The following is a 72,089-nucleotide window of genomic DNA, read 5'->3' as shown; positions in this document are numbered from 1 at the left end:
TCCTGCACAACACAGCCCCTTAGCCGGATCTCTGCCTCTGCTCAGCATAAAGAGGTTACGTCTGAATACAGATAAGTGGCTGCTGAAGGCCAGTTAGAAGATTTTTGGAGAAGCTTTGGTCACAGGCAGGCGAGGTCTCTAACCCACATTCTACCCCAGCAGTAACACGAGAAAACTCTGTAACTTATATCATTCTGAGTAATGTTCTCCATCACACGCAATTCACCTTCCTTTCTTTTTTTTTTTTTCCCTTTTCAGCTGGCTTTGTTGTTTGCGTGGTGTCAGTAGGAATGTGCTTGGAGCAGAGTTATATGGCATCATTTGGAGAAACATTGCGTTAATAACCAGAGTTCAAGGGCAAAGGATATAAACGGAGCAAATTACAAGTCTGAGCAGATATATGGCTTTTGCTAAAAGGGACACAGGCTGCTACTTTTATTTACTGGGTGCTGGAGCGCTTGCAAAAAGGTGCAAGAAAACATGAATACATTTTTAAATGATACTTGGTAGTTTAGAAAAGCAATGCAAATTTTTAATCTAGAGAGAAAGGCTGTTTGAGGGTAAAAATAAATCACAAATTTCCTACCCTTGTAGTGACTTTGTATTTTTTAACCCTACAACCCTCAAGTGCTAGCATCATTCAGATGTTAGTGACCCAACTTTGCCCTGACTGAAATTTGGAGGTATTAAAGCAGACATTAACAATAAAACAATGGCAGGTTCAGAGCAACCATTCATCTAACCTCTGCTGTAATTAAGTTTTGGCTTTGAATGTCTCAGTCCACTCCCTTGATCCTCTGGGTTCAGGCACCACCTCTCCGTTATCTCTGGATTAGGTGTTGAATCTCCTGCCTCCGTGACTCAGCACAAACCCCAAACCCCAGTCCCTGGAGGGATCAAAGTCTGCTAAAAGGCTGAGGAGTTTCAGGCAAATTCTGTCAAGCTTGTCACAGGGTGGGATTATTTCATTTCACAGCCTGTAATACAATTTCATGTACTGCTATTGACTGTGGCAATAACTAACTGGAACATTTTGTTTATCTGATTTTCTGAGGCTGCAGATTCATCACTAGTTTTATTTCATTTTTTCTTAAGTGTTTCATAATTTATTTTTTCTAAACTACAAGATACTACTGAAATTCATTTTTCTACTATTGCTAGACATACATTACTGCTGATTACCAAGCAAGATATATAATGTAGCCTATAAATAATAATCTCCTCTGGTGAAAGGATATCCAAAATAAAATCTTTCCTATTTCAAATTCTTTGACTCTCTCTTTTTTTTTAATCATCTCATTCTTCAAGTATTGTTTTTACAGATTGTTCTACAAGTGTGCAAAGAGAAAAGAAAAAAAAAAAAAACAAAACCACAAAAACGCACACCAAAACCCAAAGAGTTTAAAAAATTAATTTTCCGAAAACATCTGGTCTCCCTCTTTTGTCACAGTGCCACAGAAAATATTTCATCTAGCAAATTGCAGGTGATTTTTAAACACACAGAAGTTAGGAAAATATTATGGAAGATTTACTCCCATCTAAGAAATGTTTTATGGTGCAAAAATGAGTACAAAAATTAGTATGTAGAAAAAAGATAGTAAAAATCGCAATCTTTGTGGGGAAGAATGCTAGGGGAGTGTTTAATTTCATATTATTCAGCAACCCTCCCGAACTTTTCTTATTTTTGCTGTTCGGGGTTTAAAGGACACTTCCTTGCTCGGTAGGTTCTGAGCTGACATTTTTACACAAAATAAAAAGCTTGCTATGATTTTAATGCCATACAATATAACAACAGCTGTGCACATCGGACCGAGATATAAGTAAGAAAACCAGAAACTGACTATTTAAGTAGGCGATTGAATTCTGAAGGGTTTATTTTAATTTTTTTTATATATATATACGCTGTGTGCCGCTCACAGCAGCAATCACAGTTTAACTCGAAGATCGGCAGAGTTATATTTTATATCCCGTGGAAGCACCTGGGCTTTTTTGGGGGTCTGTGAGCCGACTGCAGTGGCAGCACAAGCCCCGCCACGCTCGGGAAGCAGGTTCCCTCCCTGCCCTGCAACGTGAAGCCTATCCAGTTTCCCATATGACATATTCTTTTCTCCCACTGGGACATAATAGAAACTAATCTTCGACATCTAAACACTCGGAGTCGAGTCCTTTTGTTAAGTCCCTTTATTCATTTCAGCCGGAGCCGGTGCAGCGCCGAGCCCACGTGTATTTACATACACGAAGAACCCCGCTGCTCCTAACTCTCCGCTCAGAAGACAGGGCAATTAATCATCCCCAAATCCTCCCGCCGTGCGCTCGGCGGCTCCGACAGCCAGCGTTACCAATCAGCCAGGGCAGGTGGGACTCGGGCCGGCAGGACAGCCTTGCACCCTGACCTGGCACCGGTGGGCTCTCCCTTCCTCTCCCCCTTCTCGTTGCTGAGTAAGAGTAACACCATTAGCGGTGTCCTTGTAATCAGCTGAACGCGTTAAAAGTCAGGAGCTGGACAGGTATTGCTTTTGTGGTTTTTGGGAGGTCGAGGTTTCTCTCTCTCTCTCTCTCTCTGTCATTGTTTCTGAGGTTGGGAGTGTGGAAATCCAGAGGTGAAATCCAGCCCCTGCTGTAGGAAAAACACTAGGTGGTTTTGTGGTAGTTTTCCGTTTGAGGACTGAATTTGCCTTGGTCGGCATGTGTTGCCTTTTGTAAACCAAAACCATCTGAGAGCCAGCAAGATGTTTTTGTGACAAAATAATTACCAAGGACTGACCTGGTTAATTGTATCTAACAGCTAAAATTGTGTGACTGGCAGCTATGTGAGAGCCTTTATCCAAGGACCTGCCACAGACACATGGCCATTGAAACTCTCACTGTCCCCCTGCTTTTCTTGCTCTGCCTAATACCTGCCTTCTTCCCTGTCATCCCTGCTGCACTTTCATATTCGTATCGTCCATTTTTCTCAATCTCTGGACTTAAATTCCTGTCTCACAAAAATGCTGCCATTTGCTTCTCCATTTAGCCCACGTGTGGCAGGACACCATCCCTGACAAGGTGTTTTTCCCTGTAACAGCCACGCCTGTGGTCAGGGAGACAGGGGTGTCAGTGGAAAGACACCCATCAACACACTGAACTCAGAGTTAAGCCCATAAATTTGCTACCAAAGGTGTCTTGTTCCTCTTTGTAAATTTTAGGGACCATTGAAAATAGCTCAATAAAAGCAGCTAAAGGCAATTGTTAATGATATCTGGAATATTACTTTTCCAGAAATGTATCTTCTTGGTCAGGCTTACATGAAGAGTCTTTTTTTTTTTTCCCCTTCTAAACATGACAGGTTTTCTTTCTTTCTTTCTTTCTTTTTTTTTTTTTTTTTGTTTTTGTTTTTTTTTTTTTTTTTTTAACATGTTGCTATTTCCAGCTCCTGGTGAGGCTTGCCCTTCAGCTGCATTGTACTAAGAACATCTGTGATTTTGTCATTAAATGTTATGCAGATTAGGATATGCCAGGACAGGACGTAGTTGTGTTTGGAGCTGAATTAAAGTTTTGAACAATCTTGGCTGCTTTTAATTAATACAGTGGCAAAATACGCCATTTTGTTCATATGCACATTGCAAATGACTTCTTTTTAAGAAAAAATTAATTATTATACTAGAGATGTATTTGTTACGAGGTATATTGCAATTGTTCATGGCATTTTGAAGCAAAAAAAGTCAGTGACTGTAATATATGCTGTCAGTTGACTAATAATTAGTTTCCAACGAAACTTGAAATATACGTATCTTTAATATTCATATACTGAATAATTTAATAGTTTAAAAACCTGTCCAAGTCTTTTGGAGAAAGACTGTAGAAGATCTTGAAGTGCAACAAAGATTTATGCCTCCACTGCTGTTGTATGTTTTGGGACAAAAATAGTCCAAAACTGAGAAAACATCTTGGAGATAGGAGAAAAGTATGTCTTAAGTACAGATAAACCACATTGTTCTGCACCTTCCTTTCCAGGAAAGACAGCTGACTGTATTCCTTATCTCTAATCATACCCAAGAAATGGCTGTTCTCTTAGGCAGAAATTGGGCAGTGTACAGAAAACTTGACAAAAACATGTTTTTGAGGAGGGGAAAATGGGGAAAAGCTGGAATGGTTCCTTGTCTGCATGAAATGGTAACATTTTTTGTCTCTGCAGAGGACCTGCTCCTTTTGGTGAGCACCAGCTTACCTAAGTTAGCCTATTGATTTTAAATCAATAGTAGTTTCAAGGTCAAAGGAGGTCTAGGCACTGCTCTCCAGGACTGGGATGTACATCCACTCTGGCCCAAAATCATTACTGATGTAAATCCAGGGAGTTGGGACCATCAACCTTCTGTCACCTGCTCCCTGGCAAATGCAAAAGGGAAACAGCCCCAACAAGCAACAGAGGTCTTGCTAATGATTTTCTTCCCCCTGCCCCATAGCACTGACAGTCCTGATTCTAAAGAAAAAAAAAAAAAAAAAAGGAAAAAAAAAAAAGGCGCCCTTTTTTTGGCATGGAAATTGCTTATCTCTAGAGTGCAAATCATAAATCATTCACAAAGATAGTAGTGACTCCAGCCTTTGAGTGTTACTTTCTTAACAGCAAAAACTGGTTCAAACCAAAAGGAAGAGAAATTAACATTTGAACCATATTGTTTCTGAAGGGCTGGGAGAGCCCTGGCGAGCCTTGTCTCTGCCTTTGTGATGTCACTCTTGGCTCAGGATGAGGCTCTGGTGAACTCTGGTCCTCAGTTCAGCCTCAGAGCCTTGCCTGGAGGATGATGCTATGCAATCTGTCTGCTTTTCAAACAAAATTCGGAATGAGGAACATTCCTCTGACTCTCTCAGCACTTCTTTCAATTAGCATTTTTTTTCTTCTTTAGTATGGATCCCTTGAGTTTAGCATCCCTGCATTCCATGTTTTTGATTGCACAGGCAGTTCTTTATTAAAAAAGGGGAATGGGCTCTCGATGCTAGCCTTTTACTAATTATCAGTTGTTTTCCAGATAAATAAATATTTGATCAATTGCTTTAGTGGTCTGATTATAAATTGTCTTTCAGGCTTTACCTCAGAATACTAGAATAATATTTAATAGTAATTTCTGAGGGACATTGCCAACTTGAAACCGGGTGATTTTTAATGCATTAAAAGCACTGTACATAAAAAACCAAATCATAAAGCCCCATTCAAAAATTTGCATTTTAATTACCCTATTAAGAAAAAAAAAAGATTCTGTGATGGGTTTTTAGGTTTTTTTCTTTAATTTCCCTATGCTGAGGAATGAGTCCCAGAGAAGTAGGGGAAAGTGGAACTAAGTTGCTGTAACAGAAAGAGTAGATCAAGCGATACAAAACTCAAGGGAACAAAACTTAAAAAAAAACAGAGCAAAATACACTTTTCCTCCTAATTCCCTTGAGTTACAATAACTTTACTTACATTTTAATAAGATTTATATAAAATCAATCTAATTTTTTAGGTTGACATGCCTTAAAATCTATGCATATGGCGAAAGAGAGAGAGAAAATCTAAAGTTTTCATCATGGCATGTAGACAGCATTTAGGTTTTGATCCTTCTGCCAATGAAATCAGTTGCATGACTGCTGCCAGATTCCCACGAGGGAATCAATTCCTTTAGAAGCAACAGCAGCAACAAGGCTCGTCACAATCTGCACCCACCACAACACCCCTCCCTGCCAGACCACCAACCTTCCCCAAAGGTGCGGCTCCTGGGGTGGGGTTTGGGGGCAGGGGTGGTGAATTTCTGGCTCTTGGTGCTCTTTTCTCTTCACAGAACTCTGTTCCTGACTGAGACAGCCTGGCCTTTTACAGGCATTGATCCCCCATCTCGAGGCCAGCCAAGGTGGACACCTTTGCTTCTGAAATGATGCCCCGCCGCAGGCACCAGAGGAGAATTCAATTTCCAGCTCCAAGCATATACAACGGCAGAACTCCTCCACAATTAGGATGATGGTTGTTATTATTCTACTTTTATTAAGCAAGCTCCAGCCTCTGCTTTCCAGTCTTGGCTTTTACTTACAGTAATCAATTTTTCAGTATAACTGGCTGTAATTGTTAGCCAGATATTGAGCCTTCATGGTGCTTAGACAGAGCATGTTACTGCGAAGCATCTTCCCCATACTTCTCAGACAGATGGGTAATAATACTATACATTAATACCTCCACACTGGTTTATGTGTGTTTGACCACAGCGCTGGCATAATTATTTTTCCTCAGTAAAAGCTATTAGAGATCTATTTGGTAGGTTTTACGATCAATAGCTCCTGTGATATTTGTGTAGCAGGCCCAGAATAATCAATTGAAGGTCATATAAAGTAAATTACCATCCTCCTATAATGATTCTTTTTTCTAGATGAGAATGGGTTTTATTATTTCATCAGGAGAGCCCTCTCAATGTGTGCTTCTCTTTTTTTTTTTTTTTTTTCTTTCTTGAGGGAGAGAAATAAATGTTGTGGGTGTATTTTGAAATGTGGTATTAATGTCTATTATCTAAATTTATATTACTAGATTATTGAATTAGTGGATGCCAACATGTGGAATAATTTTATGTGCTTGGTGACACGATAAATAGCCAGTTGTGAGAGTATCCTGGCCAGTGTGTTGTTGCAGGTGACTTAGCTAAAGCCATTTCTCAGTAGATTTAACACTGATCAGGCACTGCTCTGGATACAGGGGGTCACTGGTTGGTCACAGAGCCACAGCCCTGAGTCCTGGAGGGGAAATTTCCCCCCCATGCTGCTCTGCCAAGGCGTTTTCTCTGTTTCTCCTCAGCATAGTCTCCAATGCCCATAAAAACACAGCCCAGCTCCAGCTCTTCTCTCACCCTGTGCGTCCTTATTTCAGTTACAAAGTGCTGGATGTGGGGAGGGAAGTTTAGCAATGTGGGCGATCCCTGAGAGCCACCATCTCCTTCCCCACTGACCAGGAGATGCCTGTGGATACTCTTGACCTTGGCCTCCCAACAAGGCTAGGGCTGTTTTGGAGATGGAAACACAATTGCACAAACATACTTTTCCTTTCCAATGGACTATGTGTGTGGTCAGAGTCAGTTGGATGAATTTTAATTTCCAACTGACTCCCATCACACATGAGATAAGCTGGAGCTCATAAATGTAGCATTCGTACAGTTTATCTTCTTATTTAGTACTAAAAGGTGGCTATGGGACTCTGTTTTTCCTCTTGTCTGAAAATCTTTGCAGTCCTAAATTTAGGCCCTGGAAGGCTGCTGCCTTCCCCACTAACAAAATGAGTTCTAATATTTTTAGGAAGGCACCAACTTCATTGAAATAGAGCTACCTACTCTAATGTGACTCCCGTCAACACCATATTTGAGTAACTCATTGAGATCAATTAAATCACTTCTCCTAAAAAAACCCATGAAGCATAGCAGCACCGCATGACTGCTCCAAAGAGGTGAAAGAAGGATGTTTAAATGAACAATTTCCAGCAAGGAATGTTGTTTCATCAAAACTATTTATTAAAAAAGGCAATCATGAACAATTAGGGCTGGGGAAACTGAGGCACAAGGGAATTAAAATAAATTTCTTGATTTTATATGGAATGGTTTGTGGTTGAAACAGTCACTGAACAAAAACTTTTACAGCCTCCAGCTGGGTATTTCATTCACTGGACCAGCCCTCCTTTCCAGGAAAAGGAAGTCACATTTCAAAGTAATTATAGTGAAAAGACCCCGAGTCCCTCACTGTTGCAAAAGGCTGCCCAGAAGCTATTTAACATGAATCATTTTAATCTCTTTTTTTCCTTAGCTAGAAATTATTAGTAAATGTTAACACGGGAACAACCACAGATGGACATTTAGAGACAATAAAGTGAAACAGTTGGAAAAAGGACAGAGTTCAAGGAATAGATACTAGGCTGAGCAGGTTTGAATATCCACTCATCTGCTCTACCTGCCACCATCCTCTTGCATGATGAAGCAGTCCCTGCAATCTGGGTTCTTTCCCCTCACACATCAGCAAGAGATCCCACAATCTCTGTCCTTCTGAACACTGAATTCTCCTACCCAGGGTGACTGTTTCAGCAGGCCTTTGCAAGGTTATGATGATGGGAAAAAAGGGACATTTATTCCCAATGACACAAATTAATAGTTATCCTTTTTGGCTGAAGCATAAAGACCTCTTGAGACTGCTTTTCCTACAGGCTGAGGGTGGGTGCTGCTGTGTGTGGCACCTGGGCAGCGAGGTGCTTTGCTTTGCAGTAGGAGGGTCTTTGTGCTGAGCCACAGCTGCGGACAAAATGGCTGAGGGAACTTTGCAGAGCGGAGCATTGCTCAGCTGGATGCCACTGTAGGAAAGTAACAAGGCAAAAGGGTGGAAATACAGCGTCTGTTCCTCAGCCAGGAAGAAACAAGTGCGGCAGTCTCACACCTACCTGTAAGACTTAATGGAACAGAGGTTAAGACAAGGGATGAGAAGCTTGTAGCTCCTTGTACCGCTGCAGATGTTCTCACTGACCAGGACACCACTCAGTGCCTCAGTTTCCCCAGATGTACAAGGAGTATAAAAACACCCTGGAGAAAGAAAAAAGCCTTAATGCCTTCAAGGACTGCAGTGTCAGCATCCGTGTGTCTCCATTTGGAAACACGGCTTCTCAGAAAGAACAATGGAAATCCCGAGCAGCTGAGCTCCGGGGTCCTCCAGTTGCACAACAAAACTCATTACAATATCCCTGTATTTATTTCCAGCTGCATGGCCAAGTGGACCCAAGGGCAACCTAACAGAGAGGAAAAAGGCCTAACATAACATCAAAGCGGCTCAAAACCCGAGTGGATTGCCATTTCATCAGTGCTGTGTGACATCACTTTCCACATGACATCAGTCAATGACCCTCTTCCCCTCCACCTCCACCCCCGCCTCCAATTTCTTTTTAAAAGATGATGAAGCTGCTTGAAGTTCAGCAGAAGTTTGGGAGTGGGGGGGAAAAAAAACAGACTGTATCCCTTCAGCTGAATATAACCCAATGTGCTACACAAACAATATTAACCAAAACAAAGCTAGCAGGAAACGTTTGCACACAGCATCTGTTATGATCACATAACCACCAGACAGATGTTTAATCCCAACTGCTAACATAAGATCATTTGTATGTTTGAAGAGGGAGAGATCCCATTTGGGTTCTTTCCCTTTTATTTATTTCTTTCCTAAAGGGGAAAAAAAATAATAAAGGGAGGGTGATTTTCTCAGCTGTGGGAAGCAATTTTGTTTTGTTATTGTTCTCCTTCTCCCCACTTTCACCATCAGCTGCAGAAAGGGAAGGAGCTGTTGCAGCCTCTCGCAAAGAAGGGAGCCTTAAAATTGTGTGGCCTGGTAGCGGAGCTCCACACGATCCTTTTCCATCTTAAGGGACCAGAGCTGGGTTTCTCAGAGGGCTCATTAAATAATTCTGGTCCAATGAGGCAAAAAAGAGAGGCCACACATGAAACAAGTATGGTGGTCTCAGCCAAGTTCCCGGGGAGCCGCGCTGCGGTTTCCCAGCACCACCCCGGATTCCCTCCGCCCCTGGAAATTTCATCTACAAAAGTGAAAACAAACTCATTAGCTCTACGTAGCTCTGCAAGGGTCACAAAAAGATGTCAGCTTTTTGTGTGGCCTTTTTTTTTTCCATTTAGCAAACAGCCAGACACCTACAAAGGGAAAAGAAGGTTTGAGCTCTTCAGCTGTGCTGAGGGATTATTTTACTTTTAATGATACCGGGAGGATTCAATGGAGATTTATGCAGATAGAAGAGATTATTAATAACACATTGCACTTCTATAGCACCTTCCATTCAGGATTTCTCAAAGAACTTTCCAATCTGGAATGAATTGGTCTTTACACGCCCCTGGTGAGTGGAGTAACTGTCATTAGATTAGGAGGTAACTACTGCCCTAATGAAAAATCAACCAGGGTATAAAATGTAAGTGGGATACCAGGCAGTGCTGGTCTCAGGACCTTGCTCTTCCACAGGTCACATATGACCGCAGGAAAATCACTGAATTTCTCATTGTTTTAGTCCCCAGAGAGCAAAACTGTTTTTATTCACAAACAAGGATCGGAGTTTTGTTTCGGTTTTTTTTTTCTCTTGGGTGTTTGGATGATACAACATGGCCATTTTAACTAGATAGAACTTATAGGGGTGATATAAGGAAATTGAGGCACAAATGTGAGCGATGAACTCTCTCTATTTCCAGTCACTATTGAATCAGGAAAGAAAAACTTCAATTCTGACTCCTGGTCCGTTGTTAGGCACAAAACTCACTTTCTCCCACCTTGCAAATGTAGAAGACCTGTGAATGTTAAAAAGGAAAGTGAATCTCTTCCAGCACCTATATATTCTCCTGCTGTCACTGGTTTTTAGCTATAGGATTATAAGAGAAAATAAAAGCCAAAGTTTCCCAAGGCTGGAAAATAATAGTTTCACTGTGCATTAAGGTAAATAGTAGTAGAACAGAGAAGTAGTAGATTCTTGCATGCTGAATAAAAAAAAAAAAAAGGGGGGGGGGAAGAAATGAAAAGAGCATATCCAGCTAAAATAAGAAGGGGTTAACGATTTTCAAGCCTTTCTGCTGTGTGTGTGTTTGCACTGTGCACAGCAGAAATGCATTCACCTATGACATCCTTTGGCAAAAAAAAAAAAAAAAGGAAAAAAAGAGAGAGAGAAAAAAAAAAAGGCTACATCCCACAGTGAGGACAGTTGTCCCTACAGATTAGGAATATCCATCTTAATGTGCAACTTCCCCTGCACGGGTCAAAATTGCCAAAAGCTTTAATGGGAGAAAATGCTCTGTTGACTGATTCATTTCCACGTTTTGTTCCTGCTGCTAGACGGGATATCCTGTAAGGTGGCGAAAAGGGAGGGAAAGCCGGCACTATATCAGTTTATGATTGACCATTATTATTATTATTGTTGTCGAGAATTTTTTTTTTTTTACTCTGTTTTAAAGTTTGGTGTTCCATTTGTCTACTGCAATTCTCGTAATTTTTTTTTTTTTATTATTTTTTTTCTTTCCTCGAGAGGTAACAAATCATATCTCCAGGCTTGAACAGAGACGCCCCAGCTTTGGCAGACAATAATAGTGATATATTAAGAAACTCTGCCTTGGATCTCTGTGCAATCTTCTTCCTGCTTTTCCCATAGATATTTTACAGTCTCAACAGTGCCTTCAGATATTCAGGTAGCTGCATGCTCTATGGTAGGGTAGCTGCTGTCCAAGTGCTTTATACACTCTTCCTGTGCTGGGTCACAGGGACAGAAGGGATACATCCAGGAATCACAATAATGAGGAGAAAAGTCCAAGCAGGCCACAGAGTAGCACAGCTGTGCTAGCTCAGTACCCACCTGGGAGATCACAGTCCTTCCAGCACCTGCTGGGGCATGGCTAGGGCAGCTCAGGGAGGGGCACTGCTCCTTTACTTCACGTTTGCAGCTCTTCCTGCAGGATCACAGGTCACAGCCCAGCGAGGGTCAGACAAAGCTGTCATAGTACATGTCATTTTGCACAGTGGAGAGGCTGCTGTTCCATGGAGGCTGTTTCTTGAACACCCTTCCTCTACTTCTCCTGGTCACTAGGTTGTCCCTGTCCTGTGGATGACTCTGTTGTGCTAAAATACACATAAACTCCAGTTTATGATCTTGCCAGTTGCATACATAGAGCTCAAAGGGACACTGTGGGTCACACGTCCAGAGTGTCCCAATGTGTGATTTACACTTCTGAGCATGTTCTGCTCCTACTGAGGCCTGAGTAGGATCCTGCTGTTACCAGTCAGATAGGACTAATCAACACTGAATGCTGTCAACTAGTGGAAGGTCTGGAGGAGACTAATAGCTCATTTAATGCAGTAATCTGATTCTGAAAGCAAATTGTTCTACATACTCTGACCCAAGGATAGAAAAAAAAAAATTACTTTAGTAAATAGGTATGACTGTGCCATGAGGAGACATAAATAATGTTGGGTGAAAAGCAACAAAAGCTTATGAGAAAGCACTGGAAGAAGCCCTTTTTCTAGAGAAAGTGTCTTCAAACACATACAAGACAGCTCTAAAGAGGAAAAAACATGGGGGGATGATACCATGGTGTATTGTTGTAGATTGACACCAGAAAAGAATTCTTACAGTAAGAACAGTAAAGAAACAGAATAAATGTCCTGGAGAGATAGTGGAGTCTCCATTGATGGAGGTCTTTAAGAATGGATCGGACAAAAATGTGTAAGGAATTATATAAATGCACTTGATTGTTCTTTAGGCAGAAGGATGTACTAGATGACCTCTGGAGGTCCTTCCCTACCTTATTTTCCATGATTTCTCTGGGCAATCAGACAAATGATTGCTTGTTGAGCTCAATAATCATGTAGGAAGCATAAGGTAATTGAAATATAATTGTACAGAGAAGACAACCGAAATGCATCTACTGCAGGCTCATTCCCTCTCACCCACTGCCCTCAAAAAAAGTCCCCAAAAGATAGGCCAGCCTAGTAGCTAAGCAATCCTGGCAGCAGAGAGCTGATTACAGAGTACATATGACCATTTGTTTGAAAAATGCAATCTCAATTCCATGGGAAGTCAGGATGTTTGTTTTTATTCTAAAATGGGATGAAAAGTTGAAATATGAAGGAAAAAAAAGTCTTTTGAGGAAGAAAATGTAGCCAGGATACGAATGTTTTTGACATTTTCAATCAAAACTAAACTCTTTGCCTGGAAATGTCAAATAAGAAAACATAATGCTTCTTTTCAAAATGTCGACATTTCGGACATTTCAAAATGTCGACATTTTAGAGATTTTTCAACACTTCCAAAAGTAGAAATGTCAAAATGTCAGTTGAAAATAAAACATTTCCTTTTGAATTTTCCCATCAGAAAATTAGAAATTTTCATCCAGTTTTGACATTTTCCCATAAAAAGATGTAAGAAGGTTGATTTTTCTCTTTCCTGGAAAACCTACATTTTGCTGAGAAAATATTTCTGTTGAGGAATTTCAGCCAGCTTTGAAAAATAGTGGAGCTGACTTCTCTTCAGCTGACTACAGACATTGCAGCTTACTACCAATAGGATCGTGAAATGTTTATTCCTGTGACTGGGGACATTTCCATGTGAGCCATTGCTTTGAAAAGGAAAAAATAAAAACCCTCAGTTATTCCTTTTCTCCCCCTGTGACCTGATCCCATCAGCGATGCAATGCTGGAAATCCGCCATAAATACTCAGAGCTGGTTTGCAGGCCTGGATTAAAAGGCCTTTCCAGGAAGTTATTATCAATGACTCTAAGGAAAGGGGTCAGATCCTCGCTTCCTCACCGGCTCTGGAAGCCTTGCCAGGCAACAGCAGGCAGGTGAGGGATGTCTCTTCCTGTCCTCTGGATTTTCCATCCCATGGTCACTGCTGAGCTTCGAGGAGCTCAGTCTGGTGAAGCAGAGATGTACCTGCAGGACTCGGAGGGCAGAGCACGGAACAAAGCACCGGCTAAAGCACAGACACAGGAGCCTGCAGTGTCCTTCAAGCACTAATTAAAAAACCTTCAAAAATATCTTGCTCTCACCCCCTTGCTCACACCCTTCCCCTCCCCCACCAACGCCAAAGCGTCTCATTGTGTAAACTTGCTTGCTGAAGAGAAGTTAACTTGGCACTCGTCTTAAGTATTGACTATCTGTCTTCAGGGTGAGGGCTGTAAATTCTCTCTCCTAAGATCCAAGTCGATTTGTTATCAAATCAGGCATTGAGAAGCTGATTCATTGCTATTCAGCGCTATGCTGATTTATATGCAGAATGTAAAACAGATGCCTTATGTGATACATATTTATGGTGAGTGCTGTTCTAGGAAGATTTATTACGGATTCCTTTGTCGGGGTGTGCATGAGCAGAGCCATGATGACTTGTATTTCCTCTCAGCTGCCAATGCCAAACTCATTAAAAAGAGGTGTGACTATTAATATACATTGTAATACTGACAGGCTCTAATTTATAACACCCTGGCTGGCTGGAGTATTCTCCTGACTTGAGAGGTGTTTTCTGCATTTCTTCCTCTGCAGTTAAACGGTACAAATAGAGGGGTGAGTGCCTGTGTGCATGGGTGTGTGCTCCTCTTCCCTGCCTCACTCCCCCGTTTCTCCCATCCCCTCTTTGTTTTCTTGGTCATTGAGATAAAGCTTCATTCAGCTGGAAACAGCTAAATGCATGGCAGTCACTTTTTCCAGGTCAAATACACTGGGGGTTTATAACAGTGTGGAATGGCTCTTTAATGGCCCTGTAAACACATGTTAACAGTCTTATATCCAGCTCTGGCACAGTATCTCTGTAGGCTGAATAAGCAATGAAGAAGTTGGAGAAGGGCACATCAGGCATTCTTGGCAGTGACCATGGCTGACAAGAGGTAGCAAAGCTAAGGAACATATGTTGTCCTATACATGGAAATCGGAAATCGTCTGCCCAAAGGGTGAAAAAAAAGAACGGAAAGACACATGGCTAATAACAGGGATCTGCAGCAGATGGAGGTAGTTAATCAGGTGAAGGATGTAGGCAAAGGGAATGCTGTCTACCTAGAGAACAATGCATAGAGGGGAAAAAAAAAAACTGGGAATATGGCTGAGAAGCAGGAAGTTATAAGATGGGTGTTTTTAAACCATGAAAACTCTGGCATCAGATTCCAGCCATGAAACAATGGGCAACAGAGTAAATAAAAACGCCTCTCTCCTGATCTAATTGATTAGGTGGACAGGAGGACTGTCCATGGTGTCGTTTTTCACCAAACATATATATCAGAAAGGGGTTTCTGGGAAAGGGTTGCCAAAAAGATTTACAGTGGTTAATCATCTCTTGCAACAGTATTATCTTGATTATCCATGCCATGGGAATATGAGTGGCTATTCTGAGGCATTATTTTCAGGAATTCTTTCATTACACGGTAACACGTAAGCTACACTGAAACCTCATGGCAAGGAGCAAAGACATTTGCCCTTTGCATTTCTGTTTGGTAGAAATGGGCATTTGAAGAATCTTGGTAGTTAGTTTTGGATTTTGTTAGGCTATTTGTGGAACTGGTGGACTGCAGGATGGGTGTATTCATCTAATTTGCTCCTTTCTGTAGCTGATTCCAGGCTGGATTCTCATAAAACCAACCGACTAAACAAACAAACAAAAACCATAAAACCCCTCCCTACTTTCCCATAACTACATTAAATGTCTCTCAGATGACAGAAGAAACCCCCAAATAAACCCAAAGCTTCTGTTTTGAAAAGCTAAACCTGAACAGATCAAATATGACAAAAATGCTGTATATGGGTTTGTTGCCATTTTAAAGGAGGAAAAACTAAAGGAGGGAGGTGAAATGACCTGCCTAAGATCACAGACAATTAGTCTAATGATAGTGCTAAGAAAAGGAGCCAGACTTTTTATTCTTTAATCACCAGATAATCCCTTCTGGTTATATTTAACATGTGAAATGTATTGCTAGAAACACTCTTTTGGATGACTCATGACATACTAAGCAGACTTAAAAGCCTCAAACAAACTATAAAATCATCTGAAAAGACAAAGACCAGAAAAAAGAAAGGAAGAAGATAAGAGATTAACGAGGAGGAAGAAGTGATAACATCTAGGATTAATATGCTGTATATTCAACTGCAGTCCAAGGAGGGTTACTGAAATATTAACCCTACTTTGCACCACCCTGGGGGAGACGTGGAAGAAAATTATTGAGCAGATTCCACAGGTCACCCGTGAGCTCCTCTGAATAACTAACACAGATCTGGGTCTGTGGGAAAGGGAGCAATATGAGCTGCAGGCCACCTAATATTCTAGGCCAGAAGCTGCTTTATCTGCCTCCATCAGCAGGGAGCATGGATCAAGGCTTTGGATGGATCATGGATCCATTGCTCTCCAGGCTGCTGCATGGCAGGCTGTGGCTGAACTTGCTGATGTCATTCATCTCTATCCCCTGTGTCAAGCTTTGTGAGATGGCAAATGTAATGTCACACTGGAGCACCTATGGGAGAAAACACCTCTCAAATGAAATATGGGTGAAAAAATCCACACCTCCCCTTTGGCTTTAATGTCAGCATTATGAGAATCCATCCCAACCTTAAAATTAGTCAGTTTTGTGAGACAGAGCAGTTGAAAGACAGCTGGACAAAGAAGGAAGAACTCTGATTAAGGCTGGGGTATTTCTCTTGTCTTATGGAGAACATAAGTCTTATGCACACTATATGTTTTTTAAAGATGATATTTTAAATTGATTTGATTACCATAGAGCTGACACATACTGCACAAAAAGAACAACAGGCGGGGAAATTCATTTATAATAGCCAGTAAATGAATTTTCCCAGTGCTTGTTTTTTTGCACAGTATGTGTCAGCTCTATTGTAATCAAATCAATTTAATATACCTTCTTTGAAAAATATAGCAGTATTTATTACTAGCTCATACCTTTTTGATCTGAAGTATATATATGTATATGTGTGTATATTTATTTGTACGTACGCATATAAAATAAGTTTTTAAAAAAATATGGTTGTATTTATTGCTGACCTACCTTTGGATCTGGACTGTATGTGTGTGTGTGTATACATATATAGATAATAGGGGGTTTTATGTACATAAAAAGATAAGGAAAGCTGAAAGTTTCATGTACTGTTGATGGCATCCAGTGAGCCTGGAATCCAGGCAGAAATTCCTGAGGAAAAATTACTCCATCAAGTCTTCCATGCCACACCAGCAGGACTTAGACAAATGCATAACAAACACTGGGTACCAAAGCTGAGCAGAAGGAAAACTTCACATTTCTCCTCACATCTTATGGCACTGAGGCAGGTGGATTTTGTAGGGCTCCAACTCAGCTCCAGTTGCCTCCAAATATCAGAAGCACAGTGACAGAGGAAGGAGCTGACACTCCGCATATGGCCTCATGTTTACCACAGCCTTTCCTGCAAGCATGTTTTCAATCTGGACAGCAGAGCAGCACGGTAGCACAGTCCAGTTGGTAGCAGCAGGACTGAACTTCACAAAGGAAAGTTTGGTGCTGCCCTAAGAGCTGGAGGAGGCTCTTTTTCATCTGTTGCATCTCCTGCAGCGTGAAGACAGTCAGGGGCAGCTTTGCCCACTCAGGTTTGGCTCAGCAAGGACTGAAGATGTGATTCTTTTTCTCCCAATGTGAAGGGACAGGGACATTTCACCCAGCAGCTAAAGACCACAGGGTTTGGCACATATATGCGTCCTTCGACCAGCTTTTTCTAGGTGCTGAAAGGCTGGCTGACAGCAACAGAGTTCAAAATTCAGACCACAGCTTCAGATGAAAATCTTTCTTCTGCCTTCCTGAGCCTCACTTCCTAGGAAAGAGCATCTATATGGCCAAAATATTTTTGGTGTTTTCACAGTTGTTCTTCTATTTTAAACCTCTCCAATAATTTCTGAAACCTCTGTCTGCCTTCAGTTATATCTGGCAGAGGGTAGCACTGGCCTCCAAGCTATTCCATAGCCACAACCATTGGCAGGATAAACCACCAGGCAGAGGAAAGGAGTCCTGCTAATGGAGGAGATGGTTGAGAGCACAACCTCTATTAGACATCAGAGAATCAGGGCAGAGGAATGTCCCCGAGGCAAGGCTTCATTAGGTCCTGCTGCTTGAGGAATGACTGGCTTTTCCGTCCTGCCCCCTGGGGTATAGGTTACGCCTCTCACAAAGATAATTGCAAAAGGATGCAGCTAATGATAAATAAAAATGGTGCCACATTTTGGGGAGGGCAAAGCCCTTTACTGCCTGTGGGATTCTTCCTAGTGGCTTCACTGAGCCTTAGTCAGCCCGGCAGAGCAAAGGGCTGCACATCTGGGTGGAGTTCAATGGGAAATGTCTTTCTCAGCCCATGAAAATGTTAGCAATTCCAGCGTTTTCCTGTTCTGGGCTGGGAAGAATCATGAGGCTTTTAGAGGTTTTTAATGAGCAAGCAGGGAAGGAGAGATGAGAGTTGAGGTGAGGGAGTTGCCAGGGGTCAAGACACCCACCCAAAAGCCAGGTGCCTTCGTGGAAGCCCTGACTGATTCTGCCAAAGGTTTGCATCTCAGCTCCTGGGTGGTTTGTGATTTCAGGGTGGTTCTGTCATTTACTGGCTGAAGTGCATCTGATCTTTGTCTCATTCCAGAGGTGATGCAGTCCCAAGGAAACCCACTGCCCATCATCCATTTGCAGCAGAAATATGTATGGACCAGACTGACATGCAGGATGGCTCCTTGCGCCCCTGAGCCCTCTACCATCTGAAAATCCACACGTGAATGGTTACAGTCAGAAACCATTTGCTGTGTGGGGGCTGAGGGTCTCATCACAACCTGGTCTCTGCGTGGAGGCTTGAGTCTTTTTCCCTTTTATTGATATTTTGCTTTCTTTCTTTGGTTATGGGATATTTTATCTCATTTATTCACATAGTGTTTTATTTTTTATTTGGTTCTTTCTTTCTTTCTTTTTCTTTTATTTTCTTTTTTTTTTTTTTTTTTTTAATCTACATCTTCCTGAGAAATTTATTGAAATAACTTATTCACACATTAAAAAAAAAAAGGTACCACAAATCTTCCAACTCTTTGCAATGACCGGGAATGGTTGCAGAAACAGGTACCTCCAGGCACTGCATTTACAGTAAAGCAGCTTTTTAGGGATGGATCAGGCAGCTCCTGCTGGATTTTCCTCGCCACCACTAGGGGGGAGACTGGATTTTCTTCCATAAATTGCCTAGTTGAAGGAAAAGAAAAAAAAAAAAAAGAAAAAAAAAAAAAAAAAAAGGCACAAAAAAACCTATCACATCACTGCAATGTTGAAGGCACTTCAAAACGACTCAGATGTTTAACTATTGTGCTAGTGATCATACATTCACATTGGGCTGCAGGCCAAAAAAAAAGGAGATAGAGAAAAAAAACAACAACAACAACAACAAAAAAAAAGCAGGAGTCTTGCAGCTGAAATGTTATAAAGTGCTGAATTTTCCTGTGGAGCTAAACACTCTTCAGTGACAAATTTCAAAGGCCATATGTATGGTATTTTCATGAAAAGCAGAAGACCCTAAATTTCTTTGTTTAACTGGAAGCAATTTCCCTCCCTGAACAGGAGGCTTCTGTAGTTCACCTCATTTATTGTGAGGATACACATTTTGCTTTCTTTTTTTGTGACACTTTCTTTTTTTGTGAGATCTAGAATATAGAAATAAGGGCAGCAGAAATTGAAGAAAAAGTATATTTGCTGTAAAGCCTACAGGAGGCTTTGCAAAAAAATACCACTTCCATTTTTGATTGTTTCTAAGGATTACTTTGGGCATACTGTGTAATGGTAACAAGAAGAAATAGGAACGGTGAGAAAGGGGGTTTTGTAGGGTTATTTTTTTCTCCAGTACAATCAAAGGTGAGACACACTACAGTGGCCTTTCTGCTGTCAAATTAAAGCCTTAGAATAAATAAGATGGAAAAGTTTCCATATGTTGCATGATGCCACCTTCTGAGCTGTGTTGTAACACTTGAGTAAGTAAAGTTTTGAATATTACATTATTTTTATGAGGCTGGAGGCACTGAATTTCTTTTAATCTACATTTTGCATTTTGAACCCTTGGAAACCATCTTCCCATCTTTTCTGTGGATTTATAAGGTTTAGATATATTTTTGTAATAAATGGAAGCTAATTTCCCACATAATCACATGATTCCAGGAGCTGGGACTCCAGGAACTATTTTAGGAATTGGCAGCACTGGATTATTTAGTTATTAAGTTTACTATGAAGGAAGCTGGAAGAAATCTGTATCTGGGAAGACTCACTGAATATTCATACAAATTACTCCACTGAATCTCATTTTCTACCACTGCCTTCTTTTTCCTGGCTGTTCAGCAAAGTTTTGCTCTCGATGTTTATGTAAAGTTCACTCTTGTCCCAGTATTTGCGTTCCCACTCAGGAACATCTTTTTTGCATACGAGCCTGTTCTCTGGGAAATTGTGTCATATCCTCCTGACAAAGGTCATTCATTTGGGAAATGAAAACGATTCGGTGTGGGCACATCACATGGAGATTGGTTGTCTGTGAGCAAGGGTTGCAGGCTCTTCTCTTGGATTTCCTTATAGTCAGTTTGTAGCAAGAGTGACTGGCTTTTTTTTTTTTTTTTCCCCATACAAATAAGCCTGGTCAACGTTATTTACATACAATTTTCAAACTCCTGATGCATCAGAGCATCTCCAAAACACAACCAAAGCACCGGGATCCTGTTGCCACTGTCTGATTACCTGGCACTTGGGAACACAACAGAACTAGAGAAGCAAAGACACACACACAAAAGCCCCATCTTTCCACCAGCAGAACTGTTGCTGGATAAGCACCGATATTTCCCGTCAGCTCCAACAATGCCGGAGAAAGGCACGCCTGTACCTTTAGCCTGCTAAATATGGTTTGCTTAAGTCAGCTTATTGCAGGTCCTTTTGCTGTGCCTGACAGCTGCCTGGGAGGAGGCCCATGACTTTCCCAAAGCGTGCAGCCATCCATTCGGCCGGCGCGGGGGCTGCCCGGGAGAGCCTCTGGAGATGAATTCCTCCCCGTGCAGGCTGATTAGCCGTGGAGTCCCGCTGCATCTCCTGTCTTAAAAAGCAGGACTTTGCTGATCAGTGACGGGCTGAGGTTGGCCTTAATTAACCAGCGAGGTTTCTGTCCTCTGGGCCTTGTGAAGACGTAACCAAAAAAGGCAACTCCTTCCATTCTCCCCCCTCCCCGCTCCCTGAAGATGACAGGACAGGCTTGACATCCTAATCCTTCAGGCTTGTCTTAGTCACTGAAAGGCTCCAGCAGTGTCAAAGCAACCAGCTGATTGCAATCTTCATGCCAAACCCAACATCTTCATTCCGAGGAGCAGCAGCTCTCACATTAAATTCCTGCATGTGTGTCCCCCTCCCTGCTGCCCTCCATTCCTTCCTTCCCACCTTCCCTTCAATTTGTTTTTTAAAAGAGATTACTTCTCTGGAAAAAAAAAAAAAGAAAAGAAAAAAATACTAATAAGAAAAATAAAAGGCAGCAACACACACACAAAAAAAATATCCCTTCCAACCCCTTCAAGCAGTAAGTGCAGAACAAGGCCAGTTGGGACACAGTCAAATTAGAGAGTTATTATTACCTAGGGGACATTAGAAATCAAGTTTGTTACTGGCAGTTCCTGTTTCTGTAAAGACTTGTTAATAGCTGAAATTTTAAAGGGTGTTGTTCAATTGGCAAAGTGCTATTTTTCTAAGCAGCCACCATGTTCTCACCTGCTGCCGCTGCTCCCGAGAGCTGCAAATGTTTGGAGGAGGTGGAATTTCTGGATATCCTGCCGAGGGGAGCCCTGGGCCCCCAGAGAGAAAGGAGCTGCTGCCCCTCTCTAGGCAGGCAGGATGGGAGCCCTCTCCTGAGGCTGCCAGAGGCTTGTTTGGATGGGCTGTATTTAGTCTGGCACACTCACAAAATTTTAGGGAAGGGAAAAAGGTCTTTGAGACTGTAGTTAATGCAGAGGTGGAAGGAGAAAGGAGGCCTGGGTTCGTCGTCCCTAAAGGGAAACGTTTTTTCAGTTGCTTGCAAGTTCCTCAGTCACAATGACTCAATAAATCAGATTTTTCACTCAGGGCCAAATCCTACCCTTACAAACATCAATGATGCTGGCTTAGGGGAATCTCTGTAAATCTCTGCTAATTTCCATTTCGGAGTGTTGTGGTTTCACACAGTGATGTGACAGAAGCAGACTTCATTTTGGCAGAAAGCTGTCCCCACTGTAATTTCTGTAACCTATGCAGTCTCTGTGCAGTTTAGAGATGCTTTGTGTCAGGGTGACTTTTTCATTGTCTAAAATAATTTAAAAGGAAGAGGGAAAAAAAAAAAAAGGAAAAAATAATTGGACAATACTTTGGTTTTAACTGCATATCTAGAACTTTTATTCTTGATTACCTAATTGGGAGTTTTTGGAGGAATCTCAGTGTGGATGTGGAGGTGAACATATCTTGTATATACCTGTTCAGTGCACAGGAAAATAAATGTCATCTGAAACTTCTTGCACAAGTCACAACAGCCATTGAGCATAAGATGAGAAAAACACGCTTGGTCCATAATTTACCTTTTTATATATATAGGTATGTGCACACATGCATATTTACAAGTGTGCATGTATATATTTATATATACAATTATTGTTTACAGTATGACTGGTTGCACCTGTCCAGCTGCCTATAAATTTATTATAGGCAATTATGTATGCAATTGAATTCTAAAATGCCCTATAAATTGTAACCATCTGATATATTATATAATAAATAAAAAGTGTGTAAGGACTGCATACACTTCAGATTTAAACACAAAATACCCCACTTTCCACCAGGATCAAAGGCAAGTTGTTTAAAGAGGGCACAGAGGAAAGCTGAGCTGCACCCCAGATTTAAAGCTCCTTTGGGGCAAAAGTTGGGGTTTTTTTTTGTTTTTTTGGGGTTTTGTTTGTTTGTTTGTTTGTTTGGGTTTTAGAAGAGATGGACAGCTTGCTGGGAGGAAGCCTTACCTGTCACTTGGAACTTGACTCAGCATCTTTGGGGTGGGACTTTGGCTGAGCTATTCACCCTCACTCAGTCCTCAGTTTCCCCATCCGTCAAATGGACATAGGGACAGAACTGGGCTCCTGAGGTGACAATCTGGGGGTCCTGGAGGTGTGCCATGCCCCACTTTTGTCACCCCTGCAGGGGAGGGGACGGGCTGGTGCAGTGGGGAGGTCGGCTGGACACTCTCCCACACCCCACCACGACCATCTCCGTGAGGAGCATCAGCCACAAGAAACACAAGCAGCTGCAGCGGCTGCGATAGAGGATGTCGCCAAAAACCAGCAAGAATCCAACTTGCTCGGCCAACTCTTGTTTTCTCAGCAGAAAGAGACGGGATGGGGAAAGGCCAGGCTTGAGCCGCACTGCTGCTCTGAGGGCTCAGGGGACGAGAGAGGATGGGAGAGGGGTCCCGGCCACGGAGGCTGGGGCAGCTTTGCATCTCTCTCCAGCCACGGCCTCCGGCTGCCCGTCCCTCCCTCCCTACACCCCCCGGCTCCAGCCCCTCTCCCCTTCGCCACATTTGCTTTTATTTACGAATATGTCGCCGGAATTCAAATGAGTTATCTATTCTGTGGCCGCCTCACTTTCCCACAGGAGGGCCAGTGCCTGCCTGACGCAGGGTCCGGCCGAAACAGCGCGAGAAGAAAAGAAAAGAGCAAAAGAATTCTTTTCAGCTTTTTTTTTTCTTTTTTTTTTTTCTTTTTTTCTTTTTTTTTTTTTTCTTTTTTTTTTATTTTTTTATTCCTCTCCCCCATCCCCAGCCCCGGCCCCCACCTTATTTCGTTTTGTGTGTGTTGCGTGTGTGTCGGGCCGCACTCTTCAGTGGCCGTGCCCCCCTGGCTCCCCTCCTCCCCGCTTTCATCCCCTTGGCCCTGCTTTAGCCCCCTTTATGTTACACGATAGCTCGAATGGAAGCCCAGGAGGGTCCTATAGGGAATGCATAGGATCCCTGGGAGAAAGAAAGCCCCCAACAAGCTATACACCAGATGTATAACGTTATATGGTCAAACTGGCAAACACAAAAGCGGAAAAACAAAAGACGTGAATTAGGGAGAAGCATTCAAAGGCGTGTTTTGAAAACAGCCCAGCCAAGAGGCTGGATTCCCCCTCCTGAGACTAAATGTTTGAAAGAAAAGGTGCTGAAGAAAGAAAGGGAAGAGGGGGAGCAGGACGGGGTGGGGGAAGAAACCCATTTTTTCTAATTAGCTGAAGCCTAACAGGCCCTGAATTTTGCAACTAGTTTTGGTTTTGTTTTGGTTTTTTTCCTCCCTCTTTTTTTTTTTTTTTTTTTCTCTTGAAATCAAACGTGGGGGAGATGAGGTGCTGTAGCTCGTCAAAGTGAGGGGGGCTGGTCAGAGGCGTGTTGTGCCAAAACCTGTGCTGGACCTCTCCCTCAACAAGGCTGCAATTAGTCCTTGGGCCTCCCCTCCCTCAGTGTTTCCAGCAGGCTGTGCCTTCCTTTATATCAGCCGCCCTTTTCTAACTTCTCCCCCACCCACGGATCTTGAAACTGGGAAGATACTGGTCAGGCTTGATGAGAATGGAGGAATCTGCCCTTTTTTTTTTTTTTTTTTTTTTTTTTTTTTTTTTTTTTTTTTTTTTTTTTTGGTATTTTTCCTTTTAATTAGCCTTCAGTAAACACCCAGCAAGCCTGACCGTACTGAACGCCTCTGACCATTTGTCCCAGTCTGAGGCAAAAATTCATCCAAAGAAGAAAAAAAAAAAAAGAGTGGATTGCAGTTGCAGAGATTGCAGGATTCCAGAGGCAGGGTGAATGCTTTCTTTCTTCCACCACTTGATGCCTCAGTGCCAGAGCAGGCTCCGAGTGTCTGTGCTCAGTGGGTCTCTCCTGATCTATTTCTGCAAAGGAATCTCAGGAGAAATAAGGGCTGGGACTGGGCTGTGTCTCTTTTGCTATTGGCTTCAAAATTCAAGCAGCAGCATTTGCACCTTGGCAAAGAGGGCGTGGAGGACACCCCGGAAAATTCCTCCTCTCATGGCAGTGACCGAGCATCACTAAGGGCCAGACTTTTCTGCCTTATCTTCTTCACAGGGTGGGGTGGTAGCAGTTTTGCAATTCTACCAGCGAAGGCTGCAAGACAGTTCTCTCTATTTCTCTGCAAGTGTCAGCCCTCTCCCCTCCTCTTCCAGTGCCAAATGTAGAAGCGCAGTAAACTATTAAGATACCCAATATATAACAAGGGCCTGGCAGAATTACCGTGCTGAAAATGTATGTTCACAGTTGAACAATTCATATTTTAGCTCCTTCACCTGGTGATACATTTTTTTATATACTTGTGGCAATGGATAAAACAGATTCATTAGCTTTGATTAACCTTATTTAACTAGAGTTAAAAACCTGCTGCAGACAGCTCTGCTACCAATGCAGCCTTTAGGATGCTTTATCATGTTTAAGACCCAATTACTGTTGTACCAAATAAGAATAAACCATCACAATAAAATGTGGCACACACAGCCCTGTTAAAGCTCATGGCAAATAATCATTAATTTATAATAGCAACTTCCCCATTTCTATAGTTTTATTGATGGCTACAGTTAATTCAAGTTGAAAACAATGTAACTTGACACTGATCGGACCAACTAGTTTTCTGGTTTTATTGACTTTTGCCTTTTCTTTTTTTTTTTTTTTTTCTTTTTTTGCTTTGTGTTTGGAGTCTCAAATGGCTACTTCTTAATAAACCCTCATAAAAACCAGGCAGAGAACAGCAAGGCATAGATGAAAAGGCTTTGGGGGAGATTTTCAAAGGCACAAAAGGTGCCTAACTCCCATTGACTTTCAATTAGTGATTCATTTTTATTACGAATTTTGAGGAATTAGGAGGGAAAGTTGAGTTTTATGCAGTTATTTGTTTGTGCCAGCCATGAACTAGCAGTTTTAAAGAAAAATGATGCTTTAAATCAGTAATTGCTTAGAAACTTTTTTTGTTCGTTCATCTGCAACCTATTTGCTTTTCTGCTTTTCAGAGAGCTCTTTGATCTTACTAAAAGTCCAGAAGGAATACAGAACATAAATACACTTGTTACTGCAGCTTTTTCATTTTCGCCTCGGACCTGATCCTGCACTCACTTTAAACAGATTATTAACTTCATAAATGTTCGGTTGGGCTTACTCATCAGGGTAAAACTGCCTATCTGCTTAATTTCTTTTGCAGGATCAAATTCTGTGCTAATTGAAAGAGCTTCCATGTGTTTATTTTACATTTCCTTGCATTTTGGCATAACTGGATCTGGAAAGCAGCTGCAGAACGCAACGTGTTAATTTTGGACAGGGTTTGACTGAAGTGGGAATAATAAACAGTGAGATGCTGCAGCTTTCAGGCAAAGCAGAGTAACAACAATTAAAAAAAAAATAAAAAAAGGGGAGAAAAATGCTAAGGAGACAAATCACCAGTCAGTGAACTAACAAGTGTGGTTTAATATTTGACATAACTGAAGCCAGGCCACCAGGATTGAGAGCTGCTGTTCAGGAGCAGAAAATGTTTGTGCGTGCAGGGCAGCCTCTCTGGTCTGTCTTTTCAACTTCATTTTCTCTTTTGAGTTACACAGCCCTCTTTCTATAATAAGCTAAAGATGGAACTCTGGTCAAGCCATAAATTTGTTCAGAAAACGAAGTGCAAATTCTCAGCAATGCAAAACAGCAAGGAAAGAAACTAAATCCCTGTGGTTACTAATTTGGAAAATTTGGGTAAGAGGCATGATCTAAATCCACTCACCCCTTTGCTAGGATGTCATCCCCGATGAAATTTGCTGCTGACACAAGTCATGATTATTCTTTCCTGATCTTCAGACATTATGCTTAGTGGATTTTACTCCAGGTCAGGGTTGATGCCAGGTCTTCAGGGCTGATTCTATGGACTAATTCTTTTTTTTTTTTTTTAGCACTACTTTTTTGTTTGTTTGTTTTGTTTCTTTTCTCATCATTCCCATGGTTCATGGCAGTGGCAGAACTCCTTCCAACTTTATATGCTGGTTCTTTCCATAGGATCGGACTCTCCAATTGTGTGACCGAAAATAAAGCAGTTGAATTAAACAAAACTCTATTAGCTCTGTTCCTGGTGCAAACTGGTGTATCTTCAGGACTAAATGAAAACTTAAATAAAAATCTTTGCATTATACATGCAACCCAGGCATGGAATTCTGATGTTTGCAGTGGAACTATTCCCTCATGGGTTAAATGCCTCTGTGGATTTGTAGAATATAACTCACATCTTTTGAGAAGAACTGAGAAATACAGAAGAAGGTTTATGCTGAATTCATTTTCCTCTAAGGGCCAGGTCCTGCTCTTGTGGAGTAGAAGGAAGCTTCGCTACCTCTTTTCCTGGAGCAACAGCAGAACAGATATTATCTTTATGTTATGCTTAGGGCTGGAAATGCTTGAGAAGAATTCCAGATACTGGGCTGCAGCTAAAATATCTTCAAAAGAACCCAGATTTAATATTTCATCAGAAGAACAGAGAGGAAGATTTGCTAAACATCAAACATATATTAATACAAATGCCTCCTGAAAGGAAGTCAGTTATGAAAATCAGTGAATACAAATGTTCCAATTGACATTACTGGTGCATGTTTGTGGGGTTTTTGTTTACACTACCACATCATGAAAAATAAAATACACCCAAACTGTGCATATTGATAAGGATGCGCTTTCATCTCTGAGTCGGGTGACATGTGAAAACTGCTTCAGCTTCATTCTTGTACCTGATACTTGCACCAAGAAACCCTGAAGAAAAATGCTCCTTCTGTACCAGTTGGGTGCATTTTTCTTTAGTCTGGTACATGCATGGAGAAAACAGCTTTAGGGGAGTGACTGTGTCTGATCCTGCTTTAGACTAGAGCTTGCTTCTACACATTGCAGGGAAAGGGATAAAGAAAAAGGATGGCTCAGAATTAAAATTGTTAACATGAAAGTTAATTCTTTGAGCTGCCATTTGCTTCCTTGTAACCCTGGTAGGGTCATCTGAGCTCAGAGGGATCAGTGGAAGTTGAGATAGCTACAATCAAGTACATGGGCATAAAATCCTTGGCTGCATGAATAGGTATTTTGAGGGTTATTCCCAGACTGCATGGATGATTACATTTCTGTCTCTTTGGACAGTGGATGTTGAAGTTTGTTTCAAGAAGCAGCCCTGCAGGAGCAGTGGGATCCTTTTGTCTCTGATCACGTCCCTCTGAAATGGTGATGGTCATCCACAGGGTCGGGTTTGGCTCAGCTTGACAGAGTTGCAGTATTTGGATGTGAAGCAAACCTGAGTAAGCCACTTACCTGTATTTCTACTTCTGTAGGATTTAATTATGATTTTAGAAGGGAAAGGAGGAACATATCTTTCCTACTGTCCATTTATCTTTCTTATTAATAGTATTTATGTTTTCCCTGCTCCTGTGGAAGTTGTCCCTGCCCATGCTGGGGGTATTGGAGCCAGATGATATTTAAGGTCCCTTCCAACCCAAACCATTCTATGATTCTGTGATTATGTTAAGGAATGGAATCTCACTGTTATGCCATCAGCCAGTGATTTGAGCAATACTATCAGAAGCCAAACTGCTGAGTTTCATGAGATTCTGAAGGAGTCCAAGTGACATTTGAACCTACTAGATGTGGACCCATCTAACTCATTTCACATAAATGTCATTGTGACCATGATGGTCAGACCATAAAGTCTGTAGGTCCAGTATTGGTCCAAATGTGGTACCATTGCAACGAGCCAAATTGTTTATTTTTTGATCAGGAAATAGCTGAGTTTATTTTTTGTGAGTTCAAACTGAAAATTTGGATTTATCCTCTACGGTATCAGTGGGAAACTGTTCTGTGGGATCCATGCTGGAGGGAGTTTGAGCTGTTTCCCTGTTACTTAAGTCAGATTTCAGATGAATTAGAAAGGACAAAATGAAAAAGACAAAAATGTAAGACAACGCTCCCCCTAGAAAAAAAAAAAAAGAAAAAAAAAAGAAAAAAAAAATAAGAAGAAAAAGAAATTGAAGCCTTTGGAGCTGTGTAAAAATAATAGGAAATTTATACTCAATTAAGCCACTCAAGCAGAGCTGTTAATTAACCTTATCAGAAAGGACATTCCATTTTTATAGACCTGAGGCTATCAGCAAATACTGGACTTTTTAAGTGGATGAAAAAAGGTGCAATACATTGATTTTAATGTAAAAAAGCATATATGAAAAACCCCAACCCCAAAAAAACTTAGTACAGATCCAATCCAACTTTTAAGAAATTCCAGTATCAATAGGAAAAAAAAACATAGGAAAAAATGTGATGAGCAGAAACAGTTTTTACAGCTGCTAAAGAATATCATGGATCTGAAAAAAACCCTAAACCATGTTGCCATGACCTGGAAGAAATCTATGACTGCATTTTGAAGGTCAGAATTCTGTTGGAGAGTCAGCTGGACTAAATAATATGTAAATATTATATTATACATGCAGAAAGAAAAAAAAAATTGTGAAGTCTCCTACATCCTGTCCCCTAACATGAGAAATAAAGGTTGAAAATATGATCAAGAAAACAGGAAAATTTATTAGTAATTAATGCAGAAATGTGATCATCCTAAAAGGGCAGCAAAAATGCCACCTACTAAACTAGAAACTATTGAGAAATAAGAAAGAAGAAAAACCTCCGACACCATAAATCACGTGAAACACATCAAAACATTGAAGCATTAGAAGGGGATGATAATGACCTGTTCTAATACGAATTATGAAGGACCAGTGAAAGGAGGACACATAAAATACCGAGAGAATTGGGGGCTCCACTCTGCTGGAAGCCAGCTGAGCTCCCAGGGATGTACACCTGCAGAAATGAGAGCACAGTCTTGGGGTTTTTTAATATACAGGAGAACAGGTTCATTCTATCTTGCAGTTGCTATTTTATCAGCTGCTATTTGTCCTTATACTTCACTATATATATACATATCTATATATCTACATCCCCATTAAAACACACATAGAGACTTAAATGTGTAATGGGAATTAGGAGAATTTATTTTTCTTTTAATGAGAAATTTTTCTTAATGAGATTCCTCTGATGCTCAAGGAACATCTTCATTCTAGGAACATGAAGAATACACTTAAGTTGAAGTGTTTAAATGTTTTGCTTAAATGTCTAGCAACGGTTCTCCTGAAAATTTTATGTCCTTAAATTACACAGTTCAGTCAGGCTTTCTTTCATAGTACTGGACTAACTCATTTTATTCAGGGTAATACTTCCCAAACAGAGCAGTAGTGGAGATAATCTTCCTTTCAAGCAATTACATTTGTGATGAAAAAAGGAACTCCCATTCTATGTCAGAGGGAAATGGAGACTGTTGAAGTCTCTCATGGATGGACTCACCAGGACAGGAGCCCTGGTCAGAGCTGCTGGTCAGACCTGGGGTGTGACAGAGCCTGTTCTTCCCGCCTAACAAACACTGCAGGGAAAGGAGTGGCTGCTGCATCATGTGGGACAAACCCAGTCTGCTTAAGAGCTTCCTCTGACAATGCCATCATGGGAAATTTTTAGGCTAAGTTACACTTTTTTTTTAATATTTCAACTGAAAATTCAATGAAATTTCTCAGCTGAAGTTCATCAACTTAAGTATGATAGAAATAAGAAATAAAAATGTTGGTCTATTCCATATTGACAGGATAGATTGATCCTTGCCCTGTATTCTGCTAATGAGTTGGCCATTTTAGCGTTGAATAAAATTTTAAAATTTTCCAGTGGGGAAATCTATCCTATCAACTTCCATTTCTGGGGAAAAATCTGCCCATTTTTCACTCTCCACTATTTTTTTTGTCAGAAAAAAACATTTTTCTTTGTTCATTTAATATTAAATGATTAGTTTAAATGGACATTTCCTAAAGGTGAGAAAAAAGAAAAGGGCAGAAAACACATTGTTCAAATTCAAATTTTGCAGTGGGGCTGTATTACACTGATAGGTAACATGCGGCATTTGATTCCAGCAGTTTCTAACAATGTCACTAAATCTGTTTTGTCACCTGAACAGATCCGCCAGATATAATGTGCAGATATATGCAGATATATAATATGCAGATATAATAAACAATAGTGCCTGGGGAAAGGTGAATTTCCTTTACATTAAAGTACAGTGGGGACTTTCAGAGTTTTATAGTAGGTGGTTAAGTCACACCTTTACCTCTAGATCTTCTACTTTCTATGAGCCATTAACAGCTGGAAATGAAAAATACAGAACAAACTTGTAGGGAAAAATATTGCAATCCCTATATAAGCTTGTAAATACTGGTATTGCAGACTGCAGGTGGGTATGTGTGTTTTATAATTCCAGAAAGAGACAGGTAGGGGAGCTCTTATAAATATGTTATTAAGCAGTAAAGCACACTAAATGTAAAAAAAATATGTTTCGTTCCATGAAGAGAACAAAAATTAATTTCAGAATCCTTCCTCTTCTGTGGAAGTTTGCTTGGAATTTGCCAGTGTACATCAAGGGGGGCAAGGAGTTTTCAGTGGGTAATAGCTGCATGGTTAATTAAGGTCCAGGGACCCTAATGCTAGAAGCAAGTTCAGGGCATATTTCATAAATTATTTTGACTGAGAAAAAAAAAGGGAAAGAGGGAATTAAAAATGTTAAAGTAGTTCTATATATCTAGAATTGGCATATTTAAATTTCTGTCCATTTTTTGCCATGCTCATGGGAAAAAAAGCCATGCATATAAATGTGTGGGGAGACAGATGGAGAAAAAAGTTGAGAAAGTTAAACTAGGTCCTTTTCCATCTATTCTCCTTTCACCTTTCCCTTCCTAAAATTTGATCAATGATTCAGGTTTATCTGAGTAACATTTTCCTGTTTTTCTGAGCCAGAATGAAATTTGCCTGGAACTTTCGGGTTTTCCACTCAGTGAAAGGATGTGTAATTCACATACATGTTCCTCATGCAAATCTATTTTGCTTCATGTTACTTTGAATACAAAGAAATGACAACTGTGGGCCATGGAGCTCTGGCCATTACCCTGGGTATCTTCAGATTGCCTTGCTGGCTTTGGAGAACCAAGAGAGCTTTCTCCAAGATGGGCTTCATCACTTGCAGGGCATGTGAAGGATTATGATGCCTTGTTTCCCTCTCTCAGAAATTACCACAAAGGTACCACTGTGCACAGAACATTCTCCGCTGATCCAGGCTAATCCAGGGACAGCACCAAAAACCAGCCAGCAGCACAACGTCCATTAACTTGCTGCACCAGCTGTTTCACCCCTCTGTGCCTCAGCCCCTTCTACCTCTGTTGCATATTTATCCCAAAAAAATCTGCGTGAAAGAGAGTATCTTTTTGTGTCTTTGCACAGTGATATGAAGAGAGGGACATCAGTCTAGATTAGAACCGTTTAGTCCTTTTCCATAATGCAAATGAATCCTATTAAAGGATGGAGGCCTTAAATAGCCTGTACTGAACCTTCTGTGAGTAATTCAGATAACTTTTTAAACAAATCCATTCTACATTCTTTTGTGGAAAAAGCAGAACTACTGTGCTAACCTCATCCCATAATTTCTAAGCCCCAGAAGCCCTCCAAAAAATGTATCAGCAATTAGTTTTGAATTAAACAGAAAGTGATGGAACAAATGCACAAGTATTCACCTTTGTAACATGGCCACATTGCAGAGATATAAGAGCCCAGCTGTTCTCGCCTAAAAAGGAGAATTCCAGAAAAAGAGAGGCTGGGAAAGAAGTCAACAATGGGCCCTGGAACTGAACATCAGGCTCAGATTAATTTAGAAACCACTAAACATTTTGCCAAAAAAAAAAAAAAAAAAAAAAAAAAAAAGATAAAAAAAGTAAAAGAAAAAAAAAATATTAGGCAATAATATGTGTGACTTAAATCCAGCATTGGAAACAGAAGTTCAGGCTTCCACTCCTGACACACCTTAGCTCAGGCCAGTTGTGCAAGCAGAAATAAGGCTGGAATATTGTTTAGTGGAAAATGAAACTGATCCAGAAAAATAAATACTCCAGGGGTAGGTTTTGGATTCCAAATTCGACTAATAGCACAATATCTAAAAATAATAGGAATCTAGGAGGGTTGAAGGGAGAGAACAGGGCTTGCTAGAAAGGAAAGAATCCAGAGTGAAAGGAAGGAATATCATCTGCTTCATATTAATTTGTATTAATTTCCATTTGATAGCATAACCACCTGTATTGAAAGAATGAATGTGAAATATTTTCAGCGATCGCCCCGTGTAACTTAATACTGTAGGATATGGAATTGGACATGGTGTAGGGTTTGGAGAGAGCTGGAAGTGGAAGGGTGAAGAGCAAAACCACCCTGGTGAGCTCCACAGACACGGAGAGTCTGCTGTACCCAGGGCATTCCCTCTGCCTTGGCTGTCAGGAGGTAAAGCCCCATTTACATCAGGCTGAGGAGCCAGCCTTGCCTTTGGTATTTAAATTGCAATCCTAGGGTTGGCCAACTGTAAAAACAAACCAAGCAGTGACATTCAATTTGGACTCCAATAATAATTTGGCAATGTCAACCTTTTCAGAGGTCTCCCAACTTGTATTTTTGCTGTTATTGTAAAAGATGCTTGGTTTTACTCACTGAAAAAAAAAACCAAAAACCAACAAGAAAACCACCAGCTCTTTTACCCTTTTAGTGTGCTAAACCATGTCCCAACACCTGTGTGTGTGTGTGAGGTAACAGCTTCAGAAGAGACCCACATGTCTGGTGTGGGGAAACACCAGCTTTGGGAAGCTGCTACGTGTCATGGGGTTTCATTTAATGCATTCCTGGTCTAGGACTATTCATCCAAAAACCATGCTATGAGGTGCTGGGCAGCTCCTGCAAGGAACTGAGCAGTTTTCTGCTTGCCATGAACTTGTTGAATCAAAGTCCTGTGGCAGCTTGGTGTGCCTTGGTGAGCACAGAGTTAGTAAAGTGCTCCGAGTTGCAAGCTCTGGCCGTGGAGCTGCAAGGTCACAGTGCAGTCAAGCCAGGGTTCTCTGAGCCATAAGTGGCCTGGAAACAGGCAGGATCCACAAGGTGCATCCTTGTGATTTTCCATGTCTCCAGTTACCTGGTGCAGTGCATTATTAGCGGGTTCCCAACAGATGGTGCTAATGAGACTACTAAGTAGCCTAACCCAATATGCAAATGAGGCTGTGAAAAGGGCTGCTGGGACCTGTCCTTTCCTTCTTCCTAGACTGTGTGAAAGAGGGACTTTATTAAAAATTATTACCACAAGCAGCTTCCACAGGCTGTGGAATTCATAAGGGTTTTAAACCACAACTAAGGAAAGAAATTCTCGTCCAAAATTGAAGTGGGCTGGCAGTGGAGGGGTCTGGGAGCGGGGAATTAACTGATACAGGTGGACCAATCTGGAATCCTTGCTACTGGTATTTAACAAAGCTGTGTCCAAAAGCCCTTTCAAAGGCTGCAAGAAAGTCATCTTTGTTTGTGCGGCTGATTGAATGTAACTCTGTTACCTCCTTTCACACACAGTGGTTTCATGTAGCGCACCAAATACAATGTTTAAGTAAAGTTCGTGTTATGTTATACAGTCCAACAAATAAAAGGATGTTTAAAGTTAAGGCTGACATTCCATCCTTAACTTTTTATACCTTTGTGTTACATCACACCTCAAACATAACATTGATTTAGGGCCCCAGCCCTGGCTCTATCAAGACATGGGGAGATTAATTACGTTAAATACATTATTCTGACCTTTGCGTTAACTACCCATTCCTTTGTCGGTTTAATAATTTCAACCTTTAGGTAATGTCAGCTGTTAGCACACTCTGTTAGTCTTTTTTTTTTTTTTTTTTTTCTTCCTTTTCTATAAGTAGGAACATCCCCAAACATTAAAAACGTGTGATTTCTGTACACTCAAGGTCATATTTTCCTTTTATTTTTTTCTAAACTAGGCATTACAGATCAGCTTTTCCTGACTAGGCGTGTGCATATAAACATCACACAAATGTGCAGACTTAATTTAGAATATAACTTCTGAATGAGTTTGTTCTTATATTTCTAGGATGACATGTCAGGTACCCAGAGCTGCATGCACACAACCAACCCTTCCTTTGTGCTTAGCCAGGAATGCATGGCCCTATCCTCTCTGAGCTCGATAACATTATTGAATAACACTGCACTTGAGTTATTATTATCATTATTGATGTAAGCACATTATTTCCAAATTCAGAAAGCTCTGATAGAGCACTTCCACCCAATGCATAATATAGAGCTAAAGTATGTGCTACAATTCACTGGAGAGAAAGTGAGAAAAGGCCAGGAAAATAAAAAAAAGGCTTTATTTACTTGGCACCACAAACACCCCAGAATATCTCCCATTGCATTTGTTTTTTTCCTAGATGAATTTTCAAAACTTCTACAACTTTAGACCAGAAATAAGGCCACTTCTTCTCCATGGAATTCTTGATATTCTAAGAAGAGCTCTACAAGTAAGATCCAGTATCGTGTGTGATAGTTGGAGACACTACAAAAATGGGGCAAGTCCACCTGTGAAAATAGGTGATCATGTCACTAGTTGCTTTCAAGCATTTTTGAGGGCTATGCCTTTTCCTGAGATGAATCATCAGCCTCATCTATGCAGCCATTTTAGTATTAGTTACTAATGACTGTAAACTTGGGGTGGGAGCAGGGCACTGATGGAACTTGAAGTAGGTAGAAACTGGAGTGAGAAAAAGCAAAATAAATTCTTTCCTTTCATCCGCATCTCACATGTGTCTGGCCAGATATGTGAAGGTGGCTTCTTCTTGAGGGTAAACTCAGGCTTTTCCCAGATGACCTTCATATTTCTTAAGCGGAAGCCGAGCCAATTTTTTCCTTCTTGTTGGAACAGCTGTTGTGGCTGCTTTTGAAGAGACACAGAATCAGCTTCACCTATGATGAATAGAAGTGCTGGGCCCTTTAATGTAGAAGATTTAATTTGAGAGGTTAGACACTTGATCAAAGAACTATGTCAGGACCTCTACTGAGGCTCTTCTAAGACCTAAAGTACTTAAATACTTTAGGAATGGTCCATATCAGCTCTAGTATTGACCTCCTCTGTGCCTGTGATCCTGTCACAGGTTTGCACTGTCTGTGAAAGGAGCAAACTGCACTAACTGGTCTCCAAGGGCAAGGGATGAGGTCTTGAAGATCCTAGAGTTTGCCCTAAAACTTGTTTTGTTGCTGACAGTGGGGTGTACATCTTCCTGGTGTGGAAAACCGAGCTGTGGTTGTTGCAAATATTTCAGAATTTGACTCCTTATATTTACGGAATGTATTGGTGGTTTTTCGACACTGCATATTTTTTTTAAAATATATTCCACTCAGCTTTTCACTCTTTTCTCCCTAAAATGAGCAGGATGACTTCACTGACATGGGAGCCAAATATAGTTCCCTGTGATGGTATCTTGTAGCAGTCATTGGTGTGAATGATGGTGAATCAGGCAACAAGAGCAGCTTCAACTACAGGCACAGTGTCTTCTTCGTGCCCTTCTTTGGAGGTCTCTGGTTTTGAAAGGGGATTTCTACTCTCAGAATCAATTCCTGGTTGAGCCATTTCATCTCAAGACATGCTGAAGGCCAGACATTTCCAGGACTTACTTTAGGTCCTGATCCTCTGCTGAGGGAACCCAGTTAAGCTTACAGCATAACGTGACTCTATGAATGGTTCTTGATACATAAAGTAAAAAGGACAGTTCATAAATTACTTTGCATGTGACAAATCTCATTGGGACTTGACACTGCACAGTATAAAAGGTGTCAAATGTGTTTGGATTGCATCAGTCTGCTCACCACAGACCAGAATTTGCACTGCAAATGTACTGTGCTGCCATATACTGCAATGCTGAAAGAAGGATAAAAATAAGCGACAGAATAAAGGGACACATGATTTCCACTGCTGGCAAGGTGACATCTGCCATCCTGGCTGACACACCAGTGATTAAACTCCAGACTTCCAGAACTGCTGCTGTTGTAGCTTGAACTGGAGTCAAACCTACATAGCTGGGCTGCAACCGTCATGGTCTTAATGTATTGGACATGCCTTGTGACCCCTAATGCACAGACACGCACACAGGGCTGGGATTGTCCCCAGATGCCTGTTAGGACTTTCCAGCCTGGAATTACAGATGCTGAAAGGTAGCTATTAAGTCCAAAGGATGTAAAATAAATTTCAAATTAGCACGTAGTTTGGCTATTGGTTTAAACATCACAATACTGCTTGCCTGAAAGCAACAGTTTGAGAAAATGTCATGTGCAAATAGGACCAAGAATTTCACATTTCCGGTTTTCCTTGTGAGACAACAGAATTATTCTTCTTTCCAGTAGGAAGCAAATGTTCTAATACACTTTCTTATTTATTTCTACATTTGCATCGACTATAGATTGGGTCAGGTTGAGATTATATGAAAACGTATATCACTTGCAGAGGAACGTTACCTTTTCCAAATCAGCACAGCTTCCAGTCATTTTGGGGAGAAATATTTGATTTGTAGAAGCCTGCACCAAAGCCATCTGTACTGGATATGTCCTCTGCATAAAGTCCCAAGCTCACTGGTCCATTTTTCCCTATAATGAAGCACCACAAATTTGGCCAGTTTTTTTTTGTCTCTGTGTCACTTCAACCCTTTCCTACCTTGGAGGCAAGACAGCACAAAGCCACAGTAGGATCAAGGTAATCATCTCCCTGATGAAACATAAAGCACAGAGGGACAAAAGCAAGCCAGGTTTCTAGAATCCAGCACAGGGCTTAAGCTGTGACTCCCATCAGGCCAGGACGGGGAATGAAACTCTTTAGAAGAATCAAAACTTGGAACTAAATCTTACTGCTTCTGTATTCAGTGCCCTGTTAGTGGGATAGGGGCAATGGGGAAAGAACTGCTCCCCCTTCTCCAGCAGTTTAACATGCATGCTCAAAGTGCAACTGTCTGAAAGGATAGAGCAAAATATCTTTCCTGATGTCAGGACAGAAACAACAGGGAGAACGCTGGAAAAGCCAGCTCTGGCAGGGCTGAGTTGTAAACGGGAGAGGAGCTGCAGTGGCCGCTGGAAGAGGGAAGGGGGGGCATGGGCAGGGGAAGGGATCAGGACTACAACTTCGAGTCCCTCTGGGGATTTCCTCTGTGGATTGCACAGTCGTTTGTTAAAATCAACTGTGACTGTTACACTCTCACTTTCTTCTTGTTGCTTTATTCCACATGCAGCCCAACATGTTTTTCCACCGACATGCAGATTTCGAGCTGTTTTGTTTGGACTTGCCAGTGGAGGGGCTTCAGTTGACACAAAGGGCTTATCAATAACACTGAACCCCTTTTGACAGCTGTTTTTGCTTTCCATGTCTCCTGTTAGGGAGGAAAAGAGGATGCAGGCCTGAATAGCTTGAATAGCAGCCAGTACCTTCCATGGGTAGCACACTTCAGGCAAATCGAGAATTACCTTCTTCCTGGCTTCAATTCCCCAATGGGCTGAGGCCCCCCTCACTCAGCACCAACAGAATAAGCCTTCAGTTGATTGCTTTGGTAAATCCATCATCTTTGCATCCTAATAATTAGCCCAACAGATGTTGCAAAGCTGGAAACATGAATGTTTCCTTTTTAATGAAAGGATCACTTCTCTAAATGAGTGATGTCCATTTTAACTCTCCCCTGATATGCATAAATACACACGCAGCCAGTGTGACTTTAGGCATGAAAAATCAGTAATGGTATATGATTCTCAAATCTAGTAGAACTGATAAAAACCAAGGTTGCCGTCAGCTGAGTAAATTGAGAGCTCCAAGTGATTTTGGTGGTTGGTCTGGGAAAAAGGGGTTTTTGTGCTGGTGAGTTGCTCCCTCTCGTGGAAGACCAGCATCCCAAAGCCATCCGGCACGGCGGAAAGCGGTGCCGTTTCTTGGATGACTCTGCTTGAGGCACAGTGTGAAACCTAGAGACTCACACACACACGCACACTCTCTCACAAGCCTGACCCTGCAAGCACAGAAAACATTCCTGCTCTCTGGGTTTTATCCCAAGAACCTTGGCTTGCTGCGTAGAAATCTTTAGGAGGGAAAAGTGCCTGCCCTCCCAGAGCCTCATCATTTTTGCCTGATATAGCCTCATTAGTTTGGCTGTTTTGAAATCCTTGAACAGCACTGATCTGGGGGTCTCGGAAAGGCAGAGACATCTGAAGCTCAGAAACAGGATTGGCTCCCTTTTTCCCTGCCTACTTTTGCTTTGTTGTGTCCTTTGGCTTTCTCCAGGACAAAATTAAGCCTGCTTTGGGAATGACTGATTATTGAGGAATTATTACTATGCTATTAACAGAATAGCTATTATTACTAAACTATTAACTGAATAGCTTTCCTCTTCCCTCTTTCCATTTCAAGGTTCTCCCTATTTCTGCAGCTCAGATAATCCAAACCCTTATCCATTCTCCCAGCTGCAAGAATAAGCCAACTTCCCTGTCATCCCATGGGTATGATTCCCCTTCAGCCCCCCAGGATAATCACATGTTCTGGACTAGTATTTTTTTATTGCTTTTATCGAGAGATTTTATTACAAAGGAAAATATGTCCTGTATTTCTTAGACTGGAAGGATATAGACTTGGCAGTTAGAAACCACCATAGCAATTTTTAGCACACTGGTGTGGTTTACATGGATTAATCTGCAGTAACTCTTTGGAACGCTCTTCAACTGCTCCAAAGCTGCCTCAGTCCAAACAGTTTATAAGCTAAATAACGAAAGTCTTGTAAATATTTATTTAACGAGACATATTTTGAATAACTGACATGTATAGAGCCTTCCTAGAGAGTGTGTTATCACCATCAATTTTCATGGTCTGATATAATAACAACTACCAGTGTAAACCGTGGCAGGGAAGATATTGACAGTCCGAGGCCGCTGTTAGCAGCAGAGTAATAACGGGGCAAAGAGACTGCACCGAGCTGCAAAAGCAGGATTCAAATTGGGTTTGCTTCCACTTGGCAAATCACTGGGAGGAAAAAAACTATGTGAGTTATCTGTTATTAGAGATTGACTGTAAATATGCTGTAGTTACCATGCTATTGCAGTGCAATTATCCAGAGGTTATTCCTTTTTAATAACTACCTACCAGGCAGAGAAAGAAACACGATTTATAGAGCTTCATTTCCTTCTTTGGCCTCCTAAATTCTGAACAGTGTTTTCATGCCACAGTGATAGGTGCTGTTCTGCCACCTGTATAGACTAAATTAATCTGTGGAAACAGCAGGTTAATTACCTAAACATATTGCTTATATTTAACCCTATTGTTTCATATTAAATATGTGTATTTTTAGAAGCCAGATAAAGTTATTTATGCTGCAAATGGCTCTCAGTTACAAGTTCATGAACCCTCTGATTAATATGAATTAGAAATGATAACATAGTAAATGTGTAAATGGCCTTGAAAGAGAAACCCCGTTTGTTACTCTCATAATTATTATACACAGTTTCAAGCCTTTCATTCAGCTCTTTTATACCAAAAAATGGCATCTCATCCGCTGGTATCAAAACCGGCTCAAATTCTGGGCATATTTCACAATCATTTTTCCCCTCTATGTGTCTATAGTGATGATGGATGGCGTGGACTGACTGTCCTTAGAAGTGAATGTATTTATTTGTCCACAGGATACGGATAGCACATGAAATTGCAGTGGTAGTGTAAACCTCCCCCACACATCACCCTCTGTCAGTGTGGCTCAGCTTTGACAAAAAGGGACACAGCGAGCCATGGGGAAATTGTGTTTAATTCCAAAGTCACACAGAGAGTCAGTGGCAGGCTGACAATGAGGACTTCCAGCCCCTCATCGACATTCCTCTGCCGTAAACACCGGGCACCAGCCCCACTCTAATGACACAGGGGGAGCTGGGCTCAGTGCAGGAGATGCTCTGCGAGAAAGGCCTCCCTTGCATTCAGCTAAAATGCTGCTAGTGGGATGTGATTAATCTAACTTCAGACTCTAGAATAGCTACTATTAAACCCAGGGGATGGCTTTATTGAAAAAATAAATAAATCTGGCTTTAAGGGGTGGGGGTTGAAAACAAGAAACACATGTGGGATTATTTTAGGCCTCATTTCATAAAAAAAGGGACAGTTTTGTGCTGTTGCTGCCATGGCATGAGGAGTCAGGTTTGTAACCAACCCCGAGCATTCCACTTTGCTCTGCCCACTCGGGCCAAATGCCCCTTCAGCACAAGGGTCATCATCATCCCTGACAACTGACTGTGCATTTTGATCGGGGCAGTCTCTGTTCAGTAGCTGGGTAGTTTGAATGCTGCTCCTGGCCCCTCAGATCAAAAAGAGTTTGGCATGGGCACTTCTCCCATGCTAGTGAGTCCCTGGAGTCCTGTGGATATTGCAGGATGGCTCTTGGAGCTCGGTGGAGGTTAGCTGGTTACAGTTCTGCATGTTGCCTAAAATTAGAAACTTATAAGGAAAGTGTTTGCTGGGATTACCCTTCAGGTAACCTCTTGCAGCATAATAGTGACACAGGATACTGTGATTTGCCACTTTCTGGGATCCCAGTCCTGGATCTAAAACAAGTTATTATTTTGAGACTAAAACCCTTGTGTTTTACTGGTGCATGTAAATACTTTATTGATCAAGCTGGCAAAAGGCATGTACACAAAGATTTGATTTATCAGACACAGCTTTTCCCAGCAAGATACAGGTACTAGGTAAGTCAGCCTACTTCTCTTAAAACTGTCATCAATACAACAATACAATTTTTCTGGTTCTGGTGTGATCAATACAATTGTTTCTGATTCCAATGTTGTCATAAATCCCCAATAAACACACTCTGTGCCTTTGAATAAAGTTTGGTAGTTTCATACTTCCAGGACAGCTGAGTTATAATTAGACCCTTTTCTCTTTTTTTTTTTTTTTTTTTTTTTTTCTTATAGACCTTTCATAGAATTTTGCGCTGATTTGGGCTGGAAGGAATCTTAAAGATCATCTAATTTAACCCCCCTGTTTCCACTTCAATTACTTTCATCACCAAAAGCTTATACCTTTATGTATTTCTTGTGGTATCCTTGCTGATTTGAATAGAGAAGCTGCCAATATATATTTTTTTCAAATTCTTCTGCATAGGTGTGATTTCTTCAGTGAGATTCATGCTATACCCTATCCTAAACAAATAAAATAATATCACACATATGGTTACGCTGCAGTGAATGCAGTAGGGAAGTAATGCTTTTTTTTTTTTTTCATACCTTATGTGTGATGAGGATGTTTAGTGCACTGGCTGCAGAGGAGGATTCCTATAATTGCTCCGCAACCGACTGACTCACCAGTCCTGTGACCCTGAGCAAATCCCTCAGTCTCTCAGGCTCTGACCTTCTTCTTGTGTAAGTTTTATCTCCTTCAGAGAAGCTTTGTCAAGATAATTTATGTTTCAAAGCATGTAGAAATCCTTGGCTAGGATATACTGTTGGAGGGCATGCAGACAATAATGGACATGAGTGTCCCAGGCTACGACTCTCTGGGTTGTCGCTTCATGTTTGGTAACTTCCATGTGCTGTCTTGTGAGCCCACACTCTCTGGGTGCATCCCTGCAGAAATATCTCAATTCTGCTTAAGAACATTGCTCAAGGAAGTTGCAACAAACTGTGCTTGTAAGGCTTCTGCAGAACACTGGTATTCGTATAGGGATTGCATCTATGCTGACCTGCCGCAGCATTCAAGGTGAGGCTTTTCAAACTAGATACTTCAGCTGCTCTCTGACTTGATCATGGTCAGACTTGGTGAACTTTCTGGAATTTTCAGGTCTCCCTTGCCTTGGTTTCCCACATCTCCAGCCTAAGCAAGTGCCCCAAAGGCTCAGCAGGTTTGTGCAGGAAATGATGGCCTACAGTGTTTGTGTTTATGAGCTGTGATTTTATTTAAGAAGTTCCATTTATTGCCCAGACTGAGAGCACTGCAGAACAGCTGAGTGATGTGCCCACTCATTTCTGGAAAATGACAAGAAATGAGGTGATTTTGATGGGTACTGGTCAATTTTTAAGCTCCTGAATTCACCTCTCTGCATACACAATCCTCAAAGGCTTCACCATCATGGTCTAAGATGAGTGCCTCAAAGCTTTTGAACTTTGTTGACTCTTGGTCAAATTTTGGGTCTCTTTGAGAAAGACAGAGAGAGAGTCCTAGCTTTAGGAATATTCATAGACATCTTGGTGGAACAGAACTATTCTTGTGTTTAGGTGCAGCAGGGTTTCCTTGCATTTAGGCAAGTGAACCTGTAAAATTTGGTGTTGGCTACTGTGCCTTGTGGGGTTGGAAAATCTGCCAGCTACAGATGAAGGTGACCCAATATCTCTCTTCTCCTTCCCACTAAATCCACACTTTTACTCTGAGACCCTTGTGGAGATCATGAATCATGACATAAAGTGGGGATACACTTTGAAATGCAAGCCACTCCATCCTTTTAGCCTAAGTTGATGTGGTTGAGGTATGGATGAGTATAGTAGAGACCTGTGCATGTTAGAAAGGCTGTGCTGGAAACAATATAAGTGCTTGGGGATTGTGCATCTTTCCCAGAAGTTCTCCATTAGATGAAAGGATTCCTGGAATATCTTGAAATTGATAGAAGAATACTCAGCATGAGCAGAGATGAGCTACTCTACTGGGATTGACATTAAAGCCAACCTCATGGAGAAGGATAGATCTGGTGGAATAAGGCTAACACATCCTCTTCCAAGAATGTGAAGTGGTGGTTGATCTACCCACTCTCAAAGTGGGAAAGAAAAGTGTTCCCTTTGTGCTCAGGGCCTTGCAAGAGGCAGGACTGGCTTCTCAAAACGAACTCTTCTCTTTCACTCCCCATCATGAGCAACCAAGGCAGGTGACACGGGAATTAAGAGCGATCTTCCACCTCACTGGAAAAGCAATTGACAAACCTGCCTGAACAAACAACAAATCATAGATGAAATTATCATTTGAAAAGGAAAGTAAAGGAAGGGAACCTGCAGACTTGAAGCATCTCAGAAATCTAAACAGAGGCTGCCTCACCATCCAGACTCATTCCATTTTAGTGCGCTATTTCCCAAGTTGTTGCGTGAATGATCCCAGTGTCTTTGCCTTTACAACCTTGCCTGATAGGCCATTCCACACATTTATTATCCTCGATGTGAAAAAGTGCTTCCTAACGTCTGTTCTAAATCTGTTTTAATTTCCATTTATGCTCCATTGTCCTATAATCTGTTTGGAGCTGAAAATAGAACCAAGGTATGATCTTCTTACAACCCCTGGCAATAAATTTTATTAGTATTTTTTTCCAAATTTCACAACCTTGCAGTAAATAAGAAAGCTTTATGGGGAAAAATAACCTCTATCCTCCTCCACTCTTCTCTCCATCCACAAACCCCATGACCTTTCTAAACTTTGACCAGTATCATTGTTTTCTTTCACCCCTCCCTTTTGACTTAATATTGCATTGATTACAGGACTAAACCAATTATATGAGTATTAAAAATGGAAGCAGTTTGCTTGCTGGCAATGTATATCTTTTACCAATGGCTGATGGAAAAAAAAAAAAAATTCTCCCAGCTGCTCTGTAAAGCTCTCTCAATGCAACTTGGAACATCTGGTTTGTTTTGTGTGCAGTCTTTTACACGAGGCATTTGCAATTCTTTAGTCAAATTGGATTTTTAGTTCACTTTCCGGTAGAAAGGTTGATATGTTTGTCATTAATAAGCAAGGTAAAAGTAATATGTACATAATTAGAATTCAGTCATCAGAACCAGAGTTGCAGGGTCCCCTAAAAGTCATTTTCATTCACTTCAATCTGCAATCAGAGGATGAAGTTTCCTCAATGAGTTAATGCTGTTCGGTCCTGGTGGACTATAACATTGCTCCAGCAAGGCATATTTATTTGCATGATTGGCAATTAGAATTTATTGATTTCAAAAAAGGAAATCCTTCCCTGGGTACTTGTGTTTCACTCCCTTGGCTGACGTTGGACAGGAAAAGCTGTCAAGATATGGATACCACATCTGGGTTGGAGGAGGAGAACATAATTATTTCTATTTCTCAACAGTAATTTCTCAGGATCAAGGGCACTGATGGACTCTGGAGAGGGTTCACGCCAATATTCCTTGGCAGGAAATGAGATGGTTGATGACTATAATAACGAGACCTTTTTGATAATCTCAGTGGAGGATGCAATGTAGGCTCACACCCAAACTAGTCTCTACTAGATCTGGGCACTAGATCAGGCTGGTCTCCCTCAGGTTTAGGTTTCAGCTGGAATTTTATATGAATTTAGAAATCAGCATGAAAGTGGACTGGATCCTAGAGTGGCCCTTAGCATGCAATTTCGATGCCACAGACAGTTTAGAAGGGGTTTGTCATTGTTGCTTACATCCAAAACCAGAACAAGGAAAATGCCTCCTCTCAAATAATGGCAAGGACCAGATACATTTCTTCCACAGGAATTTCAAAGGTGGGCAGCTTAGAAATTATAGAATTAATAAGAAAAAAATACACAGAAGCTATAAATAAAGGGTGAAAATGAAGAGACCAAAGTAGGGACAACTTTCAGAATATTCATTTCCAGTCCTCCCCTTTTCCATTGAATGCAGTATAGTGCAGATAATAGTCAAGAATTGACACAAGCTCTTGTCTGCTACTTCTAAGGAAAATGACAGCCCACAAAAAGTTGAAATATACTTCATTCTCCACCCTCAACTTGACCAAGAGCCTGAAAGGACTTACAGTTCTGCCCTTTTTACCCATGCCCCCGTTTTCCCTCAATATTGTGGCCAAATATGCAGTCGAAATTAATAGCACTGCTTCACCTGCCACATGTCAAATTTAATTTTACTTTAAATCAGTCCTAATTATTCTAGTGAAGTTTATAGTTTTAATGGAAAGACATTGCTTGCTTAAACTATAACATTTATTACAAAGGGCCAAGAGAGATTTAAAGCCACATTGTCTTTCCAAAGTGGACATTTTTAACTAGATACTATCACATCTCATGCCTTCTAAGAAGGTGAACTTTCTGAACCCCAGCTGCCCAAGACACACCCAATGACCAAAAAAAAAAAACCCAAAAAACCCCAAAAAACCAAACAAACAGACAAAATAAAAAAAACCCAAAAAACTAAACCAAAACACACACAAAAAAACCCACAAAAAAAAAAAACAAAAAAACAAAAAAAAACAAAACCAAAAAACAAAACCACACAAACTAAAGACAAAGCCCAATGCCCAGTGTAGATATTTCCCTTTGCACCAGGGCACTCAAGCACCAGGGTGGTACAGACTAATCCTTGCTGTGAAATATTTTCGGGGAGTGGAGAGAGAAGGGTAATTCCAGGAACGTGGTTCCCGTTTGATAGGCTGACAAATCAGGTCAATGGCTAATACTGATCACTATGAAATGCTTCAGCTCTGAGGAAGATTTAATGATGCTCACAGCACTGTAGCTGCCTCCATCTCCCATTGGTGCCACTCATTTACGTGCAGGTGAAACATAAAACTAAGGGCTATTAAAGAGCCCACACTTTTTCCAGGAAGGAGGGTGTTAGGTCTGCATTAGATCCTGGCACTAATCCAGAGCCTGTAATCACACCTTGCCAACTGTACCGAAAATTTCCCCTATGAGTTCCTTTGGCAACACCCCATTTTACAGAGCTAAGTCTGTGCACAGTGACAGCAGCCTTTCAGTCCAGCTGCATTTCAGTCATAGGAAAATAACCCCCTGGGCACAATTTATTAAGCACTCTGGAACATCTCTGGCAGTTTTGTTTAGTGGTTAGAACGTAAGAAAGAGCATCAGTGTTCAATATCTGGCTGTTTGATGATTACAGTTAAGATATTTAATTTTTTGTGTGCTCTGCTCTACCTGCCTGTGAAATAAGTAAAACAGTATTGCTAAAAATATATACAGTCTGTAGCTATTATTTATGATTTGCATAAATATCCCTAAATTCTCTCCAATACCCTCCAAAGATAAGCATTAGCTGAAGGTTTATACATGCATTGTTTCTTCTTTTTTCCTTTCTTTCTTCCTTCTGTGGGCTTCCACTCAGAAAACAGATGGTCTCTTCTCACTGACATTTTCTTACAGTTTTTAAATGATGCTGCAGTAGGGGAGAGCTGAAATGTTCAATCTAGAGCTGTTCAGTCTCAATCTAGGTTCATAATTAACAGTAGCTAAGTGAAGTTTAATAAGGGCAGCCCACCAACTTCTCTTTTTTTCCTGGTGCTTTCACAGACAGGCCATAATGAATGTGCAGTTCATGGAGTTTCCCCTGACCGTGACTCCCTGGAATATTTAGTGTTTACCTTTTGTGATAATTAAAGGAAGGGAAATGAACCCTAAAGGAAGATGGAGAGACATCTAATATTCCTTAATATTCTCTTGTTTCTTTAAGTGATGGCTTTTGCCAAAGGAGGGCCTCCCTCTCTTATCATCAGCCAGGTCCTGACCCTGGGCCAGGGATCCTGGCTGTAACTTGACCCTGGGACCAGGTGTGTGCCTGCAGGTCACAAGGCTGACAAAAAAATATCAGCTCCTGCTGCAAACAAGCCATTCCTGAGCACATTATTGCCTTTAACTCTTTCAAGCTCTCTTGAGGCACAAGCACTGGAGTGACTGCCCTGGGCTGTGGAATTTGCTGCCAACATATCCCATACCTCTGCAAACATGTGGCATGCCAGGAAAAGTGGGATACCCATAAATGTGTTTAGGTGGGAGCGGGCACAAACTGGACCTTTCATTTGTGAGAGCACCTTTGTTTTATCTGGTTGAAAATGGGGCTGAGAGAGTTTGTGGCCTGCAGAGCCATTTGCTTCCTTTCTCTGCCTTCACAAAAGCTGCTGCTAAATCTCAGGGATTTTACAGGGATCGACTCTGGGATGGGTGCTCCAGGTTTTTGCAGCAGGTCAGGCTCTGGAGACTTTCAAGCACTGTCTCAGATGTGTCTGAGGAGAGAATTCAGCTTTAATGACCTTACTCAATGCAGTGACTGCAGTGCTGAACAATTGGACATGCAGTGGAAGTGGCCCTGAGGAAACTCCCAGATGCCCCTTACAGGATGGCAGGGTTGTTCTAAGCCTGGGCTAAAGTGTCTGTAGTCTAAGCATTTGGCTGCCCTAAACCCTCGATGATTTTGAGTATGGATTACTCACAGGTACTCCTTTCTCCAGCAAAAACCCACAATATATGTAATATATTCTTTTTATTTGCCTGCTGCTTTTCTTTTCTCTTTTTTCCCCAGCCTTCAGCATGTCCCCAGGTCATCCCTGCAAGCCTTTGTCCTCGGCTGAAATGTCTGGAGACTTTTATGGGGGGTTCCTGTCATCACATGCATCCCCGTGCATGGGCTTTTAGGCAGACTTCTCAAACTATGAATTAAAAAGCACAGGAACTGACAGCCCTGTGAACTACCTGTGAAATATCATACCTGGGTTTATGAAGCTATTATGTCTTCAAGGACATTCGGCAGCAATTCTTGAGGAGACAGTGTTACAGGGGAAAAAAAAAGGCTTTTTCAACATCAGTATCTTCTCTAGTCCTGGTACAAAATGAATGCCACTAAGTAATAAGTAGTGTTCATTGTTATGAGCATAGAGAGTCATCCAAAATCTATCAAATAGGAGAATTTCCAGTGATATCAGTTGCCTGTGGTTGGAGTCTTCAGACAGAAAATCTCACTGGTATCCCATTTGCATTGTAACAGTCTCATAACAATTTGTGCAGTAAAATCATTACCAAAAGCCATTAATAATATGAATACATGAGCAGTTCATCTCTTTCCAAAGGGGCTTAGCCCCCCTTAATTTCTAGAGTCATGCACAGTTAAAGAAATCAAAGCTTTCCCTTTTCTTTTACTGAATATAGAAGTAAAAAAAAAAAAAATGTAGCCAGGATTGAATGTTTTCTCCCTTCCTGCTTTTCCCTTTTGCTGGCTGCTGAAAAATAAAAATAAAGAATTGCCAAATCCATTTTAATGACACTTTATATAAACCATTTTTCCAGACTGAGATTGTGGACATCACGATGTTCCACCCCATCACAAACTTTTATGGCTGACTTATAAAGTCCCAGAGAAGGAGATGTATAAAATTCATGCAGACCATGGATACCAGAAAACATATTTGGGAGCTTAGGCAGGCGTTCCTTGGAGACAGCTAATATGTAATTGAGCAGTTACCCTCCAGTGTAGGGATATCAAAAGAAAGCAGATACCTGGTTGCTCAGGTAAAGCCCATTTCAAAAGTTAATTTTAAACAGATGGAATTTGGTGCAGTCGATTTATAGCCACGTTCTCTCACCAGCACAATCAACAAAACATACTTAACCAGAAAGATGCTCGTAAGTCATGGAGATTCAAGACATAAAGCCAGTTTATCTCCCATCTGCCTTGTGACATCTTCCCTCAAATTAAAATGATCATCCATACAACACACATTTGGAGTCTGCAAAGCTAAATGTACCTTCATGACCACATGTACCCTCCTGAAAACTCAGACCAGACCAATCAGTCGCACTTCCCAGCTGTAATTCTTAGCAAATGAACAAAAACCCTACAAAAGTCCATTGAAGTGTTAAAATCAGTACTCTTTGTGCCAGCGCATCCTACTTCGTATGATTTAAATTGGTACAAGACCCTCATGGATTGGAAACACTGTATTATCCTTTTCATCCCATTTATCTCACAAAGTGAATTTATTAATTCTCTCCATACCAGGAAAATTCTCGATTTTTCACTTTTTTTTTCTTTTTCTTTTTTTTCTTTTTTTTTTTTCTTTTTTTTTTAAAACCACTATTGATTTCTTTCAGGAGTGTTAGGGATGATGCATTGGAAACACTGGAAGACCAAAAGCTTTCATCTGCTACTCAGAACATCAGATAAACCAAGTCTCCAAGTTTGGAACGAGGATGATTGACTGGGAAATGATTTAATAATAACTTCTCCGTGTGGAATTCTCTTTTAAAATGTATTGTATTCTGTGCATGCCTACAGGTGTGTGAGTATATAAAAATAATAGATCTGGCTGAAAACTCCTCTGCTTTGGCAGTTTTCAATCCTTCTGGGTTTGTTTCCCAATACAAAAGCATTCTTTTCACTGAAAACACTAACAACAATGAATTTGTTTACATGTCAATGAGGGAAAAATCCTTCATGTGTTTTTTCTTCTCTCCTGCTTTACTCTTGTACTACCATGGTTATTAACTTTGCCGTTTGGCATAGCACGAGACCTTTCGCCCCTCACAGCACACCAAGGCAGGGATTGTCTCTGCCATAAACCTTGTCAGCAGAACTCATCGAGTACTTGCTGCTGGCCCTGTGTGCTCTGATGGCTGTGCTTGGATCAACACGGCAATGCCCCAGTCCTGTTTTGTGAAAGCAAATGAAGGATAATTATCCTCACAGCTCTTGTTAATACTGAGCTTGCAGAGAAGTGGGGGGAACCTCTGTCTTGGGCTGAGGTTCCCTTGCACGTCTTTGGGTTGGGGAGCACAGAACTGCTTGCCTAGAGGGGATCCATTGGTGGGAAAAGGTTCAGTGGCTCCAGTGGTCCTCGGTCTGGCACTGCCTGACCTCCTGCTGAGGCAGATCATGAACACATGTGCATGGATAGACTGGGAAACATCTGCTAATCATGGAGCAGCCTAACGAGAGAGGAGCTCCTGGGCAGGGCGCGTTCCTTGCTCCTCTGGAGGTGCCGAGGTGGGGCTGTGAAATCTGGTGATCTGTAGAGTGTCTTTTTTGTGCACTGTCACGGATGGTGTTCCCAACCAGCCTCCGAGCGCCAGGAACCGCCGAGAGCAGCCAACCTCTCCGCCCTCCTGCATAGCTCAGTAACTGCAGGCTTCCTCTTGGCAGGCATCTTCTGCACCCAAAATAATAAATAAATAAAAATAAAACCGCTCTATAAGTGTCTGCCTGTCTCCCTCCCCTTTTATGAGAAAACAGAGTGGGGGGAAAAATGTTGCAGGTGGAGTAAGGAGAAAAGCAAAGAAAAATCTGCTCAGACAGAGAGACAAAACAAGCAACTGCTTAAGGGATTTGGCAGCAAATGAAACTGCCCCCTTCCCCCTCCCCGTTTGGAGCCTGGTTCAGCATGTACTGGTGGTGGATCACAGTACCAGCCACACTGAGATACAGGCAGACACTTCTGTCTCACCAGCTGCTCTGACAATCCATTTTCATAAAGGAATGGGAGGGGAAGAAAATCTGCAAGATGGAGCTCCCGGTCACCGTGTGAAAGCTTCTCCCCGCACCGCCCCGTGCTTCAGGTGTCGAGGCTGTCAGTGGAGTTTGACAAGAGCAGAGAGTGGCTTTCCCTAAACGCACAGCAACTGCAGCCAGGATGCCTTCAGTGGCTACACACATCCGGGCTCGTGCTTTGCACACGATGCGATTTTGGAGATCCCTAATGAAAACCTGAAGTGCTGCGTTGTGATTGATGGCTGGCATAGGCGTTCTTCCCACTGGGCAGTTAATGAGACAATCACTCCATGTTTGCTTAGGACAACACCACCTTAAGAAAACCAGCTCTGGCTACTTTAGGCATTAATAACATGTTGTATTTTTTTCTTCTCCCCCGCCCCCCCCGCCCCCATGAGGTGTTAACCCTTTAAACCTGCCCCGGCCAAGGAAAAATTGGGTAGTTAAGTTCTGTCAACTTGTCTGCCTACTTATATAATAAACCATTGCGTGACACAATGCATTTTGAAATGATTCATCCAGAGAAGATGCATTTCAATGGAGGGGAATAAAAGTGATTCTTTACATTTTGTTTGTGCAAGTACCAAAGCTTGAGAGGCACTTTGGAGTCCATCTGGCTTAAATGTGCTATATATAAATGTAAGATTGTTATCACCAAAAACACATTCAGTATGGTGTTTCTCTCACATATTTTTTTGTTAATTTCAGTGAACCAGTTCTTTATAATGAATAATTTCCATTGGAAGGCTTTGTTTTCCCTGTAACATAAAGCTTTTTTGGTTTCAATCCCTTGTCTGGTTTTCATTAGCTTTGCAATAAATTAGCCAAGAGGGCTTTTCCTCTCAGTTAGGTTGGGAAAGTACCACTGGCATGTGTCTGATTTTTGTGGGAAAATGTCTTTTCCCCCTTTACTATTTAAATTATTAAATTTGCTTTTTATTCCACTACAGATTCTTGCAATCCCAACAACAAACCACACTCCTGTATTTTCAGATGTGTCCGCCTTTGCTCCTACATATCCCCTACATGCTCATCACCATGGGATTATCTCTCTGAATACAATGCTTTATATTTTGCAACTATATCAATGTGTGTTTGTAGCTCTTAGAAAGCAAAGAGTCATAAAGAGGCTGGTTTTGAGCCATAGGAAATGACCTGATTCCTAAATCCCGAGCAAGATTTTTGGAGGAAAGCCCCAAATATACCAGTCAAGTTTTATAGCCCTGTTCAAGAAGTAACCAAATCCTTTCCCTTGAAATATCAACTTCTTGCAAGGTCAGTTTTACTGAGGTTTCGTCAATGGAGTGCGGCCATGAATTTTTACCCCTTAACAGGCCTGGACTCTCTTTTCACTGACATAGTCCACAGTGTTGGATCAGGCAGAAACATATGGACACTGTGACTCAGAATCCTGTAATAGTCTGTGGCCCTGCAGGTGTATTCAGGAAAAAGGTTTTATGACTCTAACGTGATCTCCACAATGATTGACCAAACCCCGCTGGAAGAAAAACACACCAGAGAGGTTCGGTCTCACTGGGTTTTTCTGCAGAACTGGAACTTGTGTTAAGCATAAAATGCTTGTCCCAACACACACTAGCAAAGCCGGGCAAACACTTGCCTATCATTGTGTTTCCAAAGAAATACATGTTTAAACAGCTCTCATCCTAGAGGAGAATCACTTTAATCAAAAGACCTGGTAAGGAAATTAAAACAAACATATACAAATAAAATTACATAGTGCGTTGTGCCGCATTTTACTTGCGTATGAAATGTTTTTATAAACCCCTTTATGACCTCCCCACTTGTGACTTCTGGGTCTTGTTATTATTAACTGAGTGGAGGATAGATCTTACTCTATCCCAGATGCAGCTGCTTATGAATTCACCCTTTCATAAACTCAATAGTTTATGTACATGTATGTGTGTGCTTTTTCTCCTTGTTTTTGCAGTAGGCAGAAATCACACACAATATGAAGCAGTTACATCACTCCTCCGGGCACCTTGCTCAGAACATCATTAACTTCCAAAGATAGACACAGCCCTCCTAGACAGAAGTGGCAAGTTATCAGACTTAGGAGGAAAAAAAAAAATCTTCTTCTGTATGGAAAACACTGCTGTTATAGGGCTGGAGCTGGACCCTGACTAGAAAACGAGTTGTGTTCCTGCTTCAAACACTCCTATAGCTCTTAAATGGCCAGTGTCATAAAACCCAACATGAATTATTGCCTTCCAGCCAGCTTAGTATTTTCATCTGCAAACTTTTATGACATGGTTCAGCACAGACCATGAAATAGTGGGGAGATTTCAGCTGCACAATGCAGCCTCTTGTCCCCATCTGCACCAAAGTTGCCAGCTGACCATACACTGACAGTGACCCCAAGTGTCCTGCCGCTCCAAAAACAGAGGAATGACACAGGTGGTGCATTGGTGACAATGGACAGGTGCGTCCAGGGGGCTGTCAGAGCAGTGCTTACCTGGACTTAGCTCTACATTTATATTCTCAAGGACCTGGAGGCAAAGTGAGGGCACTGGGAGCACTACCATGGTGTAATTGGTCTCTCAGTGTGGAGTTTGGAGATTTGCACCTGTGTTTAACAGTGGGTAAAGGAAATATTGAGCTCATTTTCTAATTTTCTAGTACTTGCAAGCCTGGTGATGTCTTCATACAAGACCAGATTTCAAGTCAAAAGCATTGCTACAAAGTAAGACATAGAAATTACCTTGAAGACAGTTTTTTGTGGCCTGTGTAGGAAAGCAGCAATGAAGAACTGAACAGAAGGAAAAAAATATGCATAGGAAAAATCACAAAGGAACAATAAAAATAGAAAATTGACCTGTCCTGGTTCAGAAAGATTTAACTTGACTTTTAAGTCTATCTGAGCCCACTGACATGTCTTTTTTCCTCCATCTCAGCCAAGGCCTGATACTGTGCAATTTGCAGCACTCAGCTGAAAACTGAACAGGATCTAGACCTATGAATTGGAGTTAAATTTAGCCAAAGCAAATGTACAGGATCCTCTCCCAGTTCTAGCCTGGAACCATTTTGTTCTAATTTCTGTTCTAATATGAAGCTGCAGCTAGTTATTATATTAAATGAGGTACCTGAATTTCATAAAGTTAAAGACTTGGTTTCTATTTTGATGTCAATGCATTGAAGGTCTAAATACCAGAATCATAGAATGGTTTGGGTTAGAAAGGACTTTAAAGACCATCTTGTTCCAACCCCTGCCATGGGCAGAGACACCTTCCACTACACCAGGTTGTTCCAAGCCCCATCCAACCTGGCCTTGAACATTTCCACGGATAGGGCATTCACAGTTTCTCTGGGCAACCTGTTCCAGGCCCTCTCCACCCTCACAGTAAAGAATTTCCCCTTTATATATAATCTAAATCTACCTTATTTTGGTTTCACATTTTTCAAACCTTCACAATATTTCAAATTTATCTGATGTTCACCCACATTATCTGGCTACTTTCTCAATGTTTTAATAAGAAAAGAATTAATGGTTAAAATCTATTTTGCCAATGTGATAGTCCTTTTGGGCAACCATTTGTACATTTAAATGTTGGTAAATGATGTAAAGTTCAGTATCCATGGGAAGGTCATTTGAAAGTTTCAGAAAACAATTTTATGTGCAAGAAACAAAAACATGATCCATTTCCCATTTCAATGGGTATCTTTTCACTACTACAATGACCCATGAGTTTGGGGTTTGTAAAGCTTATTCTCTGTCATACAAAGGCCATTTTTAGTGCAGTTTGAAGGCTACAGGAAGGGTTAACCTCTCAGCTGCCCTCCCACGCTGTGTTTTGATCGGTGCCCCTAGCTACAGGACAGATATCTCTTTGTTTTTCGTCTTTAATATCCAATTCCCATTTCACTTGTGTAGATGATGGGACTCTACAAAACTCCCTTTGTCTGAAGTAAGAGATGCAGCACTTACTCCGCAACTGACGTTTAATACTTGACTTTTTTCTTTCTACTTCAGAAAGCACCTGCTTGAGTAGCTTGATGGCTAAAGAGCCTTTCAACCTCCCTGCCACCATTTTAAGATCTGATCTACTCCGTAAGAGACTGAACACCATTGTGGCTGCTGTTAGAGTTGCATATGTGAAAAGAAATGGATGGTGTTGATGCAATTGTTAATGGGTAAGTGGATGCCAGGAATTGCTGCAAGAGTTGACACAGCTATTGGGAAGTCGGAAACTTGAGGCTGAGACCACGGAGCATTATCCAAAGTCAGGTGAAGGTGGGATGTTCATTCTTATAACTAATGGGCTCTGTATTTCATCCTGGAAAAACCCAGAGATAGAAGATTATCTTATCCCTATGATCGGTTCATTTTTAAATTTATTTTTTCCCTTCATGCCAGAGATAGTGTGCAGGAGTAAAATGGTGGCACAGAACACTGAACAGGCTGGAGACAAGTTGGTACCAGCTTTACAAAAGCTGATGGTGAAGACACTGATTTAAAGCTATACCAAACATCAGCAAAGAGAAGCATCAAATCAGCCTGAATGCTGGGGCACCCAAAGACACAGAAATTTTCACTTGTCTGAGACTGCATTGAACATTGGACGCACCTGAGGTGTTGCTATTCTGTCTTTTTATGACTCATGTGCAGGAAAGACACAAATGGTGTCAATTTGAGACACTGTGGTTCAGACATTTGATGAAACAGAAACCAAGCGTAGGGAATCAAGCATTAATTTATAAGTTCAGAAGTGAAAATAAGGTCTTTGTTCTTTCTTCTTGTTCACAACATCTAAAGCCTTGAGGAATAAACACTTCCACAGTCAACTTGTTTATAACCTTAGGGTAGATTATGTTTATTCGTTGCATGTGTAAATCTCATGGTTATAGCAAGAAATAAAATGAAAGAAAGAAATCAGAGTTGATTACAGCCAGTAGTGATGTGACTGGGAAACAATAGATGTGTTGTGAGGAAAATCTCACAGCAGCCCAGAAACACACAGGAAAGAAAATAATAATAATAATAATAATAATAATAATAATAATAATAATAATAATAATGGAAAAAAGTAAGAGGAAAAAAAAAGGGAAAAACAGACGAAGAATGAGAGGGAATGAGTGATTTCTTATGCAAAGATATTAGCCACGTTGCCTGAAGTCTGCATTGAGTAACTGAGGAAAGAAATTTTCTCAGTGCAAAATGCTCCGTGGTCATTTGGCTTTTTTTTGTTGGGTGGATGTTCTTTAGCAGGGAAAAAAAATGCATAAAGCAGTTCTTCCAGTAACCTCTGACTCTTTCTCGCCATGTCTCTCTCTTGCTTTCACTCTTGCTCTGTTTTTATTTATTCCCTGCAAATACAATGGAGAATAAAAATGTGGTAGGACCTGCTGGCGGCAACTATGGCCTCCGGATCCAAGCTGACAAAAATGTCAAGAAACTGACAGTAAAATATGCGAATAAAATCCCTGTGAACGAGAACAAAACTCAGGCTCACACCACCACTCTCTACACTGTGGCTTTTGAGAGCATTTCTATCAGTAGCTATGACTTTCTCTTTAAAAAACTACGCACATATATATACATTTATCATATGTATTGTCTTCTAAAGTCTTCCCTCAAAACCTCACAGGAGGAAAACAGCGAACAGGAAGATGGGAAGCAAGAGACATACAGGGCAGGGAGCTCAGGGAAGAGCTGACATTCCATGGAGAGACAGAACTGCATGTTGAGCACCAGACATATGGATCCTGTATGAAGCTGCAAGACAGACAGACTTCTGCTGCTCCCTTCTGTGATCATAAGATGAGGGAAACACAAAAGCAGTGTCTAGGAAAGGCAGCTCCAAGGAGCACACAACCATCCACAAGCCTGTGTTCTTTATCCTACCTGGTGGGGAAGAGCTCTTTTCTTTGAGGAGATGATCACCTTTGAGTGGATCTTGGAGTAAGGACAGATTTAAGGGACTGGGATGGTTCATTCTGGAGAAGAAGTGACCTAAATTTGGCCTGACTGTGGTCTTCCAATACATAAGAACAATTGGAGGGAAACAATAAAAGGCTTATATTGTTTTCACTAGAGGTAGAAAAAGAAATAATAGGCTTGAGTTGTTCTATAGAAGATTTAGGTTGAGAAAAGAAGTTTCTTATCATTAAGATATTTCAAACACTAGAGATAATTGCTGTGCAGATTCTAAGCATTTTAGAAACATCTGCACAAATATTTTTCTGGAGGATACAGGCCTAGTTATTCCTGGCTGACACAGGTTTATACATCCTGGAGTGTCTTTTCAGTTCTCCTTTCTATGCTCCTGGTCTATGCCAATAACTAGGCAGAAGGATTTTATATTTCCGATCATGGATGAAACAAAGCTCCAGCCATGAAGAGCTGGAGAACTGGAAGCCCTGAATTCCCTTCGTGACTCTCACAAATTGTCCCCATGACTTTTGAGGAGCTGGCTCACCTTTTCCACACACACAAATGTGTGGGAATTGGCTCTTCTGCTCAAGAAATGAGGGAGCTCAGGGTGGAAACATTCTCCTGTGCAGAGCACTGACATGAAATGTGTATGACACTCATGTTGTACTTAGAGCTGTTTTGAGACCTAAGGCAAAGTGAAGTGGTGTTAAGTCTTTAGCTGGAAATTTTCTTCAGGAGAAAGTTTCATGCTGCTATCTTGGAGATGTGCAAATATTCACTGAGGGGGTGTCATAGAAAGGTCTATAAATAATCAAATATGAGCCCCCACATGAATTATGCATGGGATACTTAGAGAAAACGTGAATGTCTTGCACTAGAAGAAATCAGATCAGTGCCACTGAAATCACATTGCTATTTCTATGAGGTATTAACTGAAAGCTAGAAGACCTCATTTTTAAAACTGGCTACAACAGGTGCTTGCAGGTCTGTTCAGACAAAAATCATGGCTTTGTGGAGGCAAATATTAAGAAGTCTCTAAAATGTGTTAATTTATTATGAATAGAAAGCAGTTCAATGTTACTTTTTAAGAAAAACAGTCACAATACAACATTCATTAGCCCCTAAGTGAGGCAGGGACTTGTCAGTCAATTAGATTTTTGACCCTAAATCATGTAGACTCTTCTGTAAATTCTGTATCCTGCACCTGGAGGTGAGAGGTACAATATCAGCACACTGTTTTACTGATTATTCATTATATCAAACTGTATTGCTATTAGCAGTAATAGTGCATTTGCTTTCATGAAGAAAGAGCAAAAGGAACAGTTTTATTATAGAGCATTTCACTAATAGACTTATCTGAGCAGAGTTCTATTGGTACTGAAACAAAAATAATTAATTTATGAATGTCCTTAAGTTGTACTTTATTTTCAGTTTGGTTCAAAGATATCTTGTGAAGGCAAGACTTCTCTAAAAGCCTTTCCAAACAGCCATTCCCTTCTCCAGTAATGGTACTTCTACATCTGATCTTAAATATTCCACAGCACAGTTGTGCCTGCAGATTACATTTATTCTCTTCTTTGACTGCAAATTGTCAGAATTATTTTTCCCGCTGACCAGCAGGTAAATAGTCCAAAAGATGAAAACTCTTATTGATAAAATTAAGGACAAAATTAATCCAATCCTTCCCATCCCTGTCCAAAGATGGGACCTTTACTACAGATTCTTGGAGAGAGGTCAAAAGGTGAAAATGGTCAAATACATGGAGTGCCATGTTTACCATATTTCAATATCAACTAATCAGGGCTAGTTATCACTCACTGACACCAGGGAAAATGAAGAAGAATTCCATCAATGTCAATCCCATTACAACATCATAAAATTGGCATAAGTTGGGAAAAAACTGGGCCTATTGCACTGAAGTTCTTTCATCTCCTCTGCATGTTCCCTATTTTGTCATTACTAGAATAGTTGCTATAACTATCCTGGTGAAAATATAAAAGAGAGACTTGCATGGCCCATAAACTCAATGAACCATTAAATAGGTGACAATAATCTTCATAGAAGTTTGGAATATTTAATTAGCACAAAAATGCACTTAGTGAGTGAGTTCAATTGCTATCATGGGTACTCCTCAAAATAATAGCCAAAGATTTTATGTGTCCATGAAATGCCTTAGAAGACATTTAAGAAAAGAAACAGACAGTATTTCATGTATTAATTGAGGATCAGATACATGTGTAACTGTCCAGTAATAAACATTTCCCAGGCAAGCTAACCTAGGTCTCCTGGAATTCCAAAGGTGACTTCGTTACACATGATGTCAAATAATTCATTGGCAAATTTTCAGTAGCAGAAGCTTATAAAAACACAACTGAAGAGCACATATTTTACCTTTTCAGCAAACCAGGGCCTGCCAATAGCATAAGATTTTGAAAAGAATAGAAGAAAAAAAAAACCATTGGGGATGCTGCAGTATTTCCCATTTTAGGAATATTCTTCCCACTTGAAACTGCCTAACAGAAGGTCTCTGTTCATACAAACTCAATACTCCTTATAATTTTCAGTAGCAGGGAGCTGTTTATATACATATTTTCTTCCCATGTGGCATTGCCTCGTTCATTGGTGATGATTGTAAAGACTCGTGTACCTCTAGATTAAGGAGTATAGAGTAGAGGCGTGTTTATAATAGCTCTCTCTTTGGCACTTGCGCTGCCACTCCTGAAATATCACATCCAGATTTTGGCATCCACAGCTGAGGTTGTGTCTGCATTAAGAACTAGTTCACAGCAATCAGAGAGGATCTGTGCAGGATCTGTACAGTGAAAAACGAATGCAGAACACCCAATGTCCCCTCAGCAACTGGGGCTCTTTGGGGTTGGGGCACTGTTTTTTTATCCAAAAAGACAATTCCATTTGGGGCCACCCAAGATAGCTGACAGTGTAGAATAAAGCAGCGTAAGTGAGGACAATCACAAGATTTCCTTTGAAAATATTCTCCTCGTCTGAACAAAACCAAGAGCATAGATGCACCCTGAAAGTGCTGAAAAAGTAATGGGGGGTGGTGGTGGGTTAGAAAACGGCCCATGAAAAAGCAGAGGACTGAAAAACATTTTTGAGACAGAGCCTCTGAAGGAGCTGCTGGAGACAAGATAAAGCATTGACTTGATCTCAGTCAAAAGTGAGTGGGTGTAAGTACTTTGTCAAGTACTGAATACTGCTACTTTGGCTGGAGAGTGAAGATAGACAAATTTAGACCAGAAACACGATAAGTGAATGTGTGTATATATATACACACACGTATATGGCATGAAAGTATATATGTCTATAGGCTTTTGCAATGAAGTTAAAATTTAAAGTGGAATAATCACTTTTATTCTGGTTATAGCTTTCATTGCCTATTACTAAACGAAGTTTTCAGATTAAAATATTGTCTCCCCCCTTCCCCTTCCATGTTAACCCTAACTTAGCCTCAGTTATTGGACATGAAGCAAGGAAAGAATTCAAGGAAATTTTATGACCTCTGGCATGCAGACTAGCAGAGGAGAGAACTGCAAAGGTCTTTTTGCTGTTAACTTCCATGAATCTGTCATTCAGAGGCTGCAGGCTGAAAGCTGATACCCCATACATTGCAGTGACCGTTCTAGGGCATCTCTACTAACAGATGTTTCTATTCTTGTCCAAACACCTTCCTTCAAAGTTCTGTTCTTGCTGTGACCTTCATACCAGGATTTGTTATCTTTCTGGCAATGTTTCCAGAGGAGTTTCATGGACCAAAACTGCTATAATAATTTGGATATAGGTCAGATAAAATATTCATAGATGTTTGCCTGCTTGTCAGTGCTAGAACACAGTTGAATTTCTTGATGATTTCACTTCTATTGAGACTGATAAAACATCTGGACAAAATGTCTTATTTCCTCCATATCCTTAAAACTGTGTGTGTTGTAGAACCTCAAAGTAATTTCTGCCACAGACATCAGTGTAAAGAGAGGCTTCTCACTGATCATTTACCTTATCATTTTAACATGTTTTCTTGTTTCCTTTGGACTGGCTGTAGAGAGCTTTTTCTCTTCTTTTTGTCGTGTGTTTCCTGTCAATGTGCAGCAGACGTCCTGCAGCTTTGCCTGACATTTGGTGGTCCAGATGCTCATGCCACTGCCTGACCTGTGGGTGTTCTTATCTTTGGAAATAAATTGGATACCATGCTAATATGGATGTCGTTTTCCACATGGAGTTAGGGGAAGTCTCTTCCCATTGTGTCACAGTGAGCAGGAAAGGTCTGTGTCATGGGGCATATCTTGTGTGACACAATGAGGTCCCCACCATGACCAAACTGGCTTTCAAACTGGTGATTTCCATCTCGTTATTTGACTCTGTTGAGATTTGGGCTACCAAGCATTCATGTTGATGTAATCAGACTTCATTTTGCTAGGGGATTCTCAGATTTTCATGGGTATTTGGATAAATTGGAAGAAGAATCAGAAAAAAAATTAACTTAGACCAATAAAATATTGCTAAGAGAAACAGGAATCTCTTTTATTTAAGCCAGTGGCACACACATTGATGATCTATTCATCGGAACTTACTTTGGTTCAAAAGAATAGAAGATGCTTAACTATACTGCCAAGAAAGCACAGCATAGCAGACCTAATTGTATCTTTTTATCATGACTGTAAAATTTTGGGACTAGATTTGGTTTCTTAGAGTCAGGCTCCTCCACAGACCTTCAGAAGATCTTGGATCTTGGATTACATCATGGATAAGCATTTTAGGAAAGAGGTATTGAATGGGTAACCCTGAAGTGATCTTGAACTTCTGCTAATGGCCATGAGATCTGGGGAAAGAAACAGCCACACTTTATTTTCAAACCAGGAACCGCAGCTGTGGGAACAAACAGCATGTAATAAACACTTGAATCAAAGTTTGTGGGAGTTTTGTTATTGACTTTGAAGTAAGCAAGTCTGAGGCCTTTACTATGGAAGCTGTGATTCTGTTTGTGGTTTCTTAATGGCTAAAATATCCCACGGTCAGCTCGAGACTAAGGATTTCATTTTTGGTCTTAAAAAGAAAGGCATGAAGAAGAATTCTATATTGTTGTCTAGTCTGGCTTTTATTTTGAAGGGCATTTCTTAAAAAAAAAATAGTGCAACTTGTGTGAAGAGTGTTGTGTTTAGGAAAAAAAAAAAGTTCAAAAAATACCACGCATGATTGATCTCAAGGCTGCTTGCCGATCCAAAGACAACACAGCGCGGCAGTCAAATATACATTTTATGGGCTTTTGTCTGTTTTGCAATAACAGTGGAAAGCATTCTTTAATTAAAATTTAAAACCGTAACTGATTAATTTTCTGTGTAAACAATCCCTGTAAACATGGAAAGTCAGCATTTTAAGGGCAGAGCGGTATAAATTTTGTTTCCTCTCCCGGGTGCTCAAGGGAGAGATGGCAAGAAGGGAGGGGGAGTGCAGGAAGGGACCCAAGAGGGGGAAAAAGTTCAAGGCCTTGGTGTTCTGTACTCGGCGTACACCAGCTGCAGGATCTCGCCTGCTGCCCATTTCTCTGTGCAGGAATGTTGGCATAGGCTCCCTGCTCTTGCTGGGCTATGATTTATTCTCCCTCAGATGCTCCAGGCTGATTTCCAGAGCACCCATTTCCCCCCACGACATGACACTGCCGTGCTGAGTCGTGCAGAGGGATGCACGGCTCCTGGAAAAGAGGGAGAGTGCTCTTAGCACATTGCCTGCAGCTATTTTTCACTTCTAATGGCATCAGTGGTTAAAAAAGTTTAGTTGTAGCTCCTTTCTTGCCTCTCTTTGCTTTCACTGGAATTTTGTTTTTGTCTTCTGTCAGGCATTCACGGAAAGCTTGACAAATGTTAAAGTCTAGGTCCTCACAAGGGCTTTTTAGTGGGATTTAGGTAGCCACAACATAAGAACTTTGTTGAAGTTTCTAAAGTCTTGTGGGCAGGGTCAACCTTATTGATCTCTGGGTGAGGAAAGCAGCAGTGTTCAGCTGAAGTCTGGGTTCTTCCATTGGGACTGCAGGATAATGTGTTTATCCTTTGGGAAAAGATCTTGACATGCAGCATGAGTGGAAAGGCTTCCATCAACAAAAGAAGTGCTAGATCTGACACTCAGGATCCACTTTACCACCCTCACAAACTGAGATAATCCTTCATGCAAGCAGATTTTAGCCATATCTGTGTCCAGTGGCCTCAATGGGTCTCCTTTGGAGCAAGATACCACTCCAGGGCATGAACTGAAGCAATGAGACTATGTCAGTGTTTCAGCTCTTTCTCCATTAGATTTTTCTTTAGAAAATAATAATAATTTTAAAAAACCAAACAAAACAAAACACCATAGGATAGGTGTGAATATTTTACGTGCTCTTTTCCTCAGCTCCGGTTAAATGGTAACACTTTTGATGCCTTGTTTCAAAATGGTCAAGTAAAAGCTCTGTGGGTGACAAGAGTGGTAGCCCCTCTGTCTTTAGCAGAAGTGTCTTCACATCTATTGTAATACAAATGCCTAAAGAAACTATTATTGAGCTGTTATAAATGTTCCTCCTGCTGCTACTGCTTTGCCTGTGGACTTAGAGGAATTTTATCGATGATTTCAGACTGTGTTGCTCTCTGAATAAAAATAAAAATAAATTGAGATACAAACCAAGCACAGTTCTGATCTGACTGGAAGGCTTTGCTGGCACACAAAAGTTATTTCTTGTAATATGAGCCTTTGCCACCTTGGCCATCCCAGCTGCCTTGCCTTAGCTGAACATGCAACTGATTTTTCCTCACACTTTATTCTTTTTCGTTTTGCAGAAAGCAAAATGCAATATTCTTCCCCAATAACACTCTTTCTTGCTTCTTCCCAAACAAGCATCCCCAAGAGACAAATTCCTCTGGAGGTCCAGCGCTGTGAAACATTCACAAGGATGTCTCCCACTGCTACAGTCTTGGAGAGAATCCTGCCATCTCACACAGCCCCTGCAGCTATTTGGTGAAACGGATCCAGCTAAAGTTAATGGTAAAACATCTGCTGGAGTTTTACCCAGCAACTTTAATGGAGCCAGGATGTCAGCCACTGAATTTTGGCACTCTGCAGCAGACAAATATTGTGATCTGAGATTCTCAAGACAGCTGGCCTCCAACCTTCCTGTCTGCACACTAGAAACAATTTCAGAGTTTATCAGTTCTGTATCATAATCAGTTCACTCAGCCATAAAACCTGTTGGTCTCCTTACTTAACTATTTACCTACCTGCTTACCCACTAAAATGGCCATTAACTCTCTTATTCCATCCAGGTTTATTCTCACCAATATGAGTCTGAGTTTAAAGGAAGAACACTTCATGACTTCAAGTATTTTCCACCAAATAATTTGTCCCTAGCATTTCTAAATCTTCTTTCCTTTACCACTGTTGAAAAAGGACCAAGTGAAGCTTGGAAGGAGACATATGTAGAAATTACTTTTGTTAGCAGGGAATGTAGATTATACTGGAAGTGTTCTAACAGTTTAGCTAAGTGTGGACACTGATGTGTCAGAGTGCTCTACTGACAGCTTCTTTTCCTCATCTTCACACTCCTGGCACTCAGAAAAAAATGAAAGAAGAGCACACAGTCCAGTACAGTTTGGAAAATTTTGGAAAATCCAAGACAGAAATGGTGTGGCAGCTCCCAAGATTTGGCTCGTCCAGGCTGAAAGCAATTTACTGTAGCTGTTGCACAGGCTGTTTGTTGAGGAGGAGATGATTAAACAGGACACTCTATTCAGAGCTCATGGTCACTTAGAAGATCTTGGAAGCATTCCTGGAGAAGGACACAGCCAACTGAAGCCCAAGCCTCGCCTTGCAAAGCCATCCCCATCACACAAAAAAGCACCAGGAGCCGTTCCCATTCCATATTCAATTCAGCATAAGTACTCTTTTAAATGTTAGTGAAAGGGAATATCAGCCAGCCACAAAAAAAAGGACAATTACGTTATAGTTTTGAACTGAAGAGCCAATCTTTCTGCATTGAAATGAAACCTGAAAGGTACAAGCAAGGGGCTAAGAAGGAGGAGGGACCGGGAAAAAGTGGGGGGACACAGGCTGAGATGAGAAAAAGACTTCAGAAGCTCCAGCATTTGCTCGAGAGCCCTTATGCCTCTGAATGGTGCTATTTCCCTCGTGCTACAGAGCCACAAAGTTGTTTCCACCCCCACCCCTCCTTCCCCTGGCAATGCGAACAAGATCATAAACGTCAGATGCAGTCTTGTCGCTTTAATGGTCTCATGGCTATGAATAAAAATGGCGCGGTAACAGATTTGTTAATTGACTTTATGTGCAACTGGCATACATTAGGCGGCTCCGTTAGCACCGCTCACAAAGCTGGATGTGTCGCTGCTCGCTCCCACCGCCATCGAATTAAACTTTTAACAGTTGAGAGACCAGAGGGTTAAGCCTAGGAGGCTGGAGTGATATTTTCACTGCCTTTGATGACACACTAAAATACAGAACGTCTCATTTTTGCAGCAGAACATTGAGTCTGCGAAGCCGATGTACATGTGGTTACTATTTGCAGAATTTGGCATTTTCTATGAATAGCATAAAACAGGCAGTGGATCAGCTGTCATGTTTTGACAGGGTTGTCCTTTTTTTCCGAATGCCATTCTTTCTTTTTTTTTTCTTTCTTTCTTTTTCCCTTCATTTTTTTTTTCATCCCCTGTTATGCCATAAATCCACATTTTTCCTTTTTTCCACAGTAGTCTGTAAGCTGGTGAATATTATATTGAGAGGACAGTCTGATCATGCATCCAAAGGTACAAGAAACCTTCTATCATGACAGATTGTGAACTCCCAGATGAGAAGAGAAGGGAATAACGTTTGTGCATATGGGCCAGTGTAAGGGATTTGATCAGACATCAAAATTTTAAATGCAGATTGCACAAATATACACCAGGACTTGTGTACACCTGAAAATCATCATGCCATGAGGCAAGTTTGAGATGTGCCCTTGGGATCTGTGCTTGAATCCTATGATTCTTTGATCTCCACAGGGCAAATGGACTCAATTTGTACTTTCTTTGAGATCAAGAATGCAAGACTAATTTTGAGACACTTATATCTGTGATGTCTTAAAGAAAACATTTGAATATCCCAGTTTTGATGCATGATTTTCAAAATGATGAGACATTTTATCCCACTGCATTATGGTGTCTGTTAAGAGGAAAAACAAAAAACCACCACCAAATCTTATCTCCAAAAGAAATTAATATCGACACATTTATCCAGTGCCAAAGTCTCAGGCTGACCCTTCTAACCCATGGATCCATGAAGGCATAGACAGAGAATTTAAATTTCTTAGCTTAGTGTCTTTTGGAAGAGTGGACATGAGGAATGCATCCCTCAGGAAGAAGCTCACAGACCACAGCTCCTCTCCTTGCACCATGAAGGGGTGGGAGGGGTGGCCAGGTCATGGTCTGTGCACACACTGGTTTGAAGAGCTCTTCACTTTCCAGCACTTTTTCTGTGCTTTTTGTCCCCCGCTGCATATCCACAGAAGGGCAGTTTCGAGAATGAAATACTTGGAAGTGAGTGGCTTCTTTGCCAGCAGCCATGACATTTCAGGGGACAGGCCAGCCGGTGCTTCCATGCAAGTAAGGGCTCCAGGAGAGCCAGGAAAGGAGTTCTGAACAATAGAGTTATTGCTCAAACTCTGAGCTCTCTCTCTCTCTCCCATCTGTTCCCCCTCACCTCCTAGGCATCTCCTTCACCTTCACGCACCGCAGAGGTTGGCTTGGCGCATTCTCTCCTGAACAGGTTCATTTTTTGGGATGCCAAACTCAGGCATTTAATACAGTTGCTGGCACTCTGCATCACATCCAGAGATGAAGATCCCTGTACACTGATACTTTCCTCTTTCTTTATCACGTTCTTTAATTAGATTAAATTTTAGATTAAATTTCCCAACATTCAGAAGCGAACAGGAAAATTACCCTTGTGTTTTGTTAGTCAATTACCATACCAGCTTTTTTCATGGATGGGGTGGTTAATATCCTATAAACAATGGATTGACCAAAATCTGCTGCCCTCAGCTCTGCTGCTTCTCTTGAAATTTCTGCTAATGGTCTCCCAGAGTGTTTGTAAGAAGCAAAATTATTAAAGGAGTTAAATGATGAAAGAGATACCAAAAGGAATAGTCAAATATGAAAATAATTTTCTTTGTGGTAACTTTGAACATAAGATCCTCCCATGCCAAGGCCAGAGGTACCTTCATCCTTGAAAACCATCATGTGAGATGTCCGAAACTGGGAGGATTGTGCCTGTTAGAGGTGTTTTGTTCCAACTCATCATTTGCCCACAAATTTTTGATGCTTCCTTGACACATTTCTTTCTCTTTTAAATTTTCTAGATAGCCTGTCTTGACAAAAGCATATTTCAGGTCATAGGCTGATCATGGAAGCTTTTAAACTCTCTTGCTGACCTGGAATTAGTAGATTCATGCAACTTTCCACCAAACCCAGTACACCATAAAATAACTGTTTTACGCTACAGTGGTATTGCTGGCAATGCATAAAATAAATATCCTGTATGTGCAACACCATAACTTCAGTCTAAAACACTATCTACAGATTTAATAGATGGATAGATATTGCTTTAGTTGTGCAGGGCCTAACACTGCAAGTTGTGTCTTTGGTTTTTTTAATGTATTATTTGGCTGAGCATGTTTAATGACAGTGAACAGACAAGAGATCTGCACAGATACACAAGCAAACTTCCACAACCCCATGACATCCCATAGCTTTATAACAGCAGAGGTCATAGAACTTACTTTTTATCACCCATTCATTCATTCATTCATTCTACCTCCAAATCTTTCTTTAATTAATTTTTGTCTCAGTATCTTGATCTATGTGTCTTAACATTTTAATAATGACAAATGACTGTAAATTCTAACCAGCTTTAAGCAACAAAAGGCAGTGGGCCCCTGGCAATGGACAAGCAGAATATATAAGAAAATTGTGTCCATTTCAGGTGAGCTGTACCAAAATGCTATTTAGGGAAGGAGAGAAAGTAAATTGTTTACTAGGGAATAAAACTGGTATAAGTCAAAGGAGACATCCGTGCTTTGATTCTGAGCCCAACTTTGCTTCTGATTGAGGTATTGCACCTCCATTTTATGAAAAAAATCAGCTGTTCATTGTTTGTCAATGTGCATACCTGAAGATAGGATGTATGCACAAGCAGAAGGTAACTCAGCTGTCACACTTCCAATCATCACCCTCCTAAAGCAAGTTTCCCCTTTTCCCAAGTCTGGCCAGCCCTTGCAGATAGTCTGTTTTACATAGCCACAAATTTATCTGCATAATTCTTTTCCATGAGAAGGATTCAATATGTTACCAGGCCAAAATGTGTATCGGTATTGACCCAGTAACACAACCTACAGTGGGTCAAGGTAGTAAATTGAATAAATCTTTTATAGCTCTCTCTTACTCAGCAGTTACACCAGTGCTCTGTGGGTCCATTGACCAGGAAACACAAATCACTGCATGGGGATGGTTTCCTTCCTTCTTTTCTCAATAGATGGAAAAACATATTTGGGTAATTGTAGTTTTATTGGAATTGAATGCCTTTGGAAGAGGAAATAGTTCTTATTTCAGTAAGTCTAACAGTGTTGTGATGTTCTGTTTCCAGAATGAAATACTTGGAAGTTAGTGGCTTCTTTGAAAGCGTCATTGATTTTGAAAATTTTCTCTCCCATTTTATAAAATAATTTTGATTGTACAATTTTCAAATCTGAAAAGATAATACAATATTTTCATTTTCTCAATAGTTTTTACTTGAATTTGAGTGTATTTTGCCGTGCTGCAATAACAAAAAACCCCAAAATCCAACCAAAACGCAAACATGGAAAATATCCAATGTTAAGGTTTTATTGAGGATCCAATGTAAATAAATTTCAGATCCTTCAAAAAAGGAAAATTTGTTTTTCCAGTTTACCGCAAACCTACGTGTGCCATAAATCAAATGCTAGAAGCACCCCTATTGTCAGTCTTTGATCTTAACATACAGCTCAGAGAAAGGCCAAATCCTAGAGAGTTGTTTTTCTACTACACTGAGCCTGCTTTGTTAGATGAAACTGTGGGTTCACTTCCTTCGTCAGCTGGAATTGGCCTTCCAAACATAGCTGGATTACTAGAATTAAATCAGAGGAACACTGAAAGCTAACTGGGTGATGGGAAGAGGAGGTCCCCACGTGTCCTCTATTTCATACAAATAAGAGTTGGATTGTCTTTTTCATTATTCCAGTGAGGAAAAGACATTTCCAAGAGGCTTGCTGTGGGGCAAGGGAGGGAGGGATTGCCCTTCATCTCACATGGAGATTCTCCTGCCCTGACCTGAATTTGGGTAGATTTTGCAGTGTCCCTTTCCTGCACATTGAAGTTCTGTTTTCTGTTCCCACTTGATATTACATGCAAAGATCATTGCCCTTTCCTGTCCACACACACACACACCAGCATGACAAAAAAAAAAAAAAAAAAAAAAAAAAAAAGGCATATTTTTCATTCTTATTTTGTTTCTTTTCTTTTCCTGCTTCAGCTGTGGGTCCAGCTGGGGAAGGAGTGGGAAAAGGCATGAGGTGGGAGGACTGGGACGAAATGGAGGCAGAGGAAGGGAGTGTTTGTGCATGGGGGGACGTGGTGTCCTCCGGGGAGGCAGTTCCTGTCAGGGAGATTACAATGGTTGTCATCTGTGCGATCAAAAAGGAGGGAAACACTGCGGAAGGGATGAGCCTCCACAGCTGTGAAGGGCTGTTAATAACATCACCACCACGCAAACCCACACCACCCTCACCAGTGCTGCTCTCCATGGGAGGAGAACAGAAAAGTCCCTGCAGAAATTGGCACAAAGCAGCTGCCCCCAGCCCAACCACTGTGGGCACGGGGGGTGCCAGGGCCAAAACACAGACATGAGACACATGCCACCCCCTCCCAGCAGCAAGGACTTTTATCCTCCTTACTTTTTGCTTCTGCATTGTAATTATTCTTTTTAACAACAGAATATTTGGGAAAGGAACAAGTATTGCTGCAGAAAAGAAAAAAAAAAAAAAAAAAAAGAAAAAAAAAAGAAGTGTTTATGAATAATGGAACATTTCAAATCCATCTGGTTTCCGAGACATTTTTTAGTTTCTTGCTACAGCCAATTATATAGCATGCTTGAGTGATAACTGGTTTTATCCTCAGGCTCATTCTGCACACTAATTTCTACACTGATAGTTGCTACCAACCTCTGAGGTTAGTAGCCATATGGTAGTCCAATATGGCACTTAATACTACACTTGTTATACAGTAAGCAGTATTCCGGCAATCATAAATCCACATTGTAGTAGGCACTGTAAAAAAGCTGTGAGTCCTTTTTCTGAGTTTTGGCAGTGATGGCTATTTTTAATTTAATTTCAAGGACATTATAGAATCATTTGCAACTCTTTTTAAATTTTTTTTCCTTCTCTGTTTTATTGCTGATGAAAGTCAAATTGCTGGCACCAATCCTTCCTGTAAATGGCAAAGAGAGTGGAGAGCGATAGTTCTTTTCCTAGCAGAGGATCTCCTGATACTGATGCTTCTGTCAAACTGATCCCATCCAGTAGGAATTGGAAAGCCTCCTCTAAATTGTGCTCTGTGTTGCTAAACAAGTGCCAGTCACTAGAAATAGCAAAGTGGCATTTTGTGGGCTATCCATCTTGCAAAATAATAACCACTCTTAGCATTAATTCAGGGATTTTATCACAATGTCCTCATCTGATGAGCCATACCACAGGCTTGTTAAGGCAAGGATGGTCATTATTGTACCTACCACAAACATCAGAGGCACAGGAAGACAAATGGAGTCATCGGGATAAATGTGAATCCTTTCCAAACTGGGAAGGGAATGTAGGTGTCCTGGCTCCCACACCTCTACAAGCACTAAGTCAAAGACTTTCACAGGGGAATGGGGGGAAATACTCCCATGTAAATGTACAGGAAATTGCATCGAAAACAAATTCATCCTTTCATCAACCTATTCTCATTTCAGCACCATATTTCCTATGAGGTTGAAAAATCTGCTGCATGAGAGCATATGTTCCTTCAAAACTCATTTCAGATGTAACTTTTTTTAGGTTTCACCTCCTCTTCATGCTTTCTTTCCATAAACTGCTTTCCAGGGCTGTTGTTTTTCCTATTTATTTGCTCAGCAATCATTAAGAACTACCTGATTCAAAGAGGGCTCTTCATAAAATGTGTTGGACAATACAAAAGATATTCTGGTGTAAGAAATCAATTAATTATTTTCACCTCTATTAAAAAAAAAAAACAAACCCAAATACAGAACAAAAAATAACAGTTGTCCTACATTTACATTTCTTTCAAAAAGAAATGTTTTTACAAATCTATCAAGATTCTTTTTTTTCTCCAGTGCCTCTAGCAATTAATCAATGAATATAACTTCTAAGGAAGTTTTATGGTGCATGGACTACAATCTATTGCGGAGGGAAGTTGTTCCACATGAAGCTGAGCTGGAGGAGCTAGAATAAATAGACTAAATTTTATCCCTGACAGACAAGTTGACCGAGGGATTCAGGGAAATTCATATGATGGTAAGGGCCAACCTGACCCAATGGCCTGCAAGAGGATGGAGAATTAGCTGCCTCTTATCCCAGATGAAGTCTGAAAACAGAGGGCACTCAGGACAGCTATAAAGTGGACATGATTTTTGATATAATAACACCATGTTATCTTAACTGCTGGCTGTAACCTCAGAGTCATTACAGTGCTCAGCAATGTAGCTACCAAGTTTAAACTGCACTAACAGAATGAAAGGAAATCTTAAAGCATAAAGAGAGCAGTGTCTTTGTGTTTGACTACCTGAGGCTTAAGAACCTGTTGTCAGAAATAGTGAGCATCTTTTTCACGTGATTTCATCTTGGAATGAAAAGTAGCAACTCACAGGATTTCCATAATTAATACATTTGATTTAACTCAGACAGAAGACCTGTAATCAACCCCACTGATACCCTTGCTCTGCTTGTATGGCTGTAAGTACCACAGTCCCGTGTGTAATTTTCTATACCTCCTTTCATATCAGGTGTCGTAGGCACTCCACTATCAACTTACAACAACCTGAATTTTTAAACAGCCTACCTGGTCCTTATCTCAGCATTGAAGTGTGCAAGTTATCTAACTGCAAAAGTCAGCACAGAGATATGTATTTTGCCTGTGAAAACAGATCTTGACCTTTGAATTCAAGTCACTCATTCCCAGAGCTACATGTGGAAAAGTGGGAAAATCGGGGATGTAGTTCCTTCACTCAGGGAAGCTGCTGAACTCAAGAAAGATGTTGGGCAAGCCGTAGGTCACCTTGACACAGAAGGTTTTGCTCTTCTTATCTGAGAGTATTGTCTCTGAACAAACTGATTTTAATTTTATCTTTGCCTCTGCAGTAAGGGGATTT

The sequence above is a fragment of the Chamaea fasciata genome, unplaced genomic scaffold, assembly GCF_029207755.1.
Source record: "Chamaea fasciata isolate MVZ Bird 193981 ecotype frontalis unplaced genomic scaffold, bChaFas1.0.hap1 SCAF_14, whole genome shotgun sequence".
In the NCBI taxonomy this organism is placed as follows: domain Eukaryota; kingdom Metazoa; phylum Chordata; class Aves; order Passeriformes; family Sylviidae; genus Chamaea; species Chamaea fasciata.
This window is presented reverse-complemented; position numbering follows the sequence as displayed.